The 72,089-nt window shown below is 34.9% G+C and overlaps 1 protein-coding gene across 1 annotated transcript; it reads right to left on the bottom strand.

Moving 5' to 3' along the window:
* Positions 1–8,148: 8,148 nt before the first annotated feature.
* Positions 8,149–28,507, bottom strand: LOC115838630 (tyrosinase-like). Its single transcript, XM_030829667.1, has 3 exons — positions 27,689–28,507; positions 15,197–15,413; positions 8,149–8,216 (listed from the first exon to the last, which is right to left on the bottom strand). The coding sequence occupies exons 1-3, from the start codon at positions 28,505–28,507 to the stop codon at positions 8,149–8,151; spliced, it is 1,104 nt and encodes a 367-aa protein (XP_030685527.1).
* Between the last annotated feature and the right edge of the window lie 43,582 nt (positions 28,508–72,089).

Consider the following 72,089-nt stretch of genomic DNA (forward strand, 5'->3'; position numbering starts at 1 on the left):
CAAAATTAAGGATTTGGGTATATCTTAGTGACTAAAATTATGATGCATATTTTAGGGAAATTCTCCATAAATGATCCATAGGTTCAGATGAATTGCATAATCATTATTGAGCCATTATTTATTCTCTGGCACAATAATTATTCATCTCAAATTGGCAGGAAATAAGTGATAATAGCTGTCTGTATAATGTAAAATTTAGAATAAAATCTATATTGGAAGTCCTCCCTAAGTCTTTTCTCACATATATTGATAACTGTTGATATTATTTGGATAGTGTTACACATTGGTTCTCTTGATGTTTATGCATCAAGAAAGGTCAATAAATAAAAGTAAATATTGCTCATTGCTTGACTGAAATAGGGTTCTTAATACTGTCTTTTATCTCATCTATTTAAATGTAAATTTCAAATATTTGCCTTAAAGAACTTTGTCTTTTTAAAAACTTTTTACTTTGAGCTAAATAGAATTATATGCAGCTATAACAAATAATAGAGAGAAATCTGATGTGCTCCTTATTCAATTTCCCTCAATGGTAACCTTGAAAACATATTATGTAATATAGTAGAATATCACAGCTAGGATATTGGCATTGAAAGGGTCAAGATACAGAATATTTACATATTGAAGCAGTTTTGTATATTTGGATTAAATTTCGTTTGTTTCAATGCATAAAATTCTTTTTATATACAGCTGAAGTATATTTGTCAATATTTTGTTAAGAATTTTTACATCTATGTACATGAGGGATATTGATCTGTCTCATTTTCTTGGCATTCTTTTATCTGGTTTTAATATCAAAGTAATACTAGATTTATAAAATGTCTCAAAAAGTGTTTCCTTTTCTTCTACTTTCTGGAACAGATTGTATAGAATTTGTGTTAATTTATTAAATTCCTGGTTGATTCTCAAGAAAAACATACCGTGCCTTAGGATTTCTATTTTGGTAGTTTTAAAATTGCCAATTCAATTTCCTTTACATTTATAGGGCTATTCAAGTTGTCTATTTCTTATTGGGTGAGTGGTATAGTTTGTGCTTTTTTAGGAATTAGTTCATTTCATCTAAGTTGTCAAATGTTACGTACATAGAGTGCTCATAGTACTCTTTTATTACCCTTTTGATGTCTGCAAGATCTGTAGTGATATCCCGTTTGATTCTTGATATTGGTAATTTGTGTCTTTTCTCTTTTTTCCTTTTCAATCTTGCTAATTTGTCAATTTTATTAATATTTCCAAAAAAACAGCTGTTTGTTGTATTCGTATCCTGTATTGATTCCTAATTTCACTGCTTTCTGCTCTTATCTGTATTATTTCCTTCATTCTTTGTGCTTTGGTTTTATTTTTGCTCTTCTGTTTCTAGGTTCTGGAGTTTGAGTTTGTATTACTGACTTGAGACTTTACCTCTTTCCACATGAGTGCATTTAGTACTATACTTTCCCCTCTCAGCACAATTTTATAGTATGTCTGACAAATTTGGTAAGTTTGGTTTTTAATTTTATTTATTTAAATGTATTTTATTTTCCTTAAGTCTTTCTCTTCACTCCTTAGGTTATTTAGAAGTGCTTTGTTTAGTTTCTAAGTGTTTGAAGATCTTTCCATCATGTTATTGATTTCTGGTTTGATTCCATTGTGGTAGGAGAATACAATCTGTATAATTCCAATCCTTTTAAATTTGTTGATGTTTGCTTTATGGCTCAAGGGGCAGTCGTATGTTTAGTATATGTTTTGTCAGCACTTCAATAAATGAGTATTTTTATTTTTTTGTTATTGAATGGAAAGTTCTATCAGTGTTGATTAGATTCTTTTGGCTGATGGTGTTGAGTTCTTCTGTATCACTGCAGATGTCTTGCCTAGTCCTATTGGTTAAACAGAAGTATTGAATTCTCCAACTGTAGTTGTGAATTTGTCTGTTTCTTCCTTTTAGCTCTACCAGCTTTTGCTTCACATATTTTAAGCTTGTTTGGTGCATACACATTTAGGATTGTGATGTCTCCTTAGTGGATTGACTCATCTTGATAAAATGTGCCTCTCTTACTCCAATAATTGTTTTGGCTCTGAAGTCTATTTTATTACATATTAATATAGCCACTTTCACTTTGTTTTGATTAATGTTTTATGATATTTTTTCCATCCTTTAACTTTCACAAATATTATATCTAAAGTGAATTTCTCTAGGCTGAATATAGTTGGGTCATTTTTTAATAAAATCTAATCTACCAATCTCTTAATTGGTATTTTTAGACCATTTACATTTAATATAACTATTATATAGTGTTATGGCTCAAACCTATTTTTTTCCTGTTTGTTACTTTTCTGAATTTTTGGTTCATTTTTCCTGTCTTCATTGAGTTGCTTGAAATTTTTACAGATTCCATTTTTATTTATCAGTAGTTTTTTGAATATATTTATTTGTATCACTTTATTGGTGATTTATCTAAGTATTACACTATTTTTACATAATTTATCTCTGCTGGCATCATCCTTCAACTAGTTCAATTAAGTGTAAAACCTTATTTGTCTTAAATATCTATCTTATGTTCATTTAGATGAATGACAGAAAATTTTATTTTTGTTTCAACTATCAAACCACAATTAGAAAACTCAACAGAAGTCTATTGAATTCCCCATGTTTTTGCTTAAGAAAGTTTTTTATTTTATCATTTCCCTTCTTTTTAAGAAACTTCTATTAACCATTTTTTTTTCAGGGCAGGTCTGCTTGGTGGTGACAAAATCTTTTCATTTTACTTCATCTGAGGAGATCTTGATTTCTCCTTCATTCCTGAATATTTTCCCTGGGCATGGAACAGTGGGTTAACAGTTCATTTTTTCAGCATTTGAAAATGCAGTGCCACCTTCTGGTCTCCATGGTGTCAAAGGAAAGCTCTGTCATTCATTTTTTTCCACAATAGTTAAGATATAATTAATTTCTCACTACTTTCAATATTTGTTTCTTTAGTTTTTAGAAGTTTAATAGTGATATATTTTGATGTGGATTGCTATGGGATTTATTAAATTGGGTTTAACTCAGATTCTTTAATTTGTAGTTTCTTTTGCTAAATTTGGGAAGTTTTCAGTCATTATTTCATTGAGTTCTTTCTCAGAACTGCTTTTTCTCCTCTCTTTCTAGGATACTAATAACACAAATGTTCAATCATTTTCATGTAGTTATTCAAGTCTTTGAGCCTTTAAAATTTTTTTTTCCAGTCTGTTTTCTCTTTTTCAGATTTGGTAATTTCTATTTTTCTATCTTCCAGTTCACTGATTCTTTCTTCTTTCCTCTCTATTCTGCTGTTGAACCTAGTATTGAGACTTTTACTTTGGTAACTGTATTTTTAGTTCTAATTTTATTTTTTTATCTGTGATATCTTCCACTTTCTTGATAAGTCATTTTTTTTTTTCATTTGTTTCAAGTATGTTTATAATTGTTCATTGAGGAATTCAAAAATGACTGTTTTAAAATCTATTGACTTGGTACAAAAGTAATTGCGGTTTTCACCATTCTGTTCAGTGGCAAAACCACAATTACTTTTGCTCCAACCTATTATTTGAGATAATTTTAACATATCTGTTACTTCAGTGTTACTGTCTTTTTGTTTGTTTGTTTTGTTTTGTTTTTAAATTCAAGGATGTAATTTTTCTTGGTATGATAAGGGATTTTTTTTTTTAAACCTGGACATTTTGGGTATTTTATGAGACTCCAGATCTTATTAAATCTTCTGTTTTATAAAAGTTTATAATCTCAGCTGGGCGCAGTGTCTCACACCTGTAATCCCAGCACTTTGGGAGGCCAAAGTGGGCGGATCACTTGAAGCCAGGAGTTGGAGGCTAGCCAGACCGACATAGTGAAACTGTCTCTACTAAAAATACGAAAATTAGACAGGCTTGTTGGTGGGCACCTGTAACCCCAGCTACTCAGGAAACTGAGGCAGGGGAATCCCAGCTACTCTGGGAGGTGGAGGTTGCAGTGGCCAAGATCAGGCCACTGCACTCCGGCCTGGGCAACACAGCAAAGACTCCATCTCAAAAAACAAAAAAAATGTATAATCTCCTGGCTTTCTCTGACTCAGCTCCAGCAGAAGGGAAACACTGCATTATTACTTTTAAGTAGCAGTAGAAGTCCAAGTTCCCCACTGACCTGGCTCCCCACTAGGCCTCTACTGATGTCTTCCTTGCTAGGAGAGGTAAGAATACCTCATTACTGCTCCTCAACTACTTTCCCCTAATGCCATGGATTGGGTGGCCTAATTACCACTAGACAGAGCTAGAAGACTTAACTCTCCAATAGGCCTCCTCTGACAACAATCCAGAAGGGAAGAAAAGATTCCTGTTTTTACTGCCTAGTAGGGATAGAATTGCAGGTCCTCCACATTGCCTCCATGTAAAGTAGAAAGAGTGGTTAATTCCTCCCTGGTTGGAATGCAAACTGAGCCTTCTCTTACACCACCCTGGAAGGGTATTGAGGAGGCACCTTGTTATAGCCTAGTAAGGGTGGAAGTCTAGTCTCCCTAATCAACTTTTGCTGACTTGGGTGGGGATTGTGCCTCAGTTTTTCTGTTTTTGAATTTGAATGAAGTAGAGTAGTTACTGTTTAACACTTCTCTGCACCTTTCTTTGTCGTTTGACTAGAGAGAGAAGGCTTTTGTTGGTGTTTTTTTTCTTTCTGTTTTGCTTTGTTTTACTTTTGTTTGTACCTCTGGGTGTTTCTAGGTTACAAGCTTCTTCAGCTCCAAATCTTGAATATATGAGGAAAATAAAACCCAGGAGATTCACCATCATACCATGAGATCCCAATATTCCTAGCTGATCTGCCTTCTTCTCTCTACTATTTATATTTTTTCTGTTTCTTTTATATACAATGTCCAGAGGTTGTGATTGTATTTAGAGGGACTAATAGAGAAAAGTGTACCTACTTTACCTTCCCAGAAGTAGAAGTCTGTGTTGTATACTTTTGTTAGTTTATTGACTATCATGTTTCTGTTTGCCCACCAAAATTTCATTGTTTCACACAAGAATTTCTTTTAGAAACCCGCTCTGAGCAGAGTGGTTAGTGTTGGGTCATAAACCAGAGGCAGGGTTGGGAGTTTATCAGAGTCCTCAGCTTTACTTTAGCAGGCTGAAGAAGACTTTGTAGTGAAGTGGAATTCGTATCAGCCTTGGAGTCAGATTAACTTGGAATGGTAGACTTAACTTGTAGTTGCTATCAACCATGTGACTATCAGGTTTCCTATCCGTAAAATCAAGGCAAAACCTATCTCATGGTGTAGTTGCAAATTTCAAATGATGCATTTGAAAATGTACAAGATATCAGGTGCTCAACAAGTACTAATTTTGTTTTCTCTGTTGCTCACTTGTAAGTGGAAATGCAAGTATCTATTACTTTCTTACTTTAATATAGCCAAGCTCTTTAGATATCAAAGAAGTCTATTTATATTTTATGAATCAAAGGCTAATGATCAGACTTGCAAATTGAAAATAGGCCACTCCTTTTACACTAGAGATTTTACTAAACAGAAAAATCCTTTCATAGAAACAGCATCATTTTTTTTTCTGTCCTTGAGGTAAGAGGAGCTTGCAATGAAGAGAAGTATAAGCCGAAGTAGTAAGGTTTTATAGCCATAATTCTACAGTTGATTATAAAATCTGCTCCCCCTCCATTACTTGTTACATCATGAGAAAAGAAATGTGAATATAGCAACCAGCTATAGAGCAGAGCTGCCCTGTATGCCTGATCATAAAAATCACCTGAGGCATTTACTAAAAGCTTCCTAGGATGCAGCTATAGTGTGTGTGTGTGTGTGTGTGTGTGTGTGTGTGTGTGTGTGTGTGTGTGTGTGTGTGTGTATTATGAAAATACATTCTAGTTTTGGCCATGAAACATTATCAACATCAACATATTAGGACTGCCAAATTGACGTATATGTAAAACCCTATAACCAAGTGAACACTAATCACATCTGGAATCAATATATGTGCCAGATAATTTGTAATAGCCAATTAGATGAAGTTTGGGAAACACAATGACCTACTATTTACTATTAAAAAAAACTGCTTCATTTTCATAGCTCAGCAATGCGTGCTTTTACTGTGGGATTTTCATGCTGTCCCTCAACTTTCCAAATAGTAGAAGGTTGTGTGTGGACCTCATTCTGTTGAGGGCCCTCAGGATGCACCCAATCCATGTAGACAACCTCAACAGCCACCAGAGAGAGAAGCAAGGTGACTAATTTACCATTGCAGGAAAACACCTTTTACCCTGCCCCCACAAAAATAAGTGTGTGTGTGTGTGCTCTTTGTATTGATAAGGTTTAATATATAAATACAAATAATTATGTGTGTGATATGTGATACATATATATCTGTGCACACACACACACACACACACACACACACATATATATATAATATTATATAAGTCACCGTGGCTCACTGGAGGTCATAAACACCCCCACTTCCACTGCCAGACCTACTGAACCAAAATCTCTAGAGAAAAGGCCTGATAATGTACGTTGTTAGCCACCATCTCTTTGGATTTAGCAAACGTACCTTTAGATATCAACATTCTTTGACATTGCATCCTGAAAATGCAGAATTATATTTGAAATTAATAATATCTTCCCAGATGCCCTTATTTTTTAAAAATAAATTATTCTACAATCCCAAGATTTTATTGCTTAGCAAAATGTGGCCAACAGACCCCTCGAAGTCCCTGAAACTCTTTCAGAGGATTTGCAATGTCAAAACTATTTTCCTAATGATACTATGATGTGATTTTGCCTTTTTCTGTGTTCACATTTGCACTGATGGTGCAAAAGCAATGGTGGGCAAATCTTCTGTTGTCTTAGCACAAATCAAGGTAGTGGCAACGAAGTGTACTGTAATTATTATGTTCTTCACTAGCCACAGACTTGCAGTAAAAAACGAATAAGTGCTAGTTTCACTTAATGTCCTTAATGAAGCATTACAATTTTTTTAAACTATCTTTTTTTTTACGTGTCTTTTTAATTTTCTGTTTGACAGAATGGAACCTACATATGCACTATTTATGCTGCATTCTGAAATATGTTCATCTAGGGAAAAAACATTTGTGCCATTATTTGTGTTGAGAGCTGAAATAATCATGTTTCCCACAGGAAATCATTTTCACTTGAATGTAGAATTCAGAGATAAACTGGCTATTTAGACAGGCATTTGGCAGACTTCTTCTTATGTGAACAAAGCAAGTCTGTCACTTAAAAGGAAAAAAAAGCTAATGGCATTTTTTTTTTTTGCCAATGCTACAATTTGAGTTTTCAATCAAAAATTTAAATTAAGAAAAATTGGTAATATCACTATGAGCTTGACAATGTCTTCATACTTAAAGATATTTCTGATGAGATTGGTGGTGATATTAATAATGTGATTTTGAATATTGTATATTTTAACATATGGAAGATCACATAACTGAATATTTTACAAATGACTAATGCATGATATTATAAAATCACTAATGGGTAAAATACTCATTCATGATGCTAGACAGATCAACGGACTTTAACGTAGCAAGGACAAAAAGTTCATTGATATGATTTCAGATTTGGCAGTGTAAACTCTGAGGAAATTACCATTTGTGATATTTTACTATCAAAAAGAAAGGATCCACAATTATCTGAAAATGTTTTTAAAAATACTTGTCTCTATTCCGATTACATAGTTGTGTGAGGCTAGATTTTCATCAAGTTCTTCAACCAAACAATAAGTTATAATATATTGAATGTAGAAGTAGTCATAAAATCCAGATGTAGCCTGTTTGTAAAAAATATAAAGTAGTCTCATTCCACTTAGTATTTTTGAAATTATTAAAATTATATTATACTATCACATAACAAATTAATTTTTTAAATAAATTAATACAAATATGCAAGATCTTTTTATTTCAGTTTTACAAATGAGAAGTAGTCATAAATATAACCCACATAAATAAAAGCTGGCAGAAATTTTTCAAATATTGTAAGAGTTGTAAATGGATTCTGAAACCAAAATATTACAAATCATTAGTGTAGAAGATTACAAAGCAGTCCTATGTATGCATCAGACATTGTTGATTTGTCTTTGATACCTTGAAGTTAGGCCAGGCATTGTGGCTCAAGCCTGTAATCTCAGCATTTTGGGAGGCTAAGGTGGGGGATCTCTTGAGGTCAGGAGTTTGAGACCAGCCCAGCCAATATGGAGAAATCCCGTCTCTACTAAAAATACAAAAAAATTAGCAAGGCATGGTGGCACACACCTATAGTCCCAGATACTCGGGAGACTGTGGCTTGAGAATCCTTTGAACCCGGGAGGCAGAGGTTTCAGTGAGCCAAGATTGCGCCATTGCACTCCAGCCTGGGCTACAGAGCAAAACTCCTGAAGTCTTTTAACTCATATTTGTTTAATTAATAAATGCATAAAATAGAGTTATAAATTTTCTTTGCAATATGTATTGCTAATGTGTAGTGATATTCTTCCCAAGACTTATCCCAAGGAAGTGAAATGTCTATATGTCTTAATGCCTGACTCTATACTTAGAAAAGCTGTATTAGTATTTTGCTCCATAAAGATCTTCTAGGACTCTCAATTGAATTCTTGGAAAATGATATTATCCCTTTTAAATAGCCATTTTCCACAGCAGTGAGTTCAAATCATGAAAAATTAAACAAAAGCTCTTTAGCATGGATAAATACAAATCATGAAGACTGATAGCCTATGCTAAATTATAAGAGAAGTTGAGAAGACTATTGAAGATTACAGAGAAGGTGGCAGGAGTAAAAGGGAAACATTTTTTATGTATGTAATAGGAGCTAGATGTACATAAATTCTTGTAACCCGAACATGTAATTATTGAACAAATTTTACAAATGAGGAAGTAGACGCCCAGAATTTTATACACTAACCAACTCATCTTCATCCTCATTCTCACTTCTTTAGATCAAGCTCTCATCCATGACTCCCCCCAATAGCTCACTGATTATCTTTCTGCATTCTACTAATGCCACTAGTCATCATATCTTTTGAAGTATAGGTAGGATAATATCAATTCCCTGCTTAGTAACCTATCACAACTACCCTTGTCAATGGCAATGTTTTCAAGACAAATTTTTCAGACATACTTTTTGAAGATGAGAATGTTATGGTTTTTAAACTTTTGGTTTTTATGGTGATGACAGCTAGCGTTTAATGTATTACTAATGAATTTATAACTCTTTTAAAGTGAAGATTTGAAAGAATCTTAGAATAAACTTCAGTTTCTTAGTTCTCTAGGGATTTGTGAACATATTCTTAGAGGCCTATAATGTGTTTTTTTCCTCCAAGAAGATTGAAAGACACTGGTATACATAGATTTTCCTAAACTCCTTACATCTCTTGTTATTTCCCACTACAAACTCAATATTCTAGCCACGTAGAACTTCTCATTTTTTGGTAACTCGTCTCACACTTTCACACCTCTATGTCATTGCATATGTTGTTCCCTCTGCTGGAAATGCCTCTCCTCCTCTTCTCTGCTCAGTGAGCAGTTACTGATATTTCAAGATCCCATTCTATTTTCACCTCCTTGGGAAATATTTCTGGTGTATCTGGGTTCCTACCTCATTTTGTATCAATTACCATTTTGTGTATTTATGTATTTTTGTGGTGTTTCTTCACTTGATGGTGAGCTTTTCAGTGAGATAAACTGTGTAAGTCATCTTTGTATTTTTTTGTACTTCCATAGTATACCATAATACCAGGTTCATGGATGGCTCTATCTAAGTTGAATGGAATTAGATTTTGGTTTAGCCTAAAGAACTTTGTATTTTCCCTGTGGGGTAGGTCTTCCCTTGATGGGTCACATAATGGTGTTATCCCAGTGGGCATCTTAGCATAGTGTGGGTTGTTAGACTCTTTCAGTAGTAAGTTTCCATAGTCACAAACTGCATTTGTTAGAAGGGGGTGGTTTGAAACAATGTATGATCAACCAAGATTGACTTGGTCCTACCTATGATTAATATGACTTTACACTATTCTTGGTATATATAAGTTTTACAGTGAAGTAGCTTTCTTTTATTTATTTATTTATCAGTCTGTCAGCCAATACTTAATGAGCACCTACTATAGGCAGCCACTGTGCTCAGAGTTGGAAACACACCATTAAACACCAACAAGTTGTTCCTTGTTCCTGTCTCCTTCTTCCCTTTTAGGTAACAGAAAATACCTTTGTTCCTGCTGTCACCTCATTTTTGAAACTTGCCCTGAAATCCTATCTGTCTCCAGAAACATTACTTTTGGGTCTATCTTCATGAATTTTCTTTTCCACCCTCCCCTTTCCCTTATTTTTCCAGTAAATGTAAGCCATTATAATATATTTTCTCAGAACTCACTGTTAACTTACTTTGTTAAGCTAATTGCCAGAGAAGTTAATGATTGCTGACTAAGTTGTCAGTAACTAGCCACAGCTTAACACAATACTGTTGTGCCCTTTGTTGAAAAAATGTTCTAACTACCTTACATGTATTACATCATTTAATTCTTTGAACCTTATACATTATTATTGTTATCCACATTTTACAGATGATAAAACTAAGACCCGGAGAAGTTAAATAACATACCCAAGGTCACACATCTAGGAAGTGGTTGAGGTGGGATCTAATCCTAGTCAGTTTGATTACCTTTAACCAATTAATTGAACTTTCAGTCCCCATGTCCCACTCTCCAACAGTGCTATTAAAAAAAGAAATCTCCTGTAAACTCTGAAATACAGGACATAATGCATAGAGATTTTCATGAGAGAAAATTTCTGTTTTAATGTGACAACTGACACTGCACAGGGTCCCCTATTTAACCTAGTCAGAAAACTGCTTATAATACAGACTTATTTCTCTTTGCTTTATCTAGAAACATGAGGTTTTTATTTTATTTTATTTTTATTTTTATATTTATTTATTTATTTATTTTTGGAAAGAGTCTTGCTCAGGCTGGAGTGCAGTGGCATGATCTAGGCTCACTGCAACCTCTGCCTCCTGGGTTCAAGCGATTCTCCTGCATCAGCCTCCCGAGTAGCTGGGATTTACAAACATGTGCCACCATGCCTGCTAATTTTTATATTTTTAGTAGAGATGGGGTTTCTCTATGTTGGCCAGGCTGGTCTTGAGCTCCTGACCTCAGGCGATCCGCCCGCCTTGGCCTTCCAAAGTGCTGGGATTACAGGCATGAGCCACCACTCCGGGCCATGAGGTCTCTCTTATACAATTCACAAATTATACATCTTCACTATTTCAGCAATGAAATCTAAGAGGAAAGCTGAGGTTACTTAAACAGCCTCAGTAGACAAAAATACAAGAGTTCCTTTGTCCTAGCAATGACTATGAATATTTTGTTCCATGGGAAGTGCATTATAGAGTTATCACAAGACCAAGAAAAAAAAGGAAGCAATAACTTTGAGGTTTAATCAAAAGCAACAATTCCATTTATTATGCATGTATTGAGAGAGCAGAGTATAATCTTGACATTTGCTCTCCTCTCAAGTCCTACTGTCCTCACTGCTATATTTACCTGAGTACTCCTTATAGACCAAGACACGCCACATCCCTGCCCTATTCATGTTGTGAGATAAAATGTGTCTCTCTGGTGAACAAAACTTGCTTCCAAATCTTGATCTTGAATTTCCTTCCCAATGAAAGAAAACATTACTCCTTGGAGTCATGGATAATTTCAGGCCTGAAGCATTGTAGGTACAAGATGCTCTAGAATAATTTGCTTACCAGAGACAGTGTGTGTTTTAAAAAATGTGTATATGAAATGGAGACATAAGAACCGGCTTCAAGGTGTACGCTGGGGAAATTCTGGAACCATTGGAACACAAAGATAATTAAGCACATCAATGAGTTATACACTGTCAAACAATGAAAGCCTTTACTGCATACCATTACTAGATAGATAGATAGATAGATAGATAGATAGATAGATAGATAGAAAAAATGGAGGATTCTTGCTAATAGTAGAATCCTGAATATTGGCTAATAAATTTAAAGGAAGTGCTGAAGTTGAAAAATCATAAATTTGTAACCATTAACGATGCCAACTGTAGAAGAAATTGTGATAAGAGGTGAGGTATTTGCATAGTCTTAAACTCTCCGTGTAGACAGTTTATTAAACGGGGAAGAAATAATTATACGGTGGGAAAATTGGACCACATCTGGAGTAGACGATAAAAATTAACATCACCAACGTGAGACAGATGGTCATCATGTGCTTCCAGATGTGACACCATCTCAGAAAGATGCATAATCACCTATGTGGAATTTTGGCTAAAAGTGCATTACCTGGATCTAGTCATGAGGAAATATTAGATACACTCAAAATGAAGAACATTCTATTAAAAAAATGAGGAGGAAGAGGAGGAACTATATCCTCCAGAGCTGTCAAGTACATAAAGACATGTATGTACAAGGCTATGGAAATATTTCAGACTAAAGAACCATGAAAACTAAATGCTATTTGACCCGAGACTGGATTCTATTTTGCAGAGGAAAAATACTGAAAAGGATATTATTATATCTATTTTTAAAAACTGATATACAGTAGATTTTATAAAAGCATTATATCAATATAGAGTTTACTGAAGTTGAAAACTGTTCTGTGGCTATATGAGTCTATTCCTTTTCTTAGGAAATACACATTAAAATATTCAGGGGTAAAGAGTTACAGTCTATGCAATTTACCCTTAAAATGGCTCAGACTGGGAGAGAGAGAGACAAACAGGATACAATGTAAGTAAATTCGGGTAAAATGTATATTCATGGTTTTTGTATTGCTTTTATTTTCACAACATCTCTGTAAGCTTAAAATTATTGCTGAATACAAATTTAAGAAAAAATAATTAAAAAATGTGTACCTGGTAAAGAAAAGTTTTTCTTAGCAGCTGAGCTTAATGGTTTCTCACATTTTCTCTCATGACATGGACTTCATACAACAGGCATGGATAAGGTAAGTGGTAGTTTAGATGCAATTTGAAGGATTCTAGCCATTATTTACATATTCGGTTATCAGATACTGAACGCCTACTGTGTGCCAGACAATATGCTATGTTGCATCTGTTTGCTTCTTACACACTTCGCCTACTGAAGTGTGTAAGAATGAGAATAAATTATGGGAAAAAATAATTTACAAACATAAATTATTTGTAGTAGCAAATCGTTTGCAGTAAATCTGCTGTTCCCTCCTCACCTGTGTGTATTAGACTCTCACTTGAAAACCACTGGCTGAGTTGACACATCTTGAGCCACTTTTTTTCTTTGACTTGAGACCCTAGACGAGTGATGTTCCCCTGCCTTATTTCTGCGACCAACCCGTGCTTCTTAATAATAAAATATATGCTTTGTCACTCATGGCTGAAAAAACAGCAAAATACTCCAGTTTCCTTAAAGATGTAGCTTCGCTTTGCAATGTCATTAATATCAGCATTCTGAGTACTGTTGTTAATCCCTGAAGAGTCCAGTGGGTCACAGTCCTCCCAGATGGTGACTTTGAAATTGTGTACCTTAGATTTGTTATATAGGCTCTGAGATTACCTGGCACTATGTCTTGCCTTCTTATATCAAAAGACCAAACTGGTATTGTCCACTTTAAAGAAACTTTCAACCCACTGTTGATTATCAGAGTGCAATGGAAAGAACTTGGACTTTGGTACTTGATAAAGCTGGGGGCAGATTATCTCTGCCACTTTTCAATAGGAATCAATAACCAAAAGATGAATATCTCTGATAATGTTTCCTCCCTTAAATGTGGGAATAATAAATACAATCTTCCTCAGGGGATAGTTATTAGAATTGAGTGAGTTAATGTCACACAAAGTGTTTGATGTGGTGTTTTGGATACGGTGATTACTTTAAAAAGTTAATCATGAATATTACCATGGAAGAATAAACCTAATTTCTATTTTCATGGCTGGAAAACAGAATTCATCTTTAGGATGAGACTCTCCTTGCTTCAGTTGATTCTGGATATAAGACCCCGAGATTATGGTTTTGAATAAACAGGGAAATGAATGAAACAGTAAAACCACTCTGCACAGTACAATAATAAAAGTTAGGGTGTAAAACAATGACAAAAAGGAAAAAAAAAAGAACAAGTTAAGGAGAAAGGATTACAAAAGAGAGGAAAGTTTTTCTGCATGGTAAGGTGTCACAGGCCTTTTAGGAGCTGGGATGTCTAGTGTTAAATTTTGAATTGTCTGCCTTGCCACAAGTCAGTGCCTGTGTCTTCCCCAAACTCCGGTTAAATTTGTGACTTGAATGAGTTTTGTTTTTGTTTTTGTTTTGTGTTTGTTTGTGATTTTGTTTTCCTAATGCAAATTTATGTGAGTGAAGTGGGTTTCACGACTGGGTCAGCTATAAGCAGAAAAGAATGAATAGATGTTGAATGCAAAATGCAAGCAAGATGAAAACATTTGTAGGAGAAGTATTTAGGAGTTAGAGAAGATCATGAGATGTAATCTCTGATGAAGAACAGAAAACTTAAGGGATAATGAGAGGGAGGCTTGACCTATGTGCTGTGTCCTTATTACAGTTAAATGAGTGAACTCACCTCAAAGAACCCACTCCTAGAATATTTTAAACAGGAGAAAACTAAAACACTGAAACATAGGAAAAATACTATCAGTCCATAGACTTGTATCTGAAATTCCACAATACAAAATGTTCTGGAAATGAAGTTACTTTTTCTCTTTTAATGGAAAAAACTGATTTTACTCACCATTAGGTTGCCTATTGCCTATATTTATTACCATGATGAATATATTCGTATATTTCACTAAAGCTGCTACTGCTACTGCTGCTGCTTCTGCTTCTACTGCTGCTGCTGCTTTCTTCAGAGTCTCTCACTTTGTTACCGAGGCTGGAATTCAGTGACACAGTCATAGCTCACTGCAGCCTGAAACTTCTGAGTTCAAGTGATCCACCTGTCACAGCCTCCCAAGTAAACTGGGATTATAGGCATGAGCCACCATGCCTGGCTCCTGAAGCTAACATGTTGAATTATAACGTGCTGACCAGTGTCAGCTAGAGTCATTGTCGATATAAGTATATACAACACATATTCTTGGTCAACTCAGAGAATTCTGAATTCTCAAACACCTCCTAGGACTTTGGATAAGATACTGTAAATATGAATTCAGAAAAAAAATTAAAAGTGAAAAGAAAGAGATTACCTTCCAGTGTATTTCTAAAGCTGAAATTGGCAGCTTTATCCATGGAACCAGATTCATATTGGGTCAAACTCAGGCAAAATTCTACGTCAGCTGAAGAGGGGAGCCTTGGGGTTCTGGATTTGTCATGGTTTCCAGGATTACGCTGTAAAGGTCCCTCAGGCATTCCATTGCATAAAGACTGATGGCTGTTGTACTCCTCCAATCGGCTACAGACAATCTGTACAAAAGACCCTCATGTTAAAGAAATTGTCACCACCTCTGAGTCAGTAGGAGAAGGCAGAAATGGTGGAATTCCTAATTACCATTGTTAGACTTCTCCTTAGGAGATTACTATAATCATGTGTCTTTAATGACGGGGATATGTTCTGAGAAATCCATCATTAGGGGATTTTGTCATTGCGTGAACATCATAGTCAGTGTACTTGCACAAACCTAGATGGTATAGCCTACTAAACATCTTGGCTGTTTGGTAAAACCTACTGCTCCTAGGCTACAAATCTGTCCAGCACATTACTGTACTGAATACTATAGGCAATTGTAAGATAATGGCAAGTATCTGTACATCTAAACCTATCTGAACATATAAAAGGTACAGTAAAAATACAGTATAAAAAAATTTTTTAAATGGCATACTTGTATATACAGGACACTTACCATAAATGGACCTTGCAGGACTAGAAGTTGCTTTGGGTAAGTCATTGAGGGAATAATGAGTGAATATAAAGGCCTAAGTACTACTCTATACTACTGTAGATTTTATAAACACTATATATATAGGCTACACTAAATTTATAAAAATATTTTTCTTTTTTTAATAATAAATTCACCTTAGCTTCCTGTAACTTTTTTACTTTTTTAAAACTTTTTGAGTCTTTTGGTAATAGCACTTAGCTTAAAACCCAAACACATTGTACAAACGTAGGAAATATTTATTGTATCCTTAGCCTATAAGCTTTATGCTATTTAATTTTTTACTTATTATAAACATAATTGAAATTTTGTTACAAACTAAGACACAAGCATACACACTAGCATAGGCCTACACAGAGTCAAGATCGTCAATATCATTGTCTTCCACCTCCACATCTTGTCCCACTGGAAAATCTTCAGGGGCAGTAGCACACATGGAGCTAACATCTCTGTAACAATGGTGTTTTCTGGAACACTTCCTGGAGAGCCTGCCTGAGGCTGTTTTACAGTTAACTTACTTTTTTATAAGTGGAAGAAGTGCATTTGAAAATAATGATAAAATATAGATAGTAAATACATAAACCAGTAACACAGTTGTTTATTATCATTATCAAGTGTTATGTAATATACATAATGGTGTGTACTAAACTTTTATACATGTGGAATTTCAGTAGCTTTACACCAGCATCACCACGAAGACATGAGTAATGCATTGTGTATAATATTATAACTGCTATGATGTCACTGGGTGACAGGAATTTTTCAGCTCCATTATAGTAATGTGGGACCTCTGTCATATATGTGGTCCATCCTTGACAGAAATGCTATTGTACAGCATATGACTGTATTTTAAAATTGTTGAAGGAATTAGCTTTTTGAAGGTTGCAGAATGAGCCATAAAAGTTAAAACATAGAACGGGATTCTAGTGTTGCATCTACCACTTAAGAAAATGATTTAACTGTCTAGGCCTTATCTATCAAATGAAGATAATAAGAACTACCTCACATAGTTATAGAAAATAAAATATTTATTAAACACCTATTATATATTAAGCACTGTGCCAAGTGCTGAGGTTGGGGTTGGTAACAATAGAGATAGTCATCTTTCTGTATATAAAGCCCATAGCACATGGCATGACCAACAGAAAACACTCAATAAACAGTAGCTTTAAAAACATTAATCTATATTATATTCAGAACGTCAAGGACTAGAAATAGTTTCACTTTGTGCTTTTTGTTCATAAAATGTCCTATTATTGTCCCTTTTTTTTGATGTGCAGTATAATACTCGTGGTTGATTACGTTTTTTTAAAAAATAGAAATTTCTCTGATCCTTTAGCTAGAACCAAGGTGATTTTCATTGTAGAAATACCATCTTAAAAATAAGAATTTCTCACCTTTTTATAAGCAAAACTTTTTAAGAAAACATGGCACATGCATCGTTTCATTTAAATCACAAAGCAATACTTCCCACTTCACAAATAAGGAAAATGAGACTCAGAGAGGGTAAGTGGCATTTCTCAGGTTATGTGGCAAATAAATGGCAGTGTTGTGATGGCAACCCAAGTTTTCCAACTTCATCTTTAGTGTATTTTGTGCTTTTATAATTAGTCTAGCAGAGCTCGACATTCAAAATCTTTTAAAAGTAGGTTCTAGGTTAAAATAAAATAGGGAGTTCTAGTCCTGTATCTCAGTTGTGGCTGACAACAGGATGTTGTTTGTTGTTTTCCCTAAACCTTGATCAAATTTTTCTAAATAAACTGTCTTAATATAACTTGGTTTGGGTATCTATTTCCTACTGAGATCCTGACTGATACAAACATTATTTCCTACTGATCTTTCCCTTTCCCTCTCTTCTATATCTTCACTGGCCTCTTTGCACTTCCCAAAACTCCCCAATCACTCTTATGCAACACGTTCTTGTATTGGTTATTTTTTTCTGGGTAGATTGTTTTCCCTTGATACCTGCTTGGGTTATTCATATCTTCATTATCTTAATGAAATCTACACTAAACATCTATTTAACACCATATTCAGCCTTACCCACTTTAGCAGTGTTGTAGAGCTGGTTAGCACTAGCTAGCAAAAGTTCAACGTGTGTAACCCTTCTCAATATTGGAATGTTCAGCAATATCCCATCATTAGACGGAAATCTACCATTGTCAGTATTTACACTACAACAATTGGCAAATCAGAATCATCTCTCCCTACTTTCCCACTCCCCATTGAGAACAAGTTATTAAACATTTACTGTACACCGCTAATTTCTGCTTTATCTGTGCACTTAGCACCTTCTAACAAACTATATAATCAAAAGAACTCTCACAGAATAATTGATTTATTGTTGCTGCATTTCAAACCGAAGTTTTAAAATGTCTGTATGTCAGGCATTATACCAGAACACGAGAATACATATTGAACAGGATAAACACAGTTTTTATTTTTATAGAGTTTACAGTCTAATAAGTATGGTCATGAAGATTAAATGTCTATACCATATTGCCTTATTCATTGACTTAAACAATATTTTTAATAAGTATTAGCATTTTAAGTATTGAGTACTTTATGTAACTTACCTTCTAGTGGAGTAGGTCTAGGAAGTGTGTGTGGGTGAGACAGTAAAACAATATGTATAACTTATTATATTTTTTAACTCCTTTAACTTTTTTAAATAAAATATTATATATAATTTATTATATATATTGTTTTACTGTCTCACCCACTCACACTTCCTAGACCTACTCCACTAGAAGATGTTACATAAAATACTCAATACTTAAAGTGCTAATATTTTTGTAAATGAATTTTTAAATCAATGGATAAGGCAATATGGTGTGTATATTTAATCTTTATAAACATACCTGTTAGATGATAAACTCTATCAAAATATAAACTGTACCCTGTTCACTATGTATTATTGTGTTATGGTATGGTGCCTGACACAAAGACATTTGAAAACTTTGGTTTGAAATTCAATAACAATAAATCAATTATTCTATGAGAGGAGTTCTTTTGATATTTCCATCTCATCAATGAGAAAACAGGCTTATAGAGGTTAAGTGACTTCATCAAACATATCTAGTTTATAAAACTGGGGGAGTTAATATTTGAATATAGACTGCATGATTTAAAGCTCAAATCTTAACAAGTATCTTAAGTGAAACTTCCATTTCCTGGCTACCCATTCCCACATAAAGGCACTCTTGACCAATGAATTTGTTATGAACCTTCAAAGACTCTACATTATAAAATCTAATTATCCCTGCAAGTCCCCATGTTAAGATAGCATTGGGCACAGTTGACCACTTTCACTTTCACAAAACACATTCCTCTATCTACTGATTTCTATAATCACATCCCCTTTGATTTTTGCCTTTATTTCTTGCTGTTACTACTTGGTGTGTCCTACTAGCTCTTCCTCATCTATCTTACCTGTAAATATTGTAGTGCTCTAGGCAGGACTGGCTATGCAATTTACAGCACCAGATAAATGTTGAGGCCTTAGCTGGGGGCAGGGAAATCAATATTCACTTTCTCAATCTACAGGGAATAGGTGTCCCATAGTCTCAGTCCATAGTGAATAGGTGACTCCCTAGGGATTGAAACCTCCATGCTAAGACTTGTTTGAGTAGGTGGGTAGATTAGTTCAGGCTGCCATAAGAAAATACTACAGATTGGGTGGCTTAAACAGCAGACATTTATTTTCTCAAAGTTCATGAGTTTGGAAGTCCAAGATCAAGGTATCTGCTGAGGCCTCTCTTATGTCTTGCAGAGGAAACCTTTTCTCTGTCTTCACATGGCCATTTCTGTGTGCATACACAGAGAAAGAAATGGCTCTGTCTCAGTACTATTGGATTAGGACCCCACTGTTAATGACCTCACTTAACCTTAATTACTTCCTTAAAGCCCTACGTCCAAATACAGTCACACTGGGAATTAGGGATTCAACACACACGTTTTAGGAGACACAATTCAGTCCATAATAGTGGGTGAGAGGCCCATATGTAATCACCTGTGCACCATGCTAATGTGCAGCCAGCCTCGGTAGAGAAAAACCTCTGTTTTACCCTGAACCAACAAATCATGGGATCAACACCCAACCTCACAACTCTTTTTGCTTGCACCAAGGACCCCACTGGGGATGGAGAGTGACAGTGAAATGTTGACCTCTTTCCTCCCACCAGTGGCCTTGGGCAGAGAGTGAGGAGGTGGAAACTACATAGGGCTGGTGGATGGGTAGTGGTAGCCAAGACCCATCCCAGGAAAACAAAGAACAAAAGGTCTGCAGGACACATATGAACCAAGCATATGTTCCATTGTCCCTATAATTTCACTTATAAAGCACAAACTCAAAGATAAGATTAATAAGAATTTCAACACCAAGACCACAGATCATTAAACCTCAAATGTAGGGTCTGCTTCTGAGCATGGTGCATTTTGCGATGGCACTGCTTTTATATTGTCAATTCTACCTCCAAAAAATATCTCGAGTCAGGAAACCAATCTCCACGTGCTCACATCCTGTGTGATCCTGCTGCTAAAGTCAGATGGCCTGCTTTCTCTGGACACTGCTTGTGCTTCTCCATTCCATGACTCTGATTGTGGCTAAGCATGCCCACTCTTTGCCATGCATCTAATATCCTACACATTCTTTAAGGCCAAAGCAAATAATTAGTAAAAACAGGCATTGTTGACTCTGACTTAAAAAGTAACTCAAAAGGGGCTGACTCTGAACGTAAAAACATTCCAGGAATCCTTCACCAAATTATTTTTCTTGTAGTTTCATTTATATGTAGGCAGAAGAATAAACTATGATAAAAATATATGACTACATAAACCAAAAAGAGCTCTTAAGATAAATATAAATTTTTATTTTTCTTAGTGGCACATAAATTAATGCATCACTTAAATTCATTGATACCTTATATTTAATAAAATAGAGTAATTAGGTAGTGAGAGATAAATTCAAAGCAAAAGACGAAATTCAGGAGAGTCCACCCTGCCATCATTGACTGTTCACAACAGATGCATGCTTCCGTGGGAGGCTTGGGACCACTAGGGAGACAACATTATTCTTTACTCAACTAATACTTATTCATTTTCGTCTCTAATAAACAACGATCATTACATCTCTTATAAAAACGCATCCTTCATGAAGATACATTTATTTTTACATTGTTTTTACTCTCAGAATCTAGTACAGTTTCTAGCACCCTGTAGATGCGCAATAAGTATTTGTTGGATGAATGAACAGAGTCAGTGAATGAGCCAAAGAATCTCCTATAAAAATATGTGTTGAGTGCTCATTTTTCTTGGTCATGTTGTCAGTGCCACCTCTGCCATAGAATATATTTCTAGAACTTATTTTTTTAAACATATATTGAGTCCCTACTCTGTCCTAGGCCATAAGGGAGATATCTCTTTGTACATTAAAAATTGAAATTCTCTCAACTACCATGTGGATTTTTATGATCTTATCTCTATTTTCATGATGAGGATACTAAGCCAGACTGTGGAAGACTACAAAAGGCTAACAGGATATAAAGCCGCATGTTATGATTTATAATTCTGTGAATAGTAGGCAAGACACATAGAATAATAATTTAAAGGTAAAATGTCTTCCCGGTCAACTGTTTGCATCACATTTAAAAATAATCAAGACTATTTTATTGGCCTCCTATCCCACTGAATTTGCTATCTATAAGCATGTATAAACAAATCTAGTCATCTCAAATAGAATTGAATGGGCAGTCCCCCACCATAAATGGCTGCTACTGTGTTAGATAAGAAATGCTTAGAGAACCTACTCTTAATTTTTGGTCACTAAGACATAACTTAGGAATTTATGCATTGTGTGGTAGAGAAAAAATTGGGCTCCATAATGCAGGTAGACGCGACTTCAATTCTGGCTGATTTTCTTACTGGCAATGAACATGTTTTTTAGAATTGCTAAATCTCAATTTTTTAAAACTGTACTATGACATAATATACAAAAAGAAATTATTCACCAAATAATTTCTGGCTCAACAAATGCCAGTTTCTAGTTTTCCTTATACTTCACAACATTCCTAAATCCTTTTATCCACATATAATTGAGAACTAGAACTGTTGAGTGACTTGTCTTAGGGTAATATGATGTTTAGAGTCAAAACCAAAGCACTGAAACACAAGCTTCCTTATTCTGAAGCAATACCCACTACATTTATTATGATGTGTTAATGGTTTAGGAATGGTTGAATAAAACTAACCTAAGTTTTACATTGAATGTAATATGTTGGATGCTTTTATAATTTTGGTTAACTAGGCACTACAAGTATATAGACTAAATCATTTTTATTCCTCTTTGAGTAATCTCAGGATATTTTCAAAAGATCCTGCTGCCTTAAAGACTCCTACAGACGACTCAGTTAAATTAGAGAAGCTTGAATGAAACTATTTTTGCTGAAATGCCAACTGCCAAGTGACTAAGTGTTCAGATGACTGGAGGTATTACTAACGAGAAGAAAATCTACCCTGGTTCCAGAAATAATTTGAAAAACTCCAAACCTTAGTCTTTACACTGCATACAGGAGAGGAGACAGGCTAGGAGAAATTGTTAGCATTGTGCTTATGATCATGAAGATTCTAGTCAGAAAGACCTGGTTTCCAATACTGACCCTATTACTTGCATGGCCTTGGGCAAGTTACTTAAGCTCTCTGAGTATTAAGTTTTTTCATCTGTAAATGGGAATTACACCTTTCTATCAATGATCAAATAATCTAACATGTATAAAGCACTTAGCATAGTGCCAGGTGTAAAGTGTTTAATAATGACAACTATTATAATTATTTTTGAAAACAAGACCATTGGGCAGGTCACCAAATTGTTTTTAAATTTGGATGTATAACACTATTTGAATATTCATTATTATATCTAACTTTGATGTATCATTTAAAAATATATTATTTCCACACATGAAACTCAAACAATAGGTCAGATCCTAAATAAGCCATATAAACACATTTTACTGAATCCCTTCACAGCAATGCTTTAACCTATATTATTTCTAATTTTAGGGACAAAAATCATCTCAGAATAATTAAGTAACTTAGGGTCTTGTAGCTAAGTATGAAAGTTCACTCAAATTCGTGCTGATGTGACTGAAAAGACTATACTCTTTCCACTACATTATTCTGTTTTCCATTCCATTTAATCCTCCTATTAACACACACACAAAACATGTATAGATGGTAATTCTACCCCATTTTTTTTCTCTTTGGAAAAAACAAAGGTCAAAGATTTTAAATAAGTGGTCCAATGTCATCTACTAAATGGCAGGGGTAGAATTTGAGCCTGGATGTTCTGATGATGACTGTGTTCTTTTTCTATTTCAACACGAGTGATTTATAACATATGCTGTGGGGACGATCAAATGTTCCAAGTCAAAGAAAAAAAGGGGAGATAGAAGAAGTAGATATATTAATGAGGAAGGTGAACCTAAATACTGTTCTCTTAAGTTTAAAGAAATAGCAATAAACTGCCAGCTATTAAAAGCTTTTGGGAGCAAAGATTTTGTTATAGCATTAGAGGTTTATCTGGGGAAAAAATGTAAACCATATGACATTCCACAAAATCTTTTTCATAAAGAAAAAAGAGAAGCTGTTATTTCACTGAGCTGTTGTCATGGTTACCTAAAACCCATGACTCTCTGCTGAAATGTGACTTTTTTTCTTCCAACTGTTTGCTTCTATGTGATGTGCTTTTCACCTGATGAGTTAATTCCCTGGTCAAAATTCACTCATGTCTATCAGCTAGGAAATGTTTTTCCTCTTTGTTTCCATTCATCATGACACCTATTCCTGATACCCCTTTTATTTTTTTATGGCTAGCTTATCTGTTGGTTGCATAACATTAGATCTAATTATGTTGAGCACAGGTAGTTTGTACTTAAATGTTATTAAGCAACCCTCCACCTCCAAATATAATGAACTATTTTAATTGATGATAAACATGGCCCCTACTTTAAAAGCTTTGGGCATTAAACAAATAAATGAGCAAACAACAGACATGAATTAGGAACACAATATTTCCAAATAAATTAATTACCTGCTTTTAACATATTTAATAGAAAACTCTGACCGATAAATATTAAATTCATTTAAATCGCACTCAGCTATGTTGCAACTTGCTTCATCTTCTTTCTTGTATTCTGTCTTTCTTTGCATGCTCACACAGACATACATATGGAACTACCAGAGAGAACGACACAAAATATCTTATACCTAAATTTGAGTAAGTGGCTACTGTTGACATTGTTGCATCCTTGGCATTGGGAATCCAGTGCTATAAAAAACTGCAGTCAATGGTCCTAAAAATCTACCCATGTAGAGTTTAATATTTTATCTATGTTAGCATTGGAGCTAACATTTCTTTGATGTTAAATTCAGCATGTATTTATAAAGCCTGTTCCATGTGTATATTATAGTCCTGTGCTCTGTGGATACAAAAATATTTAGAAATAATCACTACCTTGGAGCAGCTGACAGGCTGGCAGATACAGACAGGCTGGAAAACCATTACATGTAATGAAAGTTACAAGTGCTATGATACAAATCTGTATAAAGTACAATGATGGCACAAAGGGGAGAGGGTCAACTCTACCTGAGTGACAGAGGTGGATCAGTAAAGTCTCAGAATATTTTCATTATGATATAAATTAAAAGGACTACATCACTGTGTCTGCCTATGTTGTCTGGGGCAGGACAATTTTAAGGGAGTCAACGTGATTACATGTCAAATTGTACATCCAGAAATTAGCGGGTTACTTGACCCCTTCTGAACCTAAATGGATCCTTATAAATAAGAAATAACACCATTGATTTAAAAAGCACTGCAGTCAGAGCCGCTTGGTTTTAGTCCTCAGAGGTGTGACTTTGGACAATCATCCTACCATTTTAGACTTTTCTATAGTTTTTTTAATAAAATGCACAGGTTACCCTAGATAAAATTGAAGATCTCTCAGCTCAGAGTTAATAAATGCTATCAAATCTCTAAAATCTCAATTTTGTGGTCAAGTAAAATGATATCTGAAGCCAATAAAAAAAGAAGGCAAAGGCATTCAAATTAATGGTGTGTTTATTACAGAACCTGCATTTTTGTAAAGTGAAAGTAAAGAGATACCAAAACGATCTCCATATTCATTAACTCAATGATTCTCAGTGCTGGCTGCACATTAGAATCACAAAATGAGGGTTTAAAAATGCAAACACTTGAAGGTCCAGCTTGATGCCTCAGGCCTGTAATCCCAGCACTTTGGGAGTCTGAGGCAGACAGATCACTTGAGGTCAAGGGTTCAAGACCAGCCTGGCCAACAGGGTGAAACCCCATCTCTACTAAAAGTACAAAAAATTAGCTGGGAGTGGTGGCAGGCCCCTGTAGTCCCAGCTACTAGGGAGACTGAGGCAGAAGAATCGCTTGAACCTGGTAGGTGGAAGTTGTAGCGTGTGGAGATTGTGCCACTGCCAAAAAAAAAAAAAAAAAAAAAAAAAAAAACACTTGAACTTACAGGAGACCACCTGAACCTGAATTTCTGGCAAGAAATTAGGTGCATAAAAATCTTGCAACAGTTTTTTGTTTTTATTTTTTAAATGGTTTTTTGGAAGCTTCCTAGGTGATTTTGACATTGAGAACTCTGAATTAAATCAATGTAAACAATTGATCTTAACTTTTTTAAGGACTTTGTAACCAGAGAGGCTGCGTGAAGGAATGGAAGCAGCCAATGCGAGTGGGGTTTGACTGTCACCTCTGCTGCTAATAATCCCTTGACACTACTAAAACACAGTAGGTGAGCAGCAAATGTTCATTCATTTCACCTTTCTTAAACTGTGATTTGCTTGTTTCTCTTCAGTCATCTTCCTTCCATTCTGTTTTCTGATTTTATTTTTGAAACCTGTTTCCACACAGCAATTTAATTGTAGAACAAGGTTGAAGTTGATAATTGTAACTATTTCAGTTCAAGGCTTACTGACTTGACACAATTTTTTTTTCTAGAAAGTGTTAAAATTGAACACATTCATAAAGAGAGAAAAAGGAAAAAGTTCCACTTGACAATTAGTAAGTAATTAGGAAAATAATACTCATATAGTTGTGGATAGCATCTGGTATTACACATCTCATGTAATTAAAAATCAATGTGTATCTATCTATTAAGCTTTCCTGTGGATGTTGCAGCTTATTTTGGTAATTTAGATAGTCCTCCAACCTTTCTGGGTCAAGTTAAGCCACATAGTTAAATAAAGCATTATAACTGACTGAAATCCCATGTCCAATCCTGGTAGTTTTTTAAACAGGAACAGAGGATATGAGAGCTAGATGAGAGTTTGCACATTATAGATTAAGGTAGGAGGTCTGAAAGCTTATTGAAATAGATTTTTTTCCAAGCACATTTTTTCTAGCCTTTCCTGCACAAAACCCATTACATTTGGTAAATAGCTGACTAATAACACGAGAAATTATACAGTGGCTATTTTTTTAATGAACTTCAATAGACTCCATTGGGATGGGGTACAAACTTGGTTGGGTGGAGAAGGCCATCTACGTTTCAAAACTGCACATTGTGAGAAATTGAGTGCAAGATTCTTCCCATCCCATTCACATATTGGGCTTAATTTCATAGAGCATTGCTAGTCAAAAGTGCTGTATTAGAAATTTTTGGAAGACAGGCAGAAAAGCATTCCTTTAACATATGGTTTTAAAATGATAAATAATTAAACACTATTTCTTTGGTTGTCATTTGCCCCTAATTCAGAATGAAAAATTCAGAATAGATGAAATAGGAATTCCATTCCAAATAGTAATGCTTCATATTTTATCTAAAGTTTTCAAGGACTGAGAAAGAAAGCTAACTTCTAATGCAGCCTAAAGAAAAAGTGAGACAGAATGAACCAGATACTTTAGCTAAAGATATCACGGCAGTCACATCCTTGGAAATAGGATACAGTGGTCATACAGCTGGACTATCAGAGAATAAATATGATTTTTTTTTGCTGCTTATAATAGCTGTATGATCTTATGCAAGTTACCTGATACCTTTATAACCTCTAAAATAGGGAAAGATTGATAAGAGCATGAAATGAACAAATGCACAAAAACATTTGCCACGGGGTTTACACATGCTAGATGTTCAATGTATATTAGCCATCTTCATTATTTACCTGTTTAAGCCTCAGGATCTTCATACTTTCAAAAATGAAGATCAAATCCAATAATTATTTCCCAAACATTCCTGATTAAAAGAATCACCATAGACATTCAGTAAACTGTGCCTTCTCAGGACTCTCTCCTGAAGATTCTGACCAATGAGTCTGGGATAGGGCCAGGAATTTGCATTTTTAAATTGTACACCATATGAATCCTGTTGTGAATAATAATTTTATTTTTCTGAAACATTAGTGTGTACTATTTGTTTTTGTAATCATCCAGATATGCATTCATTCACTCATTTATTCAATTCACAAAACATATAATGCGCTATTGCCATTTTTAAATGCACCATACTATGTTCTGGGAAATACAATAATCAAGTACTCTGTTCATTGCAGTTTAGAAACCTAGTAGAAGTCATTAGACAAATAATTACACAAATATCTAAACTGTGCTATAAAGGAAAAATACAAGGTACATTGAGAGTTCTTAACAGGGCACCATTTCTATCCTTGATGGGGGCTGCAGTGGGTGTTCAGGAGAGAAGTTTATACCCTGCCTGAGGAAGTGATTGTTAAGGTTCCTCCCTGCTCTGACATCGTATATCCAGCACATCTTACCTGCCAAGAGGAGAAGAATGATGCTGGGCTGAGTAAAGTAGGATTTGCAGGGTGCTGACCTCCCATGTACTCATCTGTGCAAATGTCACACTTTTCTGCATCCCGCCAGTCCCAATATGGAATAGTGAAGTTTTCATCTCCTGTCAGCTTCTGGATTTCTTGTTCCCACCGCAACAAGAACAGTCTATGCCAAGGCAGAAAAGCTGGTGCTTCATGGGCAAAATCAATGTCTCTCCAGATTTCAGATCCTCCAAGCAGTGCATCCATTGACACATAATAATGCATCCAGACAAAGAGGTCATAAATATTGATGTCGTTAAACATGGGTGTTGATCCGTTTTTCATTTGGCCATAGGTCCCTATGGGGATGACATAGTCTGAGCTGATGGTATGCTTTGCTAAAGTGAGATAGGCAAAAAATTTGTCCTTCTCTGGGGCACTCAAATCAAAGATATTTCTTCTCACCAAGAGTCGTCTCTCTGTGCAGTTTGGTCCCCAAAAGCCAAACTTGCAGTTTCCACAGTTGAATCCCATGAAGTTGCCAGAGCACTGGCAGGTCCTGTTATAAAAGACGGAAGGCCACGACTCGCGGTCATCCACCCCTGTGAAGGGAAATTGAGGCCCAAGTGGTGCATTGGACAGAAGGATATTCTGACAGGAACCTCTGCCTGAAAGCTGGCCACAGGGACTCCTGTCCCCGCTCCACGGTGGGCAGCATTCCTTCTCCATCAGGTTCTTCGAGGAGACACAGGCTCGAGGGAAATGGCCAGTGGAGGTCTGGAAACTCCACAGCAGGCAGTACAAAACAGCCAGGAGCATTCTTCTTCTAGTCCTCACAAGGTCTGCTGGAACTGGCTAACTGGAGTCAGAGACTTCTCTTTCCAGCTACTCCTACAGTGATTATCACATGTCTTGCCTGAGACCTATATAATACCACTCCCACCTCCAGCATCAAACACTTTTAGTCTTTATCTTAAGCTTTCATCCTCTGAAAAGCACATGACTGACTTTTCTTTGGAATTGGCTTGTATCCCACAAGTGGGATAGGCCGATGTTAAAGTGAAAAACTCTATTCACCATTAATAGTTTAATTCTTATGGTTAGAATATTAACAATAAGATTAATAACAATGCCTGACCTAAGCAAACCCAGTTAATAGACTACAAAACTAATGATTATTTGAACTTGCAAATGAGAGGTAGTGTCAGGAATAGAGCTTCTCTTATTAAGAAAGTTAAGGAAGTATTAAAGATCATGGGTTTAAGGTGGTTATTTCTGAGAGACAATAAACAGGCTACAATGTTTGAAGAACTCAGTATGCAGAGAGAGATTGTCTTCAGAGCCCAGAGATAATTCCTTATATGTTATTGCATTTCAGTTTGTTTATTTTCTACAAAGTATTGGAAAAAAATATCTTTCTGATACTTTTCTCTGATAATCCTGATGCATTTTCTGACAACTCCTAAGGATAGCTCACTTTGACAGCTGGGCGATTTGCTTCATTGTGGGGGTATCCCATGGCAAAGAGCTTTCTCTCTCGCTCTCTCCTCTCTCTCCTCTCTCCTCTCTCTCTCTCCTCTCTCGTCTCTCTCCTCTCCTCTCTCTCTCTCCTCTCTCTCTCTCTCTCCTCTCTCTCTCCTCTGTCTCTCTCCTCTCTCTCTCCTTTCTCTCTTTCCTCTCTTTCTCCAATGTTGTAGCCATGTTGTTTTTCCTATAAATTCTAGAAATTAGGAATTTATTTGAAAATAAGTTTTGCAATGTGTTTTGTGCAAAGAAATTCTCAATTAGTGAGTGAATGAAAAAGGAGAAATATATTTCTTCAGCAAATATTTTTTGATCATCTCAATTATTTCAAAAGTTCCTTCTCTGTGTATAGTGATCTAGGGAAACTGAAATTCATGGCTAAAAATACAACTTAACTATGTTAGTCTTCAAGTGAGTAGTATAGATAATTAAATCAAACTTTTAATGGAAGAGATGGATTTGTGGGCTGATATTAGAATTGCATAATTTTGGATAATAATATGCAAGTGTTATCGAGGGAGTACCTTGATTAATATCTCAAAGAGTGGGCATAAGTTGGACAGTCAATTGAGAATAGATACAACACCTGAGACAGGGGAAATGTGTAGAGGTGGGAACTGTGTTTCATCTGTCGAGTTGGAGCATTAAACTCAGGCCTCCACACATCATAGAAAATTAAACCTGGGACCAATCCCTGGAGGGGCTTAAAGACTTTGTGGTTTGAACTAAAGCGAGCCCTTTTGTTAGCTAAAGAGTGACAAAAAGAGCAGTCAAATCAAAGCTTCCTTCTTTGTCCTCCTCCATACTTAAATCTGGGTGGTCCACTGAAATTAATGAAAAAGGAAAAGAAAGTGAAAGCTTTGAGATCATTAGTGTTTGGGTCCTTAGCTGAAGCATTCTAGGAAAAGCCATCACTATTTTGATGATGCCAGAGTGTCAGATTGCTCTGCATTTTTCTCTTTTTGCTGGAGTTTGTCTCATTATTTAAGAAAAAAAAAAAAAAAAAGTCACAGCTCCTCCAAACAACTTTTTTGAGACAGAGCAGGCTTTGCAGGTACATGGAGCAGTGTGTGGGTGAAGAGGAAGAGAAGTTTCCATGGAAATGCTGCCTCTGGCTGGGATCAGGAAGTCATCACATGATCTCCACAAGGAGGCTTAATCTTTTCTCTCTGTCTTTCTTTCAGAGCCACAAAGAGATTAACACAAGTCTTCTAGTCCCTGGGGAGCCTTGCTTCTGCATTACTTGTAACCACATGTGGCATTTCATAATTCTTTTCTGTGTACTCGCAGACAGAATTCAACTTCTCATGTTCAATTTAATTAAGAATTTTGCCTTACACTTGCCCCACTATCAGGCTTCCAGTGAAATAACTTAGAAAGTCTTCATCATGTTCTTTAACAGCTTTTGTGTCTGCTGTCCCGTCTATTTTTCATAATCTTTAGAGCCTGCTTAGAGGAATTATTAAAATGTACTTTGTCCTGTTAATTTCCTTTACATGGTTGATTTTCTTAAATAGACAGACCTCTTTATTTGTCCCCAGTATAGGCCACTGTCTTCTCTGGCCTACATGTGTTGTAGTCTTCCGTTTTCTTGCCAGTCTTGGGTACCTAAATATTAAATCCCATTTAGAGTGCTTTCTTCCTGACTCTAGATGTACATTCTTTAGGTATCTTCAGTTGTGGGATTTGAAAGGGTCCTATCCTATTTTGGGAGATTACTGTATGACCTGACATGAAATTAGTGCAATGCTCTATAAAGTAGAATGAGGGGTTCAGTAAATACTCTGCAAGTATTTACTTGCAGACAATGGGGAGAGATGGGAATGCTATGGTAAGCACAACAAAAATCTCTATCATCAGGAAGGATATTGTCTCTTAAAATACTATTTTAATTTTAGTAATTTTAAATAATATTTTTAACTACATATATATTAAATAACTTCTTTTCTGGATTAAATTACTTTTTAAGTTGCTATAAGAGAAAATTAAAGAGAGAAATTAGGGAACATGACAGAAGGGCCTTTCTAGTCTCACGAGAGAAGAGATAGTCAGAGATAATTTTATGGGAGAGGTGACATTTCAAGTGACACTTGAGGGATCACTAGAAGTCTGTTTGATGAAGGGGAGAACAGTAGGAGTGTAAGCTTTCCAGGCAGAGAGAATAGCATGCGCAAAGTCTCCAAAGTGGAAGTAGGTTGGTATATTCAAGGGATTTAAGTACAGTTAAGGTGGCTGCAATCCCCAAAATGGTAGAAGCGTGATATAAGTATGAAGGCGTGTGTATGGACCAGCTCATAGTCCACAAAGGCTTTGTAGCAAAATTTTGGGTAATGATACATGAATTTAAAACTTTTCACTCAAGCAACTGAGGTGACAGCAGATGTGGGGTGGGAGCCAGACTAAATGTAGAAATTACTGTTCGGAGATTATTAATGTAAACCAGGCAAACATGACATTGCTTAGACTAGAGTAATGATCTCTGAGATGGACATAAGTTAATGAATTTGAGAGATATGTAGGTGATAAATTCAAGAGCAGTAAAAAGTGAAGGGAAAGAAGATTTAGGGCTATATGCGAGGTTTTTGGCTTGTGCCATTAACTAAAATAAGAAACAATAGAGGATAAATGTTTGTGGGAATTGAATATGAGCTCAATTTTAGATATGTTGAGTTTGAGTATAAACTAGCCACAATCACTGGTCCTCTATTTCTGGTATTTGTATAGATTAGTCACCCACTCACTGGTGTTAACCTGGTCAATATTCCTCATTTTCCTCACTCAGATCACTGGTATTTGCTCTTTTATTTGGTAGTAGTTTGAATCCATTTTCTGTCTTTTTTTCTCAGCCCTCCTTTCAATTATAATAGTAGCTACCATTTATTAAATACAACTAATACAATTATCTCAGTATCAGTAGCTACCATTTAAAGAAAAAAATTTACTATGGAAAGAAATATGCTCAAATCAGTAAAAAATAATATAATAAACTAGCATTTACTTACCTCCAAGTTTCAACATCCAGCATTTTTCTGTTTGTTTTGTTTCTACTAGCTTAAAAATTCTGGAATATTTTAAAACAAAACTCAGATAGCATATTCTACCTCTAATTTAGTTATGTATAGCTAACAATTAAGAACATAAAAACAAAACCGTGTATTTCACACATAAAACACATCTCAAACAAGAAGAACAATAATTCTTTAATATCTGGTTTCAAATCTATGGTTAATTTAGTTTAATCATCTCAAAAGTATTTTTGTCAAGATTCAAACAGGTATATACATTGCATTTTGGTTGATCTATTTTATCAGTTTCTATTAATCTATAAGTTTCCTTTTTTTAAAAAAAAAATGCAAGTATTTTTAGAGGAAACTGAATTTTTGCCCTACAGAATTTCTCACATTTCAGGGTTAACTACTTTTATCTCTATGAATTTAACATGTTCATTATCCTGTATTTTCTATCATTTTATACATTTTCAATAATAAAATCTTGCATTTTCTACAATCAGGGAGTTAGATCTAGAGATTTTATTGTATACAGGTTGAATTTTGTTATTGCTTTTGTTAATAATTACTTCACAGGCATTGTTATGTACTACATATTTTGATATACTAGAGGACCATATTATCTGGTTTTCTCAGTATTTGATTTTAAAATTGATCAGCAGCTTGAATTGATGTTAGACTGTCCTTTCAATTACATAATTCTCTAACAAACTTTTATATGGTTTTATTTTCACTGATAAGTTTATCCTACATTTGGTATTTTATTAAAGGTTGCAAGAATGATTATCCCCTTTTTTTGTAAAGAATAACTTTCTTCACGAACTATTTAATTACCCTGTACAAGAAAAGTGGGGTAAATATTTGATTCTTGCCCTTCATTTTTCAATTTTCAGAATAATAGTGTGGCTACCTAACAACCTCTAAACATGATATATTTTTAACTATCATGAAGACTTCTAAAGTTTTATGTATGTAGTGCATTTCTTTTGGGAGACAAATTGATGCATCTGTGTTCAATATTTTGCTAATTAGTGGATATTAGTCAACCTACATTATGATTTGTTGGTCAATTATCATTATGCTTATGTTTGTGTGTGCACGTGTGGAGTTCAAGAAAAAAATATGTAGCCATCAACTCTTTATATTTGAAATTTAAATTCATTCATTTGTTCAATAAATATTGAACATCTATTATTCCTAAGACCTTATAGTAAATACCTGGGGCATAAACAAATTGTATAAGTCACTGACCCTTAATTTGATGTTATGAAGTCAGAATCTCTGATGTAATATCCAAGGTCTGCCAGTTATTAGTTTCAGGCCCCATGGCAAGAGAAAAGGGGGAAGAGAATTAGCATATACTTAAGATTTGTTCAGTAATTTCACTTATTACAACCTGAGTGTGCTCAACTCTACTACACAGGACTATTTGGAGTTTTAAATAATTTATTAGATATTAAACATTCAATATAAGACACATATTCTGACACATATTAAGTACTTAATAAATATTCACCATTTTCATTAAAGACCATAAATTTGGTGCTGTTAGTGTTTATCACTATAATGCTCTCAATACTTTTAGGCTATTTTTGGTCCAGAGAGCTAGGGAATAAGTATCTTATTGGATATAATCAAATATCATTTTTTAAATTGGCCTCTCTCTCATTAGCAACCTCAATTGCCTTTTTTTCTCCAATTAAAACCGTGTTCCTTAGGATATTGAACTTCTGCAGTAACACTGAGATGTCATACTTCTATAGAATTTAGAAATTAGTACATGTTCTTTCTCTTAACAAATAATGTTTTTCTCTTTTATTCACTTGCATAATTTCTACACATACTGTAAGATACATCTCAGGTGTCATAGCTTCAAAAAACCATTTTCTGATCTACAGACCTTCTCTGAGGATAAGCTGGAGGACTGTCTTGCATTTTCTCATTCTACCCTCAATTCACCTTTGTCATTGCACTCACCACTGTGCATATAATCTACTGATGTTTCTCATGCCCTTTCTATATCATGAATCCTTTAAAAGTAAAAATGTGGTTTCACACCAAATGCCTAGAACATTGCATGTTAAAAATATCTTTAGTAGATGGAGAATGGATGGATAAGTGAATCAACACTCATCAATTTCTTCTTTTGTTTTCCTTATTTTGTAAAATACATGTTCTAAAATATTTCAAACATGCAGAAAAACAATGAGCACTCATGAATTCATTACTTATATGATAAATTTTAAAATTTTAGACTAATAGATGCACTTTTGAGATCACATAGTATCATTTCGGACACATGAAAAACAGAGCTAGAGGAGAAAGGGTAAAAGTATGAATGAGACTAGCCTTTATTTTGAATGAAGTGTCATGTAGGGCAGAACCCATCCATACATCCAGCATAGAGCAGAGAAGATGAGAAGGCCCAGTATGAGAAGAGACTCAAACAACAGAATTAGGGACTCATTATACCAGAACCTTGGTAGAAGTCTAGCTGGAAGGAGGAGACTAGTGTTTACCTAGGATTTATTCAACTATCATTTTCATTCCACATTATTTATTGGATGTTTACTTTGAGATAGGCATTTTGCATACATGTTTTCTAATTCAATCTTCAAAACAAGACTGAGGTACATGTTGTATCCCTTTATAGTTAAATAACCTGATGTTTATGCTTAAGATTAAGCAACTAGTAAACTGCAGAGCCATGTCTTTCTGTATATTTCCATGTCTCACAGATATTCTATTTCATTGTGTTATCTTCCATGCTAATGTTAGTTTTACTTGCTGATTGCATTTGACTATATTAATCCTGCTTCTAGTTTTAGACTTCATACTTTTCATGTTCTATATTCTCATATCTGTTCTGGTGTCAGCTTTAGGTACTTGGCTACATTTTTGATAGGCTTCTAGGATACAGATGGGTCTTTAGCCACCCTCTGCTCCAGTTTCAAAATGTTCTTTGTAAGTCACACACAACCTCAATCACGCACTAAAGCCCCTCCTAAAACTGATCTTCATAGGTTGTTGAAGTGTTAAGAAAATTGTGGTCACCACAATGTTGAATGATTTACATTTTCTTTGCTTCAGTTGAACCGTCTATAATTATTTTAATGGCAGAGGGTATTGATCTCTGGGAAGCCAATTTCCTGATTATGTATATTCTACTACATGCAGAACTAGTTTTGCTATCACTTAATGCATATACCACTTGTAATTAAATTCTATTAAACTATTTAAATAGCATTACCACAGAGCAAAATATGCTTTACAAGAACAGCAAGAATAATCTAAGACATGTTATGGAGAAAATAGGCTAGCAGGAAAATATAACTCTAGAGTTGAAGAATGGCTGCTGAGAGCACAACCTCGGATGAATTCAGAACAGAACTAGCTGATGAACCAACATGTAGAACTAAAATGTGCAACCTTCACAAGTTTAAAAAACCCACTTGTTTTAATGTCAATAAACTGTGCAGATCCTCTAGAAGAAAGAACATAGCTTTCAATATTTATTGAACATAAATAATGACACAAACTGTCAGTAAAGTAATTCTTTTATCTCAGAGCTCAGAACATGATACCCCCAAAGGATGACTTCCTGGTGTGCTGAGTATTTTCAGCTGAAGGAGATTGGGAGTGCCACAGAAACAAGAAGGTCTCTCTGCCCTTCCCCTGGCCTCTTTTCTCCCTTGAAGTGGGTCATAGAAACCAGAACTCCCCTCCCCAAAGCAAGCCATAAAACCTGGGAAGGTCACTCTCTGACCTCCTTCCTTTTCTGCAGAAGACCTTCATGTGACAGGTGGGTCTTCAGGGGGAGAAGGCCTTGCTCGTTTAGATTCTTCTTTACCCCAGGGGTCTAATTCTGGGCATTACAATCTCTGTATCATAGAGATAATTAGACACTCAGGCACAATAGGAGTTGCTTAGGCATAGACAAAGGACAACAGGTTTTGAGTAGACAATCAGAAATTGTGAATTGTGATAGGGACTCAGATTTTGGAAGAAGTAGTTTCAACTTTAAAAGTTTAAAATTTCTACCAAATTAGCAAAATTAACATATCTCCTATGATGAAAAGAACATAATTAATCTCAGTGATTAAGCTTCAAGTGATATCTTTTCAAATAGATGCACCAAATATTGTTATGCAAGTCAGCGGTTGAAAAGCATGTTTACCTAAATAATCAATATCATGCTTATTTCTCACTCACCTTTCTCCAAATACTTACATAAATTGCCAAACTAAGTTTGGGTTTATAGAGATATTTACCTGTTAAATTAAGTTTAGCTTAAAGCTGCCTCCTTACATATTTTAAGTTCAGCCTAAAGGTTTCTCCCTACAGGTAAACTGAAACCTAACTGGATGTGTAAACAGACTGTAATCTACTCTTATGCTAAACACCATGTTTTGGCCAATCAAAGGTGGCCAACTGTTCAAACTGTGTTCAAATAAGGCAAATGCCAAGCTGTAACCAATTGAGCTGTTTCCGTGTCTCACTTCTATTTCCCATACTTCGCTTTCCATTTTCTGTGGCTGCACGGGAGTCTCTCTGAGCCTTCTCTGGCTCAGGAGGCTACCTGATTCACAAATTCATTCTTTACTCAATAAACCTCTTAAGTATAATTTGCCTAAAATTTGTCTTTTAACATACCTGATGCCAACTTGTGTGCCTCCGTTAGAGTTCAGCCTGCCCTGCCTATCCTCCTAAGCTTATTTTATGTGGCACTTAACCTGATGGCCGGTTGATTGCTCGCAAGATTAATTTGCCCTGAAACATTCCTTTTCATCATCTGACACTCTTATTTCTGAGCAAATTTACATCCATTATAGAAAACATTTATTTAGACGCCCAGTATGAAGTACCACATCCAGAGTTCAGATAAAATATGAGGCAGTGACTATTTTTAAGGTGTCAGAACAATATGCATTAGTTCCCTTCCTTCATTTAATCAAACAATTATTTATTTAATGTTAATTTTTGTGCCAAGCCATGTGCACGACAACAGATGATAACAGTGACAAATGAGCGTGGTCCTTGTCCTGGAGTGGTTCACAGCCTGGTAAGGAAGTCAGAGAAATCAAGAGACAATTTCAGGACAGTTTATTAAGTGCATATTGTTCAAAATATGGAATGTGGTATCAGTCAGGGCCCTGGCAGGAAACAGCTGACACACTGAAGCTGTTTTATTGAGAAGGGCTTAACAAAGAGACTATTTACAATTTTGGGAGGAGAGTTTAAGGAATCAAACAAGTGATCACTCAGTACACTGGGAATGAAGGGCAAGGGCAATGAACAATTGAACTGGAACACAGAGAAGATCACTGTATCGACTGAGCCAGCTGGCAGGAACTGTGGCCTTACAGAAGGATGCAGGCAGCCACTGGCTACATGGCAAAGAGAGATTTGAGAACTAAATATCCTGACCACAGAAGTCACTTTCTTCTGCTCTCTGATCTTCTAGTCATGCACCTCTGGGGATGAAGCCAAGCTCAAGCCAGAGGAGCAAGAAGCCTATTGATGCAATTCTTACAAGTCATCCTCATGGGGCCCAGAACAAGGTGGAGAAGGGAAAAGAATAGGTCCAGGGGGCCAGAGGAATAATATCTAACACAAATGCCTACTCTATGCTTTTCGTATAATGTTATTCATCTTTGCAACTGCCCTGTATGAAATGGTTATTTTAATTTTGCAAATGAAGAAAATGAGGTTCACAAAGTTTAAACGACTTACTCGAGGGCATGCAACTAGCAACTGATGGATTCAAGGTTTGAACTCACCAGTGTGGCTACATCTTCAGGTCTATGTATTGAGATTTATGTGCAGGAAATGATGGGACCACAAGAGAAACATGTAGCCTATACTATCTGCAAATGGGCCAAGGGAGGCAAGATTGCCATGAAAGGCTTCCTAGAGAGAGATGATGCCTGAACTGAGCTTGAAAGAAGATTGGTATAAGAAAATAGAGAGGATAAAAGGGACAGAAACTGTTGCCCAGGTAAAGCGGGCAGCCAAACATAGAGATGACAAAATGCATTTAGGACTTCAAGTAGTTGATTATGTTTGAAACAGAGAGGGCAGAAGTAACGAGAAAATATGACCTCTATAGTAGCATTGTGAAAAATTAACATAATTTAGGGACATTAAGATGAGTTAAAGAATATATGGTTTATATCTCACAGTGTATAGGTATTAAGGTTCATAGGAACAAATGAATAGGATTATTTTAGGTGAAAATAAGAAGGGAGATAGAAAGATTTTTACAACAAAGACATAATGTGCTTGCTTATTACTGAAACCCATCTTTTTCACCATTGGCCCTCAATGTTTTACTTTTGAGGTCTATGCCAACAATTTACAGAAGTTTTATTATAAAATTTATCTCTTACTGCTGCATACAATTTAATAATTTTGTGCCATTGATGTGGCTCACAGCTTCATCATAAATCCTGCATATGTAAAAAAGTCAATAATGCAAAGGCTACAAAGATATTATGAAGACTTCTAGAAATTCTATAAGAGCAAATTTGTTATAGTGTGGTCCCCATATCACTTACATATAAACTCTGCCGTTTTTGTCAAACACGCCTCTATTATCTAGTGGCCAAAAATACAGCCTTTTGTCTAGGGACAATCATGATACATAGAAATATCAAGGAAACAAACACACGCAAAAATGGCCCTTGAAACAAAATAGATCATCATACAAAACTAAAGTTTTGTCTTATATAAACCATCAACTTCATTTGTTCCTCAGTTTCTCTTTAAGTAAAATAGGGACAGTAAAATCACCTCATAGCATTACTGTTAGAATTAGATAATGTCTTCATAAAAGAAAGCTTCTGCTTCCCAGATCCCCAAATAGTCTATACACTTCACTTCATATTTGATACATCTCCTTTCTGGAAGACATGCCATTACTTGACTTAGGAAGGACAGGGAAAACAAACAGATGTGGAATTCTATTTCTTTGAAGAATGCCATTGGTATTTTTATGGGATTGGTAGTATTGACATTTTAACAATATTAATTGGAATATTATTCTAATCCATGACATGGAATATCTTTCCAGTTTTTTGTGTTCTCTTCAATTTCTTTCACTGGTGTTTTACAGTTTTTTTGTAGCTCTTTTAACTTCAGAGATTAAATTTGTTTCTAAATATTTTATGTTTTTGTAGTTATTGTTAATGAAGTTGATATCTTGATTCTTTTTCAGATGTTCACCATTGACATACATAAATGATACTGATTGTTGTGTGTTGATTTGCTAGTCACTTTAGTGAATTAGTTTATAAGATCTAACAGTTTTTTAGTGGAATCCTTAGGTTTTTCTAAATCTAAGATCCTGTCATCTTCAAACAAGAGAGGTTGATTAATGGATTAAAAAAAACAAAAGAAACAAAATCTAGTGTTCCATAGTTCAGTAGGGTCAATAGAGTTAACAATAACTATTATATATTTTAAAATAGCTAGAAGAGAAAAATTTGAATGTTCCCAGCATAAAGATAAATGTTTGGGGTGACATATATCCCAATTTACCTGATATGATCATTACACATTATATGAATCTATAAAAATGTCACATGTATCCTGAAAACATGTACATCTATTATATATTAAAAAAAATTTTTTCTTTTTTTTTAATTATACTTTAGGTTTTAGGGTACATGTGCACAACGTGCAGGTTTGTTACATATATATGCATGTGCCATGTTGATTTCCTATACCCATTAACTCGTCATTTAGGATTAGGTATATCTCCTAATGCTGTCCCTCCCCCCTCCCCCAACCCCACAACCGTCCCCGGAGTGTGATGTTCCCCTTCCTGTGTCCATGAGTTCTCATTGTTCAATTCCCACCTATGAGTGAGAACATGCAGTGTTTGGTTTTTTGTCCTTGCGATAGTTTACTGAGAATGATGTTTTCCAGTTTCATCCATGTCCCTACAAAGGACATGAACTCATCATTTCTTATGGCTGCATAGTATTCCATGGTGTATATGTGCCACATTTTCTTAATCCAGTCTATCGTTGTTGGACATTTGGGTTGGTTCCAACTCTTTGCTATTGTGAATAGTGCCACAATAAACATACGTGTGCATGTGTCTTTATAGCAGCATGATTTATAGTCCTTTGGGTATATACCCAGTAATGGGATGGCTGGGTCAAATGGTATTTCTAGTTCTAGATCCCTGAGGAATCGCCACACTGACTTCCACAATGGTTGAACTAGTTTACAGTCCCACCAACAGTGTAAAAGTGTTCCTATTTCTCCACATCCTCTCCAGCACCTGTTGTTTCCTGACTTTTTAATGATGGCCATTCTAACTGGTGTGAGATGGTATCTCACTGTGGTTTTGATTTGCATTTCTCTGATGGCCAGTGATGATGAGCATTTCTTCATGTGTTTTTTGGCTGCATAAATGTCTTCTTTTGAGAAGTGTCTGTTCATGTCCTTTGCCCACTTTTTGATGGGGTTGTTTGTTTTTTTCTTGTAAATTTGTTTGAGTTCATTGTAGATTCTGGATATTAGCCCTTTGTCAGATGAGTAGGTTGCAAAAATTTTCTCCCATTCTGTAGGTTGCCTGTTCACTCTGATGGTAGTTTCTTTTGCTGTGCAGAAGCTCTTTAGTTTAATTAGATCCCATTTGTCAATTTTGGCTTTTGTTGCCATTGCTTTTGGTGTTTTAGACATGAAGTCCTTGCCCACGCCTATGTCCTGAATGGTATTGCCTAGGTTTTCTTATAGGATTTTAATGGTTTTAGATCTAACATTTAAGTCTTTAATCCATCTTGAATTAATTTTTGTATAAGGTGTAAGGAAGGGATCCAGTTTCAGCTTTCTACATATGGCTAGCCAGTTTTCCCAGCACCATTTATTAAATAGGGAATCCTTTCCCCATTTCTTGTTTTTGTCAGGTTTGTCAAAGATCAGATAGTTGTAGATATGCGGCATCATTTCTGAGGGCTCTGTTCTGTTCCATTGATCTATGTCTCTGTTGTGGTACCAGTACCATGGTGTTTCGGTTACTGTAGCCTTGTAGTATAGTTTGAAGTGAGGTAGCGTGATGCCTCCAGCTTTGTTCTTTTGGCTTAGGATTGACTTGGCGATGCGGGCTCTTTTTTGGTTCCATATGAACTTTAAAGTAGTTTTTTCCAATTCTGTGAAGAAAGTCATTGGTAGCTTGATGGGGATGGCATTGAATCTATAAATTACTTTGGGCAGTATGGCCATTTTCACGATATTGATTCTTCCAACCCATGAGCATGGAATGTTCTTCCATTTGTTTGTATCCTCTTTTATTTCATTGAGCAGTGGTTTGTAGTTCTCCTTGAAGAGGTCCTTCACATCCCTTGTAAGTTGGATTCCTAGGTATTTTGTTCTCTTTGAAGCAATTGTGAATGGGAGTTCACTCATGATTTGGCTCTCTGTTTGTCTGTTATTGGTGTACAAGAATGCTTGTGATTTTTGTACATTGATTTTGTATCCTGAGACTTTGCTGAAGTTGCTAATCAGCTTAAGGAGATTTTGGGCTGAGACAATGGGGTTTTCTAGATATACAATCATGTCATCTGCAAACAGGGACAATTTGACTTCCTCTTTTCCTAATTGAATGCCCTTTATTTCCTTCTCCTGCCTGATTGCTCTGGCCAGAACTTCCAGCACGATGTTGAATAGGAATGGTGAGAGAGGGCATCCCTGTCTTGTGTCAGTTTTCAGAGGGAATGCTTCCAGGTTTTGCCCATTCAGTATGATATTGGCTGTGGGTTTGTCATAGATAGCTCTTATTATTTTGAGATACATCCCATCAATACCTAATTTATTGAGAGTTTTTAGCATGAAGGGTTGTTGAATTTTGTCAAAGGCCTTTTCTGCATCTATTGAGATAATCATGTGGTTTTTGTCTTTGGTTCTGTTTATATGCTGGATTACATTTATTGATTTGCGTATGTTGAACCAGCCTTGCATCCCAGGGATGAAGCCCACTTGATTATGGTGAATAAGCTTTTTGATGTGCTGCCGGATTAGGTTTGCCAGTATTTTATTGAGGATTTTTGCATCAATATTCATCAAGGATATTGGTCTGAAATTCTCTTTTTTGGTTATGTCTCTGCCAGGCTTTGGTATCAGGATGATGCTGGCCTCATAAAATGTGTTAGGGAGGATTCCCTCTTTTTCTGTCGATTGGAATAGTTTCAGAAGGAATGGTACCAGTTCCTCCTTGTACCTCTGGTAGAATTTGGCTGTGAATCCATCAGGTCCTGGACTCTTTTTGGTTGGTAAGCTATTGATTATTGCCACAATTTCAGAACCTGTTATTGGTCTATTCAGAGATTCAACTTCTTCCTGGTTTAGTCTTGGGAGGGTGTATTTGTCAAGGAATTTATCCATTTCTTCTAGATTTTCTAGTTTATCTGCATAGAGGTGTTTGTAGTATTTTCTGATGGTAGATTGTATTTCTGTGGGATCGGTGGTGATATCCCCTTTTTCATTTTTTATTGCATCTATTTGATTCTTCTCTCTTTTCTTCTTTATTAGTCTTGCTAGCAGTCTATCAGTTTTGTTGATCTTTTCAAAAAAACAGCTCCTGGATTCATTAATTTTTGGAAGGGTTTTTTGTGTCTCTATTTCCTTCAATTCTGCTCTGATTTTAGTTATTTCTAGCCTTCTGCTAGCTTTTGAATGTGTTTGCTCTTGCTTCTCTAGTTCTTTTAATTGTGATGTTAGGGTGTCAATTTTGGATCTTTCCTGCTTTCTCTTGTGGGCATTTAGTGCTATAAATTTCCCTCTACACACTGCTTTGAACGTGTCCCAGAGATTCTGGTATGTTGTGTCTTTGTTCTCATTGATTTCAAAGAACATCTTTATTTCTGCCTTCATTTCATTATGTACCCAATAGTCATTCAGGAGCAGGTTGTTCAGTTTCCATGTAGTTGAGTGGTTTTGAGTGAGTTTCTTAATCCTGAGTTCTAGTTTGATTGCACTGTGGTCTGAGAGACAGTTTGTTATAATTTCTGTTCTTTTACATTTGCTGAGGAGAGCTTTACTTCCAACTATGTGGTCAATTTTGGAATAGGTGTGGTGTGGTGCTGAAAAAAATGTATATTCTGTTGATTTGGGGTGGAGAGTTCTGTAGATGTCTATTAGGTCCACTTTGTGCAGAGCTGAGTTCAATTCCTGGATATCCTTGTTAACTTTCTATCTCATTGATCTGTCTAGTGTTGACAGTGGGGTGTTAAAATCTCCCATTATTATTGTGTGGGAGTTTAAGTCCCTTTGTAGGTCACTGAGGACTTGCTTTATGAATCTGGGTGCTCCTGTGTTGGGTGCATATATATTTAGGATAGTTAGCTCTTCTTGTTGAATTGATCCCTTTACCATTATGTAATGGCCTTCTTTGTCTCTTTTGATCTTTGTTGGTTTAAAGTCTATTTTATCAGAGACTAGGATTGCAACCCCTGCCTTTTTTTGTTTTCCATTTGCTTGATAGATCTTCCTCCATCCCTTTATTCTGAGTCTATGTGTGTCTCTGCACGTGAGATGGGTTTCCTGAATACAGCACACTGATGGGTCCTGACTCCTTATCCAGTTTGCCAGTCTGTGTCTTTTAATTGGAGCATTTGGCCCATTTACATTTAACGTTAATATTGTTATATGTGAATCTGATCCTGTCATTATGATGTTAGTTGGTTATTTTGCTCGTTAGTTGATGCAGTTTCTTCCTAGCCTGGATGGTCTTTACAATTTGGCATGTTTTTGCAGTGGCTGGTACCAGTTGTTCCTTTCCATGTTTAGTGCTTCCTTCAGGAGCTCTTTTAGGGCAGGCCTGGTGGTGACAAAATCACTCAGCGTTTGCTTGTCTGTAAAGTATTTTATTTCTCCTTCACTTATGAAGCTTAGTTTGGCTGGATATGAAATTCTGGGTTGAAAATTCTTTTCTTTAAGAATGTAAAACAATTAAATTTTAAAGATATAGAATCAAACTATATCCAGTTTTCTTCTTATAGTAACAATTCTAAAAAAAGTTGAGTAATGAATATAAAAGAATATACAGAATTTTGAATTATGAATTCTTTTCCCATCACCCGTTGTATCAATTTATTAATTAGTAATCTATACTTGTGCTACTAAGATTCTATATTATTTTTATTTTATATGCTAGGAAAACAGCCTGAGGGATTAAGAAACTTTTTCTTGATCCTTTGAGAATTTCATAGTTGTAACTAAATTCCCAGGCCTAGAATTCTCAATTCATTTTGGTCCCTTAATCCCCTAAGGATCTCACATTTGTAGTCTTTTATATCATCAGATGAAAATTGCTACTGTACAGGAAGACATATTTATATCATATGATCAATGGCACTGAGAAACAGAAAACATGTTTCATACCATAAGAAAGCAACACTGATGTAGTATGAACTTTTTGCCTTGTGTCAGTGTAGAAGAAGCTGGAGAGCAGGCAAATGCCCTCACATCTCGTTTATTTTATGATGGAGTTCTGGGGAAAGAGAAACTGGGGAAAAATCCAGGTTTCAACATCTACATTCACTGTCCATCTATCCAGAGAAGCAGGAACTCCTACCTACGTCATGTTATATACAACTTCAATTCCTTCCAATAACTATAAAACCAACCCACTTCCCATCTTTTCCTCTGTCAGGAGATGATAGTTTATTATAAAACAGGAAGATATGAAGCAATGACAGCGTTCAGATATATTTTTATGCTAACTGTATGACTCAGTTTCACTTTGTTGAGGTATAATGATTAAATACAAAGCTTTAAAAAAGGCTAAAGTGTACATAAGGTGAACTAAGGAAATCAGGACTCTTTCAGAATGACACAAAGGGAGGCTTTTCTTTGATTTGACAGCCTAGGCCCTACCTCAAAGTTAGGCTACCTTGTCAAAGCTGTTATTTAATGGTTTTGAATTTTTCCATCCAAGAGCTGGCTAGCAGACTTATTTTCTTTATAAAAGTTATAAAATCTTCTTTTAGCAGCTACATTATGAATGCGTAAGAGAAGCTATCAGATATAAGCTTATGGTTATCAAACTCCTCTGAATTCATGTGATTCTTTCTTGTTCTAGATTATAAATATATATTTACAGAAACATGATCCAGAGAGAAAACTGGTCCAGACTCTCACTGTTTAAAATAAATTTAGCTTCTGGAAAAATATTTAAATATACATTAATTATTTAAAATCAAATAAGAAAAAAAACTTGGTTCTGGAAATAAATTAAAGCCAGTGCATTAATCTTTCAATCTGATGCACTTAGTTTCTAGGAGGTTAATAATCCAGATATAGACTCTTCGTGTTGGGATATGAGGCTTTAGCGCTCATTTAGGAGATTCGGTCCTAGGCATGTAAGAAAAGGAGACTGAAATAGAAAACCTTGTATAAACTTGGCAATGTAAAAAGGCTACCCTTACAGGAAGAGTTAGATGGGAAAAACATCCACCAGAAGAGGAAAGTTACAGTTGCAAATGATAGAAACTTTTATAGAGTCATAGAACCTGAGCTCACAATTTAAGACATGGTGAAACCCCGTCTCTACTAAAAATACAAAAAGTAGCTGGGCATGGTGGCTCATGCCTGTAGTCCCAGCTACTTGGGAGGTGGAGGTTGACATATGTGTGTGTATATATATATATATATATGTATATATATATATATATATATATATATGTGTGTGTATATATATGGTTTTATTATAATATTTTAGCAGTATATATATATATATATACTGCTAAATGATATGTGTATGTATGTATATATATATCTATATATCTATATATATATATATATATCCTGCTAAACTTAGCAGGATGTATATACTCCTAAACATTGTCGTAATATATTACTATAATATAATATAGTACTATATAACATATACTATATTACTATATTATATTATAATTAAATATTATACTATAATTAAATATTATAGTAATATTATAGTAAAACCAAAATAAAACACAAATCTTAGAAACCTCACAGAAAAAACAGATTATTCCTCCCCACCCCCAAATTAGACAATTAAAAATATAATAAAGGAATATATCCAATGTACTAAGAAAAAATAGCATCAAAACATAGAATTTCAGTTTAATGTATTATGATTTAAGAATGGAGTTAAATAAAGGTATTTTGAGGGGAAAGGCTGCGAGTGTTTACCATTCACAGCTTTTCAATGAGAGAATGACTAAACCATGTACATGATTGTGGAGGAAAGAACTCAGAACAATAGTGAGCAAAAATAACTAGTTTAAAACAACCTGTTTCCCCTTCCCTCATCTCCTAGCAACGAATCACTCTAATTTCTGTTTCTGTGAGGGTTTGAATATTTTAGGTACCTTATAAGTGGAATCATGCAACATTTTTCTTTCAGCGGCTATTGGCTGGTTCATTTCATTTAGCATAATGTTTTTCAAGTTCATCCATGTTGTTGCAATTGGCAGGATTTGTTTCATTTTTAAGACTCAATGGTATGCCACTGTGTATATATACCACATTTTCTTTATCTATACATGTCAATGGACACATTGGTTGATTTTATATCTTAGCTATTATGGATAGTGCTGCAATAAACATGGGAGTACATGTATGTCTTTAAGATACAAATTTCATTTCCTTTGTATATATAGGATTGTTAGTAGTAGGATTGCTAGATTGTGTGGTAGTTCTATTTTAACTTTTTGAGGAAACTCCATACTGTTTTTCATAATGGCAGTATCTATATTCTCAATGTTTCAGTTATGCAATATGCAACAGTTTTAAAGATCTGCTATACAACATAGTTCCAATAGTTAATAATACAGTATTATACAGTTAAACATACATTAAGAGAGCAGATCTTAGATTAAGAATTTCTACCACAATAACAAAACAAACACACACATACACACAAAGGGACATCAAGAAACTTCTGAAAGTGATGGATTTTTTTTTTTTTTTTACCTCCATTGTGGTGATGGTGTCCTGAGTATATATGAATATCTATCATCTTAAAATTGTATACATTAAACGTGCAGTTTTTATTTTATATCAATATCTCAAAAAACTGTTTAAAAAGCAATTTATAGTTTCACTGGCAGGAAAATGGTGAGTGTGTCCACTAGGCCTTCTTCAGTTCTATAGTTTATCTATTTAAAATTCCTTGAAAGAACTGGAATGGTTCTCTTTGTAGTTTCCAGCATTCATCTGTTTTTTTCCTAATTTTAATTTGATGTTCATGTCCATGGAAATCTAATAGAAAACTTCACATTTATATTAAATTTTCTTGTATAAATTTTAAAAACAACTAGATAAAAATGTGAGAAATATACTGACCATAAAAACAAGAGTGATGATAAATAATTGCAGTGGTTTAAAAATGATGTGAAACTAGAATACTATACATAACACAGAAAATGACTTTAAGCTAAAATTGTTATTAAGGATTAAAAAAAGCTGTTATTACAGATGGAAGAACCAATTCATTTACCAAATAGCTAAACATTTTCTAAATTTGCATATACCTATTTATTGCCTCAATCTAGAATACAAACGTGAATATACCAAAAGGTTAAAAGTATAGGGATAGAAAAAGAAAACCAGGAAATTATTAGCTTAGCTAAAGCTGTTATAACTTTAATTATCACATAAAATAGTCTTTAAGCCAAAAATATTTATTAAAGATCATTTCTTGACAAGAATAGCAATAATTCTCTACCATACAAATTAAAGGCTATTAAGATTCAGTAGCATTTTATTTTTATACAAAATTTTAATTATAGTGTTTCTGTTGTTTAATTCTAAGTATTTTACAATTTCGTACCAGAAATATACAATTCCCTAAATATTTTTGTTCCTATCAATAAAGCTACAAAATTGAAAATTGATATAGAAGTATCCTTAACTGTAACACAAAATTTTAATGAATCTCTCAGTCAGTGATGCACCAAATTTTGTTTAGTAAAATATGAAACATTTTAATAAACAGCCATCAACCTAGCCAAAAACTAAATATTAAAAAATACTGAATAAGCAAAATTATCCAGATGTGTTTTCTGGCCATATTGTAATAAAAGTATAAATTAATTACAAAAAGCCAAAAACCACAAATGACATATTGTAAGTGTATAAATTATAGAAGTAGTAAAAATATATCTCACCTTATATTTATTTATTTATGTATTTTATTATACTTTAAGTTCTAGGGTACATGTTCACAACGTGCAGTTTTGTTACATATGTAAGACTTGGAACCAACCCAAATGTCTATCAATGATAGACTGGATTAGGAAAATGTGGCACATGTACACTATGGAATACTATGCAGCCATAAAAAAGGATGATTTCATGTCCTTTGTAGGGACATGGATGAAGCTGGAAACCATCATTCTCAGCAAACTATCGCAAGGACAAAAGCCAAATGCTGCATGTTTTCACTCATAGGTGGGAATTGAACAATGAGAACACTTGGACACAGGAAGGGGAACATCACACACCAGGGCCTGTGATGGGGTGGGGGGAGCAGGGAGGGATAGCATTAGGAGATATACCTAATGTAAATGACCATATATTTATAATTGAAAAATATAAACTTTATATAACAGAACTTGGAAGATGCAGGAAAAAAATGGCTTTTCGATAGGAACTCATAGCTCAAATAACATATATTACAATAGAGGTGAAACTGTAAAATTTATTTTTTTGTTTTAAATAAAATTTAACATTTTATTTAAATGTTAAATACAAAATGTTAGAGAAAAAAGAAAAAATAGAACAAAATAAATAAGTGTAAGATTAGTAATTTTTAAAATATCTTAAAGAGAATATATTTTTGAGAACTAATAGATAGGTTTCTGAGAAATTTAATCAAGAAAACCAAGAGAAAGCACAAATTAACTCTTAACTTATAAAAGCATTATAACTATAGATGCAGTGGTCATTAAATAAAATCATAATTCTACCAAAAATTTTATGGATAAAATTATAAATCTGGGATAAAATGTATATTTAAGGGAAAATACAATTCACAGTGTTGACTTATAAGAAATAGAAAATCTAAGTAAACCCAAATTACTAAAGAAATTTAATCAGTATTAAAATGTCTATTTGAAAAAGTAACATTTCCTGATGGTTTTACAATTGTGTTTTGTCAAAATACCTAGGAACACATATCCTCTAAATTAATCTGCTATGGACAATAAAAATGGAAGACATCTCTGTAACTAATTATATGAATCCAGTTTACTTTATTGCAAAACCAAATCAAGACAACAAGATAAAAGAAAACCATAGGGTACTATCACTAATGGACATGATGCAAAAATCTCAATAAAATTTTAGCAAACAAAACTAGCAAAGAAATTAAAAACCCACATGACCAACTAAGATTCATCTGTTACTCTTCTAGTTATGATATAAAATTGAAAAATTCATTAATAGATTTTGGTTTAACCACTTAATGTTACTTTCTGCTAAAGTTAAACAAAAACACATGACAAAGGTGATTCTTAAATGAATAAACTCAAAAGGATATGCCTAAAAGAAGAGGAGATCATACCCATCTGGGAAGGTGGGATGCAAAGAGTGAATAGTAATGGTAGCAGTCCTGATCAAGCTGAACCCTACCCTGGAAGAGTGGACAGCAACAAAGCTATGCAACGTGCACTGCAGAAATTCTGAAAGGCTCAGGAATTGAACAATGTACCTCTGGAATCGGTGTGGAGGGAAAACCAAAAACAATGTGCTTATTTTAAAGTCTTTTTAAGATGCAGTTTGCTGCCGGATCAAACATCCCAGTTTCTGCAAAGGTAGAGGTTGTCTCCATTGCAATAAATTGCCGTCAGAAGCACAGACATATTCTGTAAGGAGGACCTCTGCAGTTTCTACATTGAAGGACACAAGACACAGTGTAAGCCTTTGAAAACAGAGGAACTGGAAAACGCTCCATTGACAGTTGAACTGCCAAACCTCAATCCTCATCCCCAACTTAGTTCCTGGATTTCTGGAAGCTGTTATTTATTTATTTTCCTGTTAGGAAAGAAATTGGAAGTTTTTTTTCTGAGAAGTCTGACCAGCCCTAGAAAACAAGTAACTGTACAAATTACGAGTGGGGGTTCCCAGTGAAATCACTTCTTCAGATCTCTCCATGATTAAGCTTGTAGATTACAGTCTACAAGACTCTTCCAGGTGTCCACATTTACCAATAAACTTTATAGTGATTCAAGTTTAAGTATGAGCAAACATCACCAAATTCCTGAAGAAATTTCCAACATTAAAAAAAAAAAAAGCAAAGATGTGACAAACTGTAAACCCTAGCTGATACAAACAATAATCTATTTGGACAGAAACTCAGGTCAGAAGCTTTCTCCATCAAAATCTGAAGAGCAATATCCACTGATTTCAGACATTTGGTTCTACAGGGAAATATGAGGCCAATCTCATTTTTATTTATTTACAGATAACTTATTTTATCTGTTTGGATTCTTACAATTCTTCTTTATAGGAAGGAAACAAATTTCATAAAGATGTTGTAGGGGAGGGGAGGGGCCAAGATGTCCAATTAGAAGCAGCTGCGGTCTGCCGCACTCTTGGAGAGGAAGGAAAGGGGCGAGTGAATAACAAAACATCTTTTTTTAAAGTATTATTTATCTTTTCTAAAAAATATTTTTGATACATAAAAAATTATGATGAAGCTACATAATTGAGATTGTTAGGTTGAAAATGTGATTTTGTCTTTTAGTGAATTAACTATTTGTATTTCTTTTATTCTTTTCTTTTTTATGGAATTATATATTTATATCCTCTGATCCCATTGCTTTAGAGAAATTAATATTTTTAATAGTAATTATATATATCAATTTACTTACTTTGCTTTTATTAATACAGGGTTATTTTCTAAACTAGGGCCAATAAAATTCACATATACTTGCTTTTGACTTTTTGTTATTTGTTAACTTTTTGTTATTTGTTATTTGACTTTTTGTTATTTGTTATTTCTTATTTGTTGTTTGTTATACTTGCTTTTGACTTTTTGTTATTTGTTATTTGTAATTTGTTATTCGTTATTTGTTATTTGTTAATTCAAATAACAAAAAGTCAAAAGCAAGTATATGTGAATTTTATTGGCCCTAGTTTAGAAAATAACCCTGTATTAATAAAAGCAAAGTAAGTAAATTGATATATACAATTAATTACTATTAAAAATATTAATTTCTCTAAAACAATGGATCAGAGGATATAAATATAAAATTCCATAAAAAAGACAAAAAGAAATAAAGGAAATACAAAGTTAATTCACTAAAAGACAAAATCACATTTTCAACCTAACTAATAATCTCAAAATTATTATGTATCTTCATTATCATTTTTTACGTATCAAAAATATTTTTTAGAAAAGATAAATAATACTTTTAAAAAAGATGTTTATGAGATGGTTGTGAAACAAGCTGTCTTAAATACTGCCTGGGGAAAGATACAATTTGTCTGAAGTTATTGAAAACAATCTGTCAATTAGTATGACAATTAGTATGTCAAACAAATACTGTTAAAGTCTCTGTAAAGGTATTAGTCATTTTTGGAAATATGTTCTAGGAAAATAAGAGATGAAACTTATTTTAAATTTTTGGTGATTTCCTGAGACACGACGATGAGGCAATTCTGGTGACCACACTTTTAGGAATCACTGCTTTAGAGAAACTTTGTATTTCTACCTAAAGGCACGTACAAGCTTCTTTACTACAATATTGTTTGTTGCAGATGTAAAAATTGTAATTAAAAATAAAATAGCAACCATAAAAAGATGGGTACTAGGTTGGAGTATAATTATAAAATATAACTCAGCTGGTAAGAAGAATGGACTAGGTCCTGAAACGTTACGGGATCTTGAAAGTGCACTGTGAAATAAGCAAGTTTCAGAGGGATACATATAGTATGCTATTTATTTAGCTTTAAAAAGCTTAAGATATTGTATATGATTTACAGGTACACAGCAGCAAATGTAAAATAAAATGACTGAAAGATAAGAATAAAATTCATGGCAATTTTGCCCCAGAGAAGGATTTCACAGTAAGACTGGAAATGGAGGCAAAGGCACTTAAACTTTATCCATAAATACTTCCTATTATAAAATAGGATTTGAAGCAAATATATAAAATGAGCATTTTCAAAACTTGGTGTTGGGAATAAGAGATTAATTTATCATTTCAAGTGATATTTAGCATCCATCTACTACAAGCAGGCAGTTTTCTAGGTTCTGGGGATACATAAATAAATACAATTCAGTTTAGATTCTAGCAGAGAGAGAGACAGTCAATAAACAAGTGAGTGTAGTAACTAAACATCAGATGAGGATTAAGTACTATGGAGATAAAAGCAGAATAACAGAAACAGAAAATTTAGAATGAAGAGGATAGGAAAAGAGTTAATGTATTATTTAGGAGAATTAGGCAGTGACAGGGATATTTGAGAAAGGGAGAGAGAGCACGCACAGGATCACTATGTGGAGGAATATCACTTGCAAAGGGTTTGAGACTTGTATGTCTGAGGAAGAACAAGGAGCCTTATATAATTTGGGTGGACCTATAGAGGGAGAGAGGAGAAGGAGATGAGGTCAGGAAAGTAATGTCATCAAGTTATTTTTATAATTAACTTTTAATCAAAATGTAGCACATACGGATATAAGTGAACAAATTATAAGTGTTTGGATAGATGAGTTTTCCAAAAAAGGACATGGCTATGGGGACAAGATGGCCAACTAGACATAGCAATGAAGTGCCACTCCCACTGAGATAGACCAAAATATCAAGTAAACCAACATACTTTGAGCAGACCTCAAAGAGAAAACACCAATAGTGGATAAAGAGGTACAGACTCTGAGGCTGAAGAGCGTGGAAGTTGGGAACACTGCATAGGATACCAGAATGGCTCCTAAGGAAGTGGTGAGTGAAGGGACTGATAGACTAATTTTATCATGACCCTCTAGGATCCTAGCTTTAAGGAGACCCTATGTCTCCCATGGACCCATGGACATTTGAGCTGGCAGTGGAATTAATGGCTAAACTAACTTGGGAGTAGTCAGAATCAGGGTTTCAGCTGCTCTGGAGTCCAGGGGCTTTTTAAATTTTTTTGGCGTGGAGCATCTCTGATGGAGTGTAGCCATAGTGCCCATCCCCCAGGGCTCTTCATGTCTTTCTGAGACACTCTAGCCCCAACTGACTGCCAGTTTGGAGATTTCTCAAAGAACTTTAAACAGAGCTACCATTCGACCTAGCAATCCCATTACTAGGTATATACCCCCAAAGAAAACAAATTGTTCTACCAAAAAGACACTTGTATGTTTATTGCAGCACTATTCACAGTAGCAAAAACATGGAACCAACCACCTAGGTGCCTATCAGTGGTGGACTGGATAAAGAAATGTGGTATATACTACATAGCCATAAAAAGGAATAAAATCATGTCCTTTGCAGCAACATGGATGTAGCTGGAGGCCATAATCCGAAACAAATTAATGTAAAAACAGAAAACCAAGCACTGTATGTTATCACTTTTACATGGGAGCTAAACATTGAGTACACATGGACATAAAGATGAGAACAACAGACACTACAGGCCTACTGGGGGGGAAGCAGAAGAGTGGAGCATAGATTGAAAGACTACCTATTGGGTACTATACTCACTACCTGGGTGATGAGATCTGTACCACAAACTTCAGCATTATACCATATTCCCATGTAACAAACCTGCATATATATGTGTGTATATATATGTATATATGTGTGTATATATATGTATATGTGTGTATATATTGTATATATAGGTGTATATATATCTGTGTGTGTGTGTGTATATATATATATATATATATGTTTGCCTTGTATCCAAAATAAAAGTTGAAATTATTTTTTTTTAAGGAAAACTCAGTGTACTACTGGTAAAAGAGAGAGGGGAAGGAGGAGAGGGGGATGGTGTGATGTTTAATACCAAGTGTCAACTTGATTTGAAGGATGCAATATGGATCCTGGGTGTGTCTGTGAGGGTTTTGCCAAAGGAGATTAACATTTGAGTCAGTGGACTGGGGAAGGCAGACCCACCCTTTTCAGGTGGGCACCATCTAATCAGCTCCCAGTGACTATAAAGCAGGCATAAAAACGTGAAGCTACGAGACAACAGGCCTAGCCTCCCAGCCTACCTCTTTCTCCTGTGCTGGATGCTTCCTGCCCTCTAACATTGCACTCCAAGTTCTTCCGTTTTGGGACTCTGACTGCCTCTCCTTATTCATCAGCTTGCAGACAGCCTGTTGTAGGACCTTGTGATTGCGTAAGTTAGTACTTAATAAATTCTTTCTTTTCTTTCCTTTCTTTCTTTCCTTTTCTTTTTTTTTCTTTCCTTTCTTTCTTTCTCTCTCTTTCTTTCTTTTCCTTCCTTCCTTCCTGCCTGCCTGCCTGCCTGCCTCCCTCCCTGCCTCCTTTCCTGCCTCCCTTCCTCCCTCCCTGCCTGCCTTCCTCCCTCCCTTCCATCCATCCATCCATCCATCCATCCATCCATCCATCCATCCATCCATCCTATTAGTTCTGTCCTTCTAAGAGAACCCTGACTAATACAGATGGGGAGAGAGAAAGGGAAAAAAAGAGAAAGCGAGATTGAGAACAGTGCAACACCCAAAATCTCCTTCTATGCCTCTTACCAGTCATTTATTACTATCCTTAGAACAGGTAACCACTATCCAAACACCATCAATTCATTTGGGCAGTTTTTGATGTGGTAGCTCTAGTTCATTCATTTTCATGATGTATAGTAGTCAAAGACACACACACACACACACACACACACACACAGTTTCTTCATTCTGCTCTTGCGGTTTTTATGTTCATGTTCATTTGAGGAGGAGAAACTTTTCTAGTTTTTTACCACCATGAATAGTGCTGTAATAAACATGATTTTTGTGAACAAAAGGGGCACGTTTCTGTTGGGAATATACCTGGGATTTACATTGCTGCAGCATACTGTTTACATATGTTTCAGTCCCACTTACTACTTCTTTTTTTAAATTATACTTTAAGTTTTAGGGTACATGTGCACAAAGTGCAGGTTTGTTACATAGGTATACATGTGCCATGTTGGTGTGCTGCACCCACTAACTCGTCATTTAACATTAGGTATATCTCCTAATGCTATCCCTTCCCCCTCCCCCCACCCCAAAACAGGCCCCAGTGTGTGATGTTCCCTTTCCTGTGTCCATGTGTTCTCATTGTTCAATTCCCACCTATGAATGAGAACATGTGGTGTTTGATATTTTGTCCTTGTGATAGTTTGCTGAGAATGATGGTTTCCAGCTTCATCCATGTTCCTACAAAGGACATGAACTCATCATTTTTTATGGCTGCATAGTATTCCATGGTGTATATGTGCCACATTTTCTTAATCCAGTCTATCATTGTTGGACATTTGGGTTGGTTCCAGGTCTTTGCTATTGTGAATAGTGCTACAATAAACATACGTGTGCATGTGTCTTTATAGCAGCATGATTTATATTCCTTTGGGTATATACCCAATAATGGGATGGCTGGGTCAAATGGTATTTCTAGTTCTAGATCCCTGAGGAATCGCCGCACTGACTTCCACAATGGTTGAACTAGTTTACAGTCCCACCAACAGTGTAAAAGGGTTCCTATTTCTCCACATCCTCTCCAGCACCTGTTGTTTCCTGACTTTTTAATGATGGCCATTCTAACTGGTGTGAGATGGTATCTCATTGTGGTTTTGATTTGCATTTCTCTGATGGCCAGTGATGAAGAACATTTTTTCATGTGTCTGTTGGCTGCATAAATGTCTTCTTTTGAGAAGTGTCTGTTCATGTCCTTCGCCCACTTGTTGATGGAGTTGTTTGTTTTTTTCTTGTAAATTTGTTTGAGTTCATTGTAGATTTTGGATATTAGCCCTTTGTCAGATGAGTAGATTGCAAAATTTGTCTCCCATTCTGTAGGTTGCCTGTTCACTCTGATGGTAGTTTCTTTTGCTGTGAAGAAGCTCTTTAGTTTAATTAGATCCCATTTGTCAATTTTGGCTTTTGTTGCCATTGCTTTTGGTGTTTTAGACCTGAAGTCCTTGCCCATGCCTATGTCCTGAATAATGCCGCATATGTCCAACCATCTGATCTTTGACAAACCTGCAAAAACAAGAAATGGGGAAAGGATTCCCGATTTAATCAATGGTGCTGGGAAGACTGGCTAGCCATATGTAGAAAGCTGAAACTGGATCCCTTCCTTACACCTTATACAAAAATTAATTCAAGATTGATTAAAGACTTAAATGTTAGACTTAAAACCATAAAAACCCTCGAAGAAAACCTAGGCAATACCACTCACTTACTACTTCTACCAGCAGAATATGAGACTCCCAATAGCTTTACATTTTGACTTACACTGGAATTATTAACATTATTGATTTAAGCCATGCTGGTGGGTATATAGTGGTATCTCATTGTGATTTTAATTTGCTTCTTTCTGATGGATGATATTGAGCACTATTTTACATTTATTGATAATTATGATATCTTCTCTTAAAAAGTAGATAGTCAAATCATTTCCTTTTTTTTCCTTATTTGGTTTGTAGCTATTCTTTGTATATCTTAAATGTGTTATTTGTCAGATACATGTGTAAGAAATATAGTCTCCTGTCCTTCTACTTGTCCTTTTTACTCTCATAGGAATAATTTGTTGACCAGATAACTTTAAATTTAATGTATTACTATATATTGTTCATTTTCTTTATTAGTAGTACATTTTGTGACACTTTAATAGATTGTTGCTTAACTCAAGACCATACTAATATTCTCCTATATCATCATCTAGAAGCTTTGCTGTTTTACATTTCACTTTGAAATTTAAAATCCACTTGGAATTGTAGTAAAGTAGGAATCAAAGTCTATTTTCTCTCATATAGTTATATAGTTGGACCCATATAATTCATTTAAAATGTCCTCTTTTAATCATTTGCAGTGTATCTTTATCAAATATCAAGTGACCGTCCTGGTGAATCTTTTTCTGGACTTTTTAGTAAGTGCTAGGGATCTATTTAGCTTTTCTTGCACCAGTGTCACACTGTCATAATTAAAGTGTCTTTTTAGTAAGTTTAGTAAATAAAGTGTCTTTTTAGTAAGTTTAGATATCAACAAGAATTAAAATTTTTTTCTTCACGTCTGTCCTGGCTGTTCTTTGGGCTTTATATTCTCATATAAATTTTGGAATAATTTTAACATTTTCTATAAGAAAAGCAGCTGGGATGCTTTCCTGGGGATTATTTCAAATCTAGAGAACATTTGTAATTTGATAAATTTACAATTCTAAGTGTTTCTATCTATTTACAATTCTAAGTGTTTCTATCTATACACAGAACATATTCATTGAAATACTCAATCTTAGTTATCTCAATCATATGTTGTAGTTTTGTGTGTATGGAGCTTTGATTTATTCTTGAAGTGTATGTTGCCTTTTTACACTAATGTATTATTAAAAATAGTTTGCTCTATAGTCTTCAGGTGTGTGTCCCCCTAAAATTAGTATGTGGAAACGTAATCACCAATGCAATAGTATTAAGAGTAGTGTCCTTTGGGGAGTGATTAAATCATTAGGTCTCTGTCTTCATGAATGGGATTAGTGCCTTTATTTTATTTTTTTTTTACTTTTTTTTTTTCTTTTTTTTTTTTTTTTTTTTTTTTTTTGAGACGGAGTCTCGTTCTGTCCCTCAGGCTGGAGTGCAGTGGCGTGATCTTGGCTCACTGCAAGCTCTGCCTCTCGGGTTCACACCATTCTCCTGCCTCAGCCTCCCTAGTGCCTTTTTTTTTCTTTTAAATATATATCCTTGTAAATGAGAGCAATCTTGCTCCTTCACCATGTGAGGACTAAGGAACAGGCCCTCGCCAGACACCAGGTTTGCTAGTACCTTCTCCTTAGACTTCCCAGTCTCCAGAACTGTGAGAAATAAATTTCTAATTTTTTAAATAAATTACCCAGTCTCAGGTATTTACTTATAGCAGCCTGAATAGATGATGACAGTCTGTTTTTCTCTTTGCTGTCAACATATTATTTTAATATTGATCTTATATCCACTGATATGGGTAAATTCAGTTATTATAATCGTTTATATGTGTACTTTTTTGTAGTTTTTGAAATAATCGTTTTTCTATGAATAATGACGTTTATACTACTTCTCATACAATTTTTATATTTCTTTTTATTTAATGTGCTGGCAAAGACTATGTAGAATGCAACCTATAAGCATTCAAAATGGGTCTCCTTCACAGGGGAAAAGTTTTTACTGTATCACCATTAATTATGTTCTTCAATTTGATTAGACAGTCTTCATCAGATTGGAGACATTTCCTTCTCATTCTAGTTTTTTAGGAGGTTTTGGGTTTCTTTTCTTAAAATGAGTGCAATTGTTACCCATTTTATCAAAATACCTTTCTGCTTCTATTGACTTGAATGTTTTTCTCTTTTTTCTATTATTGTGATAAATGACATAGTTTACTTCTTGAAGTACAGATTATTGGGAGGCCAAGGTGGGCAAATCACCTGAGGTCGGGAGTTTGAGACCAGCCTGACCAACATGGAGAAACCCCATCTCTACTAAAAATACAAAAATTAGCCAGGAATGGTGGCACATGCCTGTAATCCTAGCTACTCAGGAGGCTGAGGCAGGAGAATCACTTGAACCCAGGAGGCGAAGGTTGCGGTGAGCCAAGATTGCACCATTGCACTCCAGCCTGGGCAACAAGAGCGAAACTCCTCAAAAATAAATAAATAAATAAATAAATAAATAAATAAATAAATAAATACATACATACATACATACATACATCATACATACATACAGATTACTTGCATAGAAAAAAAGTTACGTTTTAAAATTATGTGATTTGCTGAATTTTTAAAAACAGCCATGTAATCATCACTATAAACAAGATTATTTCTATTACTGCTGGAAGTTTCCTCACATCCCTTTGTAGTGAGTACCCTCCATCACCCCACTAACCTTTAGGAATGGCTGCTACTTTCATTATAGTTTGTCTTTTCCAGAATGCCATATAATTGAATCGTATAATAATTATACATTAATCCATTCAAACCTAGCTTTTCCACATAATATATTTTCAAGATCCATTTATGTTATGTCATGTATCAGCAATTCCTTATGATGTTGAAAAATTGTTTTTTACTGGTTGATGAATATGGGCTGTTATCTTCTGACTATTATGAATAAAATTACTATAAACATTGAGGTACAGGTCTTTGTGTGGACACAAATTTTTATTACTCTTGGATAAAACAAGATTGGGATTGCTGGGCCATATCTTAAGTATTTGATTAAACTGGTTAAACTACTAACCTGTTTTCAAAACTGGCTGCTTGACTTTCCATTCCAACCAGAAGTATATGAGATCTTTACAACTAGACAATCTATTCTGTTCCATTGAAATCTATATATTATGCCCATGCCACACTGCTTTCATTGCTCTTTTCAAATGATGCCATGAAGTCATATATGTTCTCCAAATTTATTCATATTTTGAAATTATTTTGACTATTTGAGGTCCTTCGTTTTCCCACATAAGTTTTTAAATTGCCATTTTCTAAAAAGTCTAATGTAGTTTTGATTAAAATTATGTTGTATCTATAGATAGATTTTGTGGAAATTGATATATCATCTATATTGAGACTTTCAATTTGTGAACATGGCGCATTGTTCATCATCACTATAAACAAACAAAAAAACCCAAAAAGTTTTGTTTTTGATTTCTCCCTTCAATGTCTTATTATAGTTTTCAGCACAAAAATTTTGTACATGTTTCTGTACATATTTTGTTAGATTTATCCATAAGGATTTTATGTATTTTAATACTATTTTGCAAACGATATTTTTATTATCCAAGTAATTTTTGTATGTTGACTTTGTATTCTTTTTTTTTTTTTTTTTTTTAAGATGGAGTCTCACTCTGTTGCCCAGGCGGAACTGCAGTAGCGTAATCTTGGCTCACTAAAATCTCTGCCTCTTGGGTTCAAGCAATTCTCTTGCCTCAGCCTCCCAAGTAGCTGGGATTACAGGCACCTACCAGCATGCCTGGCTAATTTTTGTATTTTTAGTAGAGACAGGATTTCACCATGTTGGCAGGGCTGGTCTCGAACTCCTGACCTCAAGTGATCTGCCCACCTCGGCCTCTCAATGTGTTTGGGACTACAGGTGTGAGCCACCGCTCCCAGCCAAATTTTTAATTAATATTTATAATTTTTGTGGTTCTTTGGAATTTCTGGTATGTTGTATCATGTCATCTGGTAAAAAAAAAAAAAAAAGAAATTTTATGACTTCCTTTCCAATCGTATGTCTTTACTCTCTGTGCTATACTTGCTATAATACCTGGCACATCTTGAATATGAGTGGTGAGAGAAGAAATCATTGTCTTGTCCCTGATATTAGGGGCAAAACATTCCATCTTTGAAAATTAATTACTATGTTAGTTATAGGATTTTTGTAGATACAACTGATCATTTTTTGGACGTTTTCTTCTACTCATTGTTTTTTAAAAGTTTTTCTTTCCTTATTGTGGTTATCATAAATGGATGTTAATTTTTGTGAAATATTTAATTCTGCACTGAGATAATAATATGATTTGTCCTGATTTTCAGTCAATGAGTATGGTGAATTATAATGTTTAATTTTTAAATTGTTTTCAAACCATATATTCCTGGGATAAATTCCACTTTATGATGAGGTATTATACTTTTTGCATGTTGCTGTATCTGATATGTTTATATTTGTTAGAAATTTTTGCATCCCTGTGATCTAAATACGATCATATGCTTTATAGGCTCAATATTTTAAAATAAGATAAAGATAAATTTTGGATAAATTTTGGCTCCGAATCGGGTATATGATTCATTATAAGCCATCACTTCACTTTAACAATATTAATAAAATACTTGTATTATCAATTTACAGTTTAATTTTTTCATAAGCATTATTTTATAATATCATTACAATAATCCTGCAGAAAAATATAATTTTCTTCATTTTTTAGATAAAGCAACTGAAATGGGGGAAGATAAAATGCCTTGCCCAATTTCTCACAATTTATTAAGTTCATTATTAGCACTTAGAGGTCTGCACTTTAATATAGCTATTATCCTGAAATATAAAATTTCTACCTCCAGATCAATTTTCTGATACCTCCTTGCAAACAGCTTGACTTTTAAGCTCCACTAGATATTGTGATGTAGATGGTTATTTTTGTGCTCCTACTCACCCTGTTCTGTACCCTCCTTTTTGTCACTTCTTATCTCCGGTCCTGTAACCCTAGCTGTTTACAGTCTGCATAATCTGCATACCAAGTCCTCCACACATACCCCAACACATCTCAATCATCACAACTGTTAGGCTTTCATTCACAGCATCATGAAGAATTATATTTTATTGAATCTGAGATACCATTAATTATTAGATGTACTGATTATAAATCGAACCATTAATTTATGTACTGTTAGGAGAGAAATATGTTTTTGCAAATGACACTGAAATATCTTCTTACCACATTCATTGTAATTCCACTAGTAGAAAATTCAAAATATGAAAAGGCTGTTTCAATTATCTATTACTGTATAACAACCCACCCCCAACTGAGTGTCTTAATACAAAAAAATATATATATATATTTCATGGTTCTGTAGGTTGACTTGGCTAAACTGAGCCATTCTTTCTTGAGTTTTCTTAAGCATGTTTTTTCATTGATAGACGTGATAGCAGGAATTGGAGGACACCAGGCTAGGCATCCCGTAGATGGCAATTGATGCTACCACTGAAGGGGAGCTTAGCTGGAGCTGTTGAAGAGATTGCTACACAAGACATTGCTATATGTATAGGCTTCATACAACATAAAAACTGAGTACAGAGAGGGAGCTTCCAAAGCATGTTCTAAGAAAGAGGAAGTAGAAGTTGTCGGTATAATTAAGGGGTGGACCTGTAACCAGCATAGCATTATTTCGTTTAACATCTATTAATCAAAGAAGTTACAGGGTCTCCTGATTCACGTGAATAGAGAAACAGACTACATTTTGATGGAAGCTTGGCAAGTGCAAATATGTTATGAATAGAAATATGCTTCTGTGAGTTCACAAAAAAATTGAAGTATATATATTAACGTTGTTACTTGTGATAGCCTCTGGTTCTAGAGTATTGAAAGAGCTAAAATTCTTTGTAGGATTAAAATTTAAAGGTTGGAATTGAAACAGATTTTTACTTTTTACAGTTTTCTCCATATTTTTGAGTACATTTTAAAGGGTATTAAAGAAATATGTTTTGAATCAAAATTGACTAACTGCCATCTCCCAGTTTTCCCAAGGCTCCTCAAAGGATAACAAAGGGGAATAACTACTATTGGCATAATTTATCTGGACATTCCTCAATTCTTTCTGTTTTTCTAAAAATATTTCCCTTAGAACACCACTGCTGTATTTTCTTCTTCACGCCTACACAGGTAAAAACTCTTGTAATAAGAGGTTGCTTCTCTAAATTATAGTCCTCAAATTTTTGGTAAAGGAATAATTCTTGCAAAGATAAAGGAAGGCAATGGGACAAGTTAGGTTTAAACATTTTTTGATCTTTTGTATTATATGGGATGATGAGAAGAGACAGGAACTGTGGGATACTGGTTGTAGTATTTTGCTATTTCAACGTTAACTCTTAAGCAGTGAAATCTCTCCTTACAAAGCAAGGTCATGCATCAGTAAAACTTCCTAAGATCTGCCAGACAAATGGCTTCCACTTCTTTCTGTATTATATTTTCACGTAAGAATACCTTGCTCCCTCAAAAGGCCACATCCATTAAAAAGGGAAGGGATGGTGTGGGTAACTATAACAGGAACACTATTGATTCCTAATTAGTGGAAAACATAGTGATGATTATTTCTGTGTGGACACTATAGGCATCAATAACTACTATTAAATTTACTTGAACTCCTCATCACATTTTTAGTAAAACCCCATGGGGTGAAGAAGAGTAAATTGCAATTGAGACTTTTGCAGACTTCAAAATGAAGTATCTGAGAGTTTGAAGATTGACATGCTCCAAATCTGTCATTGAGGACTTTGTAATTACTCTGTCTATGGGAGTAATTTCATCTAAATGCTCTCTCATTGGGCCACACTACCTTTTGAACTTCTATTCAAACATGCTGTAACAGTAGACACTGGACAAATAAGAAATGGATTTTGCAGTGTTTACATTTAACTTCTTTCCTGATTTTCTCTGTGTCCATGAAACTTCAGGAGTGCCACTTATCTTTTTATAGATCAGATTGACACTGAGTAAGGTATACCTAGGGTTTGAGCCTGAATCTGTTATGACAGACAATAAATCACCTAAAACATCTTTTTGTATTTGATGAGCAGTCAAAATCGCTCTTACAGGAAGCTGATGACAGAGTTTTTTTTTTCCCTCAGTTGGCCCAAGTTTTCACACTCACACCAATTTTAGAGTTGTTACTAGACTAGTGACCCAATTCAGTCAGATGCTTATGATATTTTTTTGTCATCAGTTTTGTGATCATGAAGAGGATGAAATGTTAATAGTTCTGACATTTGTTTTTTCATATCTTTTAATACACTGCTAAAGAAAAAATTTTCACTAATATTATAGAGACTTATTTTACATTGTTTTCTATTTGAAATAAGTGAGAAATTAAGTAACATTTTTTAATAACATTTTTCTCCTAAATTCCCAGAATGTCACCACTAGGAAAAAGACATCTTAGGTAAATATAAGATAAATTTGTTAAACTTCAACTGGACCTTCGGTACTTTTATTGAGTTTTTTCCATAATAGATACTTGACACCTATCTCTTACACGCTTTCTTCTTCTTGGAAGATAACCTGATGTATTCGTTAAGGTTCTTCAGAGAGAGAGAACCAATATGATGTATACGTATGTGTTTTTATACACAGATCTGTATGTATGTGTACCTGTATATACATATGTGTGTGTGTGTGTGTGTGTGTGTGTTTATACAGAGAGAGAGAAAGAGATTTTTTTTTTTTTTTACTCTAAGAAATTGGCTCACATGACTATGGAGGCTTGGCTCATCCAAAATCTGGTAAGAGTAGGCCAGAAGGCTGAAGACTCAGGAATTAGTCACAGTTAAAGTCCAAAGGCAGTCTACTGGTTGAATTCCTTCTTGCTCTGGTAGAATTCTAGATCGGTCTTTGTTCTACTAAGGTCTTCAACTGATTGTATGAGATTATGTAGGGTAAACTGCATATTTAAAATTTACCAATTTAAATGTTAATCTTATCTCAAAAGCACCTTAACAGAAACATCCAGGATAATGTTTGACCAAATATATGGACACCATGGGCCAGGCAAATTAACATAATAAATTAGCCATCATACTTGGTGCTTACTTTTCTGAAAACTTTCTGCTGCTTCAGAAGGAGACTTTCTACCCTTCAGAAGCTAATACTCTCTCTATGCTTACCCTTATTTTTTGATTTCTCTTATAACTTGTTCTTTCATCTGTCCTCCCAAACCCCACCTCCATCCCCTTATGACACCCGACTTCAGTCCTTTCAGTCTTCCCAGAAACTCGTCAGGTCTCTCCATTGATAAACTTTCTCTTGACATTTTCAGGGTTGCTGTCCCTTTCCCTCATTTCACAGCCCAACTCCCCATTTCCCATACTTCCATTCAGCATAGGAAACACAACTCTCACAGGTCAGCAGTAGGTTCCTAGTGGCTAGAACAATGAGTTTTTCTTTGTTCTCATTCTTTGACATTTCTCTGTACCCTGGTCCTGTTGTCTTCCTCTTCCCCATTGAATATCTCCTCATTTTGGTTTTCTGTGGTTTTGCCATCCTCTGATCATTTTATCTATTTCTCCTTCACTTGCTTTTCTTCTCCCTGTCATCCCTTATGTAGATGTTTCTCAAGTTCTATTCTCCGTCTTTTCCTTTAATTTCTTTATTTTTTCTGCCTGGGTAAATATCGAAATTTAAATGGTTTTAAATATCTACTTAAAAATGCGTTTCTAAATGTATGTCTTCTAAATTATTTCATTCTCCTGTATTTTAGCTTCCTGAACTAAAAATCTGGGAGCTATATGTAAACATTTTCATTTTCTCATTTTTCTCGCTTAGACCAATAAGCATTCCAGCAAGATCCTAACAAAGAAATACTTCTTCTACTTGAGTCATTTCCTTCATCCTTAGTGCCCAGCCATAATTTGAAGCTTCATAATCACTTCTCTGGTTATTTGGTAAGTTCTGTTGACCGTTCCCACCTCTAGTCTCTCTTTTTTGCATCTATTTCTGTAATTTGCTGGAGCCTTCTTTCTAAATATGTGCCTAAACATGTCTCTCCTTGGTCTGTAGTGATTTTTGTGATGTCTCTTCAAAATGTGCTCCATCCAACATAATATCTATTTCTCTTTCAATTTATTATTGCCATGTGATAAACCAATGCATACTTACTTTGTCATTACTTAAATGAGAAAAATGAAACTTGAAAAACCATAAGTCTGTGGTTGCTCTAATATCTGAAGATAGACCTGCAAGTATGATTATAGTCCTGATTTTAATTTTTTGCTTATCATGCTGCTATACTAATTCAAACTAAGACAGCTTCTAAATAAATAAATAAACAAACAAATGCCATGGGCATCTGTCATGAGAAATGAGTGTCTGTTGAGTAAAGGCAGTGATAATTCAAAGCAGTAGTTGTCAACCTGCCTAGATTATTAAAATCCCCAAGAGAGTTTAAAAAACACTGATGCATAAGCATCACCAGAATCTCTGGAGGTGGGAATCTTACACCAGGATTTTTTTTTTTTTTTTAAAGATCCCTAGTTGAGTCTAATCAAAAGCAAATTTGAGAACCAGCAGTTTCCCTTGCTATTTGAAGTGTACATATTTGAAAGTGGCCCATAGGATGTTATAAACACATACGTTTTTTAAAATCAAATTACTTAAAGCATAACAGAAGTGTTTAATTATTTACCTATGCAAATGTATGAATTTCTCTTAGGAGGAAGTATAGTATTCAGAATTGGCAAACTAACTTATTGCAGAACAGTATCTTTGTTTCCATCCCAGCTTTTTTGTAGTATGATTGACAAATAAAAATTACATGCATTCACAGTGTACAAACTGATGTTTTGAGATGCATATACATTGTGAAATAATTACCACAATACAGATAATTAACATATTCATTATCTCACATAGTTACCGTTTGTGTGTATGTGGTGAGAATACCTAGATCAACTCTCAGCAAATTTCAAATATACAACACATTATTATTAGCTGTAGTAATCATGATGTACATTAGGTCTATGAAATTTATTTATCTTTAAATGAAACTTTGTGTCCTTTAACTAATATGCCCCTTTTTCTTCACCCCCCCCAGCCACTAATAATCACCAATCTACTCTCTGTTACTATGAGTTTGACTTCTTTATAAATTCCACATATAAGTGAGAGCATGCAATGTTTTTCTTTCTGTCTGGCTTATTTTACTTAACATGGTGCCCTCCAGATTCCTCCATGTTGTCACAAAAGATAGGATTTCCTTTTTTCAAGCTGAATAATATTCAGTTGAATAATATATACCATACTTTATCCATTCAGTTGTAGATGGGCTTTTGTTAATAATGCTGCTATGAACATTAGAGTGCAAATATCTCTTTGATACAGTTATTTTAGTCCTATGGCTATAAACTCAGAATCGGGATTGCTAAACCATATGGTAGTTCTATTTTTAGTTTTTTGAGGAAACCCCATACTGTTTTCCATAATGGCTCTAAACAATTTACATTCTCACCAACAGTGTTAAAGGATTCCCCTTTCTCCACATTCACCAACACTTGTCTTTCATTTTTAAAAATAATAGCCATTAAAACAGGTGTGAAGTAATAGCTCATTGCTGTTTTGATATGCATTTCCTTGATGATTAGTGATACTGAACATTTTTATATATACCTGTTGGTCATTTATATGTCTTCTTTGAAAAATCTTATCAGGCCCTTTGCCTATTTTAAAGTTGTGTTTATTTATTATTATTCTTGATATTGAGTTGCATGTGTTCCTTAATATTTTGAATATTGGCTTTTTATCAGATATATGATTTGCATTTTTTTCTCCCATTCTTTTGGTTGCGTTTTTGTTTTGTTGATTGTTTCCTTGGCTGTGCAAAGAATTTTAGTTTGCTGTAATTCGACTTACTCATTTTGGTGTTTGTCCCCTGTACATTTGGTGTAAAATTCAAAAAAGCATTGCCAAGACTCATGTTAAGGAGCTTTTCCTTATGCTTTCTTTTAGAAATTTTATTGTTTCAGGTCTTACTTGTAAGTCTTTAATTCATTATGAGTTGATTTTGTGTAAGATGTATTATAAGGGTCCAGTTTCATTCTTTTTCATTTCATGGTATAATTTATTGAAGAGACTATTCTTTCCTTACTGTGTATTCTTAGCACCTTTGTCAAAAATTAGTTGACTGTATTTATGTGGGTTTATTTCTGGGTACTGGTTTGTTTTTCACAGAATTCCTTGGGACTAAAATGTTCCCCAGAACACTTTGGTAAATATTGATGTAACAATTTTTCTCACAGGAGCACTGTTGGCATTTTGAATGGGATCGTTATGCTAGTTATTGCTAAGGACCTGCCCTACATGTTTCAGGAAGGTTAGCATTTCTGAACCCTGTTTAGTAAAATTCAGCAGCACTCCCCAGTGATTTCAATAATCAAACACACTCCCGTAAAATACCTAGCACTTTCAAGTCAGTGATGCCATCCAAGGTTGAGAACTATTTTGTAGCTGGTCACTAGGCACAAAGAACAGGATGATTAAGTTGGTCAATTTGGAATGTTATTCACTGCAACTCTCTGAGTCTAGATCTTCCCCCTTGTCTTTGGCCTATTACATAAAGCCTTGAACTCTGCTGGTATCATAGCTAGATTTGTCAAAGACTCATTCAGAGCATTACCAAAAGCTACAGAGGCCCAAAGTTGTCAGAGAGGCTCTGTCTCGTGAAAATATCATACAACCGCATACCTCATGGGGACCATTGGACCACTGATGTAGATGAGATTGCCTGGGCCACAAAGACTTTGTGATCACATCAACTTTAGTTTTTCTTTCTCACATTTGAAATGGCCACCAGAGATATTTTTTCTTAAATCACTCATCACATTCTGTCATTCCTCTACTGAACATTCCTTTATTGGTTTTCCATTGCTAAAGATTAAGATATAAATTTTTAGTACGACATTTAAAATAACCATAGCATAATAACAAGTAGCCTTCTTTACATACCTCGGCACACTCACATGTATACACCACCTCTCCATTTCTCCTTCTCTATCAATTCCAGTCACACAACCATTTTCTGACTGAATCTCATTATTTGCTAAACAAGACATATAGTTTCTATTCCTAGGTTTTTGCTCTTATTACCTAGAATGGTCTTTTTAATTTGACAACCTGATGAAAATCCTACTTAATTTTTACAGCTTCTTACAATTGTTACCTCCTCTGCATAAAGTTCTCCAACATTTGTATTTATCAGTCACTTTTCTGTTCATGGCTGCAGACACTATTATACAACCTGTCATAGAAATCCACCTTAAAAATCTACAAAGTGGTGTGCATGGTGGATGAAATCTTTTTCCTTTTCCTACATTCCTATCTGGGCTCTCAGAGGAGAGCACTTCTCTAGACCGTGTGTCCTCTGGCATCATGCTAAGAAGGCAGTTTGCATCTTCTAGGAATCTCTTTATTGCCCCGCTTATAAGATAAAGAGTAGTTAATATAATTTATGAAACTCAGATGTACAGTGAGCCAAATTGGAAATATACTTTACCATTCTCTTTGCTCTGACCACCTCATAGATAAGTAGGAAGATCAATGGAAGGACTCTTCTCTGTTTTCTGCTTCCATGTGGTATGAACACTTGGGTCAAAGTCCTACGATTGCTTTCTAAAGGCAGGCCAAATATCCTCAGTTACCCCACCCCTCATCTCTCTCTCTCTCTGTGTCTCTCTTTCTTTCTACCTGTCTCTATCCCTTCATCTGTTCTGTGTTTCTCTTTGTCTCCTTTCTCTTTTCCTACCTCTGTATGGGTTTTCTGTCAGTTTCTCTCATTGTCTTCCTCACTCCTTTTCCTGTAGGTAACTGGTAAATATGGAAGATCTGAATTATTTGTACCTGGCAAAGTCAGTGTTCCAGACTGTACACATGGGTGAATATATAAGGATCCTGTTTGATGTCTATTTAAACCACATTCTTCCACTTTTACCATGAACACTGTGTGCTTTGGGGTTAGTAGGCATATGCTTTGCTGATTAAAAGGTTTTCACTTTGTTTTTATTTTCTTGTTTCTAGTTTCCCCATCAAATAGAACCAGTAGGGCACCCTCCCTCCTAACTGATCTCCAGCATATTGGTGTATTGGAGGGAGGTGGTTGCAGAGAGTATTGGGAAAAAGGACGGCAGCAGCCATTTTGTGGTTACATTGATTCTGATTCTTCTAAAAATGCAGAATAAATGAGAAAGTTTGAGTCTTTCAGAGGGCAACTATTACAAAGGAAACCAGATTCCATTTAAATAAGACTCTTTTTGGATTGGACCAAAAAAAATTAAATATTGATGGGAGAAATACACCATGGGGAGGAAGGCAGCCTCAGTTAGACTTGGTGTCTAGATGTGACATATTTGCAAATGTTTAAGTTTTGAAAGAATATAAGTGCATTTGAGATTCTTTACATGCCTTTGTTTTTTTCTAATTCCCATTTTTCCAAAATACTATCCAGATGTCTTTGCTATGGTTTTTTTTAAATGATGATCTAAACTCTTTTAAGTCCTAGTTTCTGAAAACAAAATCCTGCTTAGCATAATTTTTGAAAGTACTATAATTATTTTTGCATTTTTTACAGAGAAAACCATGTGTAGTTGAAGAGATAATTTGCGACATCCATCTAAAGATGCTGAAGGAGTCAGAGTTGTGCAGAGAAACTCAGATACTATCTGAGAGAAATTCTTTGGGTGGAGACTGAGCATGCTAAAATATTAAATAGTTAAAAACTTCTGATTTGAATGTCTTTTGACTATAAAGAGTCAGTAATTTAATTTTTTCAGACTTAAATTTTCTTATTGAGAGGAGAGGTTTCATTTTTTTTCCCTATGTACTTTTTATATTGCAAAAGTTTTATTATTTTAAATACTTCTTTTTTTATGGATTTGGGTTCGGAGGGGGTCTCACTTTGTTGCCCAGGCTAGTCTCTAACTCCTGGCTTCAAGCAATCCTCCCGCTTCAGCCTCCCAGTGTGCTAGAATTACAGGCATGAGCCACTGCACCTGGCCCTGGAATACTTTCATTCCACCTCATAGTGTTGGTTGTCCTATATCCTCTGACCAGACACACTGGACTACATGACAAGGAAAATTTAAGACAAAAAATAAAATAATATATAACTAAAATCCCTTTATCGTCCATTTTAGACTCACCTTATTATAAACACTGAACCACCCATGCCTCATCCTAGGATAACACAAAGGCTTACTAGTAGTAGAGATCAGGGGACAACATGTTAAAGGGAACTTTAGAACAACCATGGTTTGTTGGTCTTTTCGCCAATGTATGTGTATACACACACACACACACACACACACACACACTCCTGGTTGACCATAGATGTTGGTCATTGTCTATTGGGATAAAAGAACAATATTTGAGGAATGTTGAAGGTAAACTTTTGTCTAATAGTCTCACTTTAGCTTGTCTGAAGAAATACTTAAGGAAATTTCTGTAATATCTTGCTATCCCACCTTTCCCCTTACTTTTCCTTTTAGCAATAAGAACAAATAATTGGACTGGTGAGAACTTGTCAATAGGCCATGTTTCTCCTACTGGTGGGTGCACTGTATTCAGAAAGTCACTGCTCATATAAGACATAGTCTCTTGTTTGAACTATATTATATTCAATCTCCAGTGGGTACACATATTATCTAATCTTCTCTAATATACATTGCATCCATGCAGTTAACACACCATCAGAAAAAGATAGATCAAGTCCCTGACCTGCCATAATGTAACCTGTCATTCCCCCTCAGAATTTCACTTTCCATTCTTGAGCTGTCCACTTTGCAGGCAATTTGGTGCATGAGCAGGTGCCTGGCAAAGCAGATGAAACTTGTGATATCAAACCATGGTCCCCATCAGTATGCTTCAAGGTTTAGATTTAAGCAGAGAGTAAGATGGTCCACTGTAATACCAATTTAAATCCATACCCTCTAATTCATCATTCCAGAAATCCTAAATTTAGGGATAATTGAACATTTTCTTAGCTGTTAGTAAACTTATTGTTTGATCTGTCTTTAGACTACATTTGTGTTTATTGTCTCCATTATTTGGAAACTAGATGAGAAGATGATTGAGGACAGCCTCTTGCTGTTCTGCCTGTCTGTAATGATTATGTCCCAGATATCAGCTTGGCTTACTCCTTTTACTCATTCTGTCCTTTATTCAAACGTCCATTATTCAGAATAACTGCATCTGACAATCCCCTCTCCATTTATATGATTATTTCTCTCTGGCTCCTTCTTTTGTTCTAATTTTTCTCGTAGCACTAATCATACTACCTAAAATTGTATTTTATATTTATTTGATTATTATGTCTTCCTTTTTAAAATATGAATTTCAGGAATTCAGAATCTTGTATTTATAGCTGTATCCACAAAACCTAGACAAAAGCATGACACACAGAAAACACCATATACATATTAAATGAATGATCAAAAAAAAAACTTTTGATTATGTATCTGTCTGATAC

This window comes from Nomascus leucogenys, chromosome 15 (assembly GCF_006542625.1).
Source record: "Nomascus leucogenys isolate Asia chromosome 15, Asia_NLE_v1, whole genome shotgun sequence".
Taxonomy (NCBI): Eukaryota; Metazoa; Chordata; class Mammalia; order Primates; family Hylobatidae; genus Nomascus; species Nomascus leucogenys.

Excerpts from the sequence above, each read along its gene's own strand:
- LOC115838630 (XM_030829667.1), bottom strand. The coding sequence starts at position 28,507 with ATGCTCCTGGCTGTTTTGTACTGCCTGCTGTGGAGTTTCCAGACCTCC. Across the intron at positions 15,414-27,688 it reads CATTCTTCTCCTCTTGGCAG|ATTGTCTGTAGCCGATTGGA; the intron begins GTAAGATGTGCT and ends TCTTTTGTACAG. Across the intron at positions 8,217-15,196 it reads CTTTAGAAATACACTGGAAG|AGACGGGATTTCTCCATATT; the intron begins GTAATCTCTTTC and ends TATTTTTAGTAG.